The 71,884-nt window shown below is 46.8% G+C and overlaps 1 protein-coding gene across 1 annotated transcript; it reads right to left on the reverse strand.

The window, feature by feature from the left end:
- Positions 1-2,663: 2,663 nt before the first annotated feature.
- Positions 2,664-55,241, reverse strand: SMOX (spermine oxidase). Its single transcript, XM_054633040.2, has 7 exons — positions 55,079-55,241; positions 28,375-28,609; positions 23,173-23,399; positions 14,183-14,360; positions 10,679-11,374; positions 4,405-4,565; positions 2,664-3,149 (listed from the first exon to the last, which is right to left on the reverse strand). Exons 2-7 carry the CDS (start codon positions 28,580-28,582, stop codon positions 3,012-3,014), a joined length of 1,608 nt encoding a protein of 535 aa, XP_054489015.1. The 5' UTR covers positions 28,583-28,609; positions 55,079-55,241; the 3' UTR covers positions 2,664-3,011.
- Between the last annotated feature and the right edge of the window lie 16,643 nt (positions 55,242-71,884).

The following is a 71,884-nucleotide window of genomic DNA, read 5'->3' on the forward strand; positions in this document are numbered from 1 at the left end:
CACATTCTTGTAATGAACTATCTCACACACCTTGTGTAAATAATTTGTTGTTTTGCAGTCTTTTATAAAGGAGGAGAAATTTGATGGACTGTTGGCTTGTCCAGTGTCATTGGAGAGGTGGCACTGTCACCCTCCAACCCACTGTCACTTTTGGAAGTCTATAAATGTTGGAGTCAGAAATTAAAAATTCTCTTTTCGCCTTGGAAGAGCTGCACGTCCGTGTTGTGTTATTTTGTGTCCCACAGTGACATCTTGCTAGGGATTCAAGGAGCAGAACCCCAGAATTGTTTAGTTTGGGAAATTCTGAGACCATTGAGTTCAACCATTCCTCCCAGCACTGCCAACACCACAACTGACCACATCCCCAAGTGCCACATCCCCATGGCTTCTAAATCCCTCCAGGGACAGGGACTCCACCACTGCCCTGGGCAGCTGTGCCAGGGCTGGACACCCTTTCCATGAAGAAATTTTCCTTAATAATAATCTTCTGAATAAAACTTTGTGGATGATTTTTCCTGGATCACCCAGGAAAGAGGCAGCCAGGGACAGCCATGGCCATTTCTCCCTGGTACCATCACCCACTGGGGTTTGGAGCCCCACCTCTGGCAGCACCCTGCTACCCTCCCCACACAGCCAGCCAGGAGGAGCAATCCCTCATTAATCCTGAGTAATTAGGTGCCTCTTACCTTCCCAGCACCCCCATCTGCTTTCCACCAACCTTCATCCCTGAGCTCTTGTGGAATGAAGGTGTCACAGGTCTTGGATGAGGAGCAGTGTGGAGGGTCACAGAGCCCCGTGGTGACAGCACCTCTCCTTGTCACATGCTCAGGGTGGCCTTTGCTGCTAATTTTAAATACCTCTGAGCAAACAGCTGCTAAATTTAGTGTCTCTAGAACATGAGCATCATTTTAAAGGCTGGATTGCTGGTGAGTGTTGGCAGCAGAGGAGAGAGGGGGATTGGCCTGTCCCAGATCCCTGCTCAGCACAGCCAGACACCATCATCACTCTGTCTGCACAGAGCAGAAGGAGGAGCCCTCAAACTCTGGCCAACAGCACAGCAGTTTTCCTTGGATGTCCTGTGATAAAGAAGCCACAGGAATCACAGAATCATTTAGGTCAGAAAAGGCATCCCAGGCCATCAAGTCCAGCTTTGACTGGTCCCCACCTGGTGACCCAGCCCAGGGCACTGAGTGCTCCTTGGGGACTCCACCACCTCCCTGGGCAGCCCCTCCCAGGCTCTGACCATCCTTTCACTGACAATTTCTTCCCAAATTTCTTCACTGAAGAGAAAGCAACCTTTTGGTTTTTCCTGTGTCAGCCCCACATGCCCAAGGGATTTGGTTTTCTCCTCAGATTCCACTTTGCAACAGATCTGGCTGCTGGGAAATCAGCTCTGGCTCCTTGAGGTTGAGCTCTGAGTGACTGAAGCTGGACTGAAGAGTTCTTATCTCTCTTCAGTCAAGTGTGCTGCACTCTCTTCCCTCAGCCCAACTCCTTCTCAACTCAGTAACAGCATGAAAACAGATAAAAATGGGAGAAAAACAGCAATAAATTCAACATACCACCATCCTTCCCAGCTCCCCAGCAGCCAGGAAGGCATCCCACCTCCACACTGCAGCAGGGAACCAGCAGAGCTCAGCTGAACTTGGAGAGAACCAGACAGAGTTGGTGCCTCCTCTGCAGACATTTATCTTGGGATGCACTGACTCACCCTCTGCAGGGGGATTTTTCCCTCTCTCTGTCCCTTTTCCTCCCCTCTGTAACTCATTTATCAGCACAGCTCCCACCCCACACATAGGCAGAGGGAAGGGAGGCTTCACATGGGGCAGCAGATGCCAAAGCAGACACATCCCTCACTCCTCACATGCAGCTCTGGCCAGCAGCCAGCCAGATGGAGAAATGGAATGCAGGGAGATAAGGCAGTGGCTGAACGCCCATGGTCTTCACCCTGAAAACTTTTATTTTTGGAAACTGTTTAGATATCTTTAAACTATGCTGATGGCTACATTGTGTTCACTTGACTTTAAAGAAGCCAATGATTTATCTCTCCAAGAAGTTAAAAAAAAAAAGAAGTCTTTTTCTCATTCCTGATGGCAATTTCCACACGATGCAGACAAAACCTTGGGAGTCTAATATCTGGACTTAGTGACTAAGTGACATCTAACATCTGGACTTAGTGACACACATCTGCACAGTCCAGGGGCTGCTTGCATGGGGTGAGGGCTCCTGTTGCACTGAAGGACACACAAGTAAAGCATAAAGCAACAAAAGAATAACCCTGAGCTGGGAGGGACCCACAAGAATCATCAAATCCCACTCCTGGCCCTGCACAGGGCATCCCAAGAATCCCACCCTGAGCTGAGAGCATTGTCCAAACATTCCATGAGCTCTGGCAGAGACCACACTGACCACAGCGCTGTCAGCTCTGCCCTAACCAGACCCTTTTTGGTCAGGATTGTATTGCTGGCAGAGAAAATCTCCAGTTTGGATACATTATTATACAAGCACCATTTGTGTAATGTGTTTCTGACCTATTTTCAACCTGGTTTCCTCCTATTCCAAATTTTATAGGAAGAGGAAAAAAAAAATCCTATTTTTGTAATGTTGAATAAACGAGTTGGAAGTTACCAAGTGAAGTGTCCAGGAAGTAGCACAGCACCCAGTCTTTTTATTACAACATTTATTTTAGTATAGAAGGCACTTACAATACAGAAAGAAAAAAGAAACAAAAGGAACGTGATAGGCACCAAAAGTGAAATTAGAATTAAAATTACAGAGAAACAGTTTACCAGACCAAAAGGAGCACCCTTCCCTGTTAACAATACAGCACATGGAAATGAAGCTATTGATGGCTAACATTTTTTAACAATTAAGAGCTTTTTATTTTTTTAATTTTTTTTTTAATAGAAAAGATAAAAGGCTGTTCTACTGCGAACTGAAATAAAAGAGAACCCCTCCAGAGAGCTGCAGGAGGATGTGGGAGGTGTTGGTGGTGGTCAGGCAGGGCTCCCTCAGGCTGGGCACTGCAGCAGGTCCTGGTACATCTCGATGAGCCGAGCTGCCTCCCTCTGCCCCGAGAGCACAGCCCCGTGGGTGGTGGAGTAATACTTCCTGTGAGTGGCCTCCCCTGAGAACATCACCTGCATGGGCTGCAGGGCACAGCACAGGGGACACACATCAGCACACGTCACTGGGGAGCGTCACAGGACACAAACTTTCTGTGCCCTCCCACACAGGATGGTTTGGGTTGGGAGGGACCTCCAAGATCATCCAGTGCCACCCCCTTGTCATGGCAGGGACACCTTCCTCTATCCCAAATTGCTCCAAGCCTCTCCAGCCTGGCCAGGGACACTGCCAGGGGTTTTCATCTGTTTTGGAGGGCTGGTTCTCAAAACCTCCACAAGATGCCAGTTCCAAAAACCTCCACAAACCTGCAGGAGGCACAGAGCACCTGCTCGGTACCATCTCCTCCCTCTGCTCCCCTAAATCACACTGCAGACTTTTAGGCATTAAGGGAATTTTTCTTCTGGACAGCAGCTTCAGAAGAATAACAGCCATGTCTCAAAACCCACAGCATTGTATCTCTTATACCAATAGTGAGGTGCTTGCTAGAACTGCAACTCGGATTTGAGGCAGGAATTTCTGGGAGGATTTCCCTGGGAACCACACAGAAAAATTCCTAAAGCTCCTGCTGGGTTTTCTTAAGTAGATTTCTGCACTGAATACAATTATTTCTGCTGGGGCCAAGCTCTGGTGGAGGAAATGGACTGGGCAGCTGCTTGAAGGCTGCATTTTCATCAGCCTTTGGATTTGGACACATAACCCTGAGTGATGGGGTGAGTTTGGCTTAATGTGATCCTGAGCTGTGTAACCACCTCCATGTGTGCTCCAGCTCTCCTTGCTAAATTCAGAAAGCCAAGGCAGTGCCTGGGGAGAAAACTCATCATCCCCTGCCAAGGACTGGGCCTCCCTCAGCCTGCACTGCCAGCACAGAAAGATTTCCTAATATGAACCCCTGACACATTCAGACCTAGACATTAGCAGGGTCATAATCATAATAATAATCTTTGAAACAAACTAGCACGTGCTTTCCTGAGGAATTCTGAACTGGACAATAGGGCTGATGGTCATTAAAGGACAATATCACAATTCCAAAAGCCACACACATGAGCAGCTCTTGATAAATTCAGGGAGAGATGAGGGAATCCCTGAGACGTTGGCATTCCAAACGTTACAGAGGTAAAATCCTACACACATCTTTTGTACAAAAAAAAAAAAAGAATGGGGAAACACACTACTGGAGGCCAAATCATGGGTTTTCCCTTCCAACCTCCCTCCCCAAAAAGCTGCTGCCCAGTGTCCCATCAGCTTTACTGCCCCAGGCCCCATCTGGGCCATACTCACAGGAGATTTGGAGCTCTCAGCATAAGGCAGTGGTTTCGCCAGTTTCTCCACGTCGGCCCCACTAGACCCAACCTGGGTGTAGGAGTAGGATCCACGGAAGTGGGGATTGCTGCCCCAGGAGGACCGCAGGATCCGGCGAGGTTTCGGAATGTTTGGGTTCCCTGGGTGGAAAGGGGAAGGCAAAAAGTCAGACTGTGTCCAAGAGGGCAAGAGGGCAGTGCCTGAGCAAGGTGTGGGTGCCAGGGATTCCATCTTATTTATTCAACATCCAGCCTAGCAGAGCCCCCAAACCAGATGTCCCTTTCATTATGGAGTTTTAACTCTTTATATAACAGAAATTGCCTCCCTTTTCATCTCAGCTCTTCCATTTTCCAGGGTGTTGGGGGAGTCCCCACCCCTGGAGGTGTCCAAGGAACAGCTGGATGAGGCACTAAGTGGCCTGGCCTGCTTGATAAGGTGAGGAATTGGTCACAGGTTGGACTCCATGGCCTTGGAGGTTTTTTCCTACTTAAATGATTCTGTGATTTGTTTTGGAAAGGAGCATTAAAATGTTTAGATTCCTACAACACTGGGGAGCTTCAGGAAACCTTGGACACAGCCTGGTTTGGAAATACAAAGCATGTTCTGGTCACATTTGCAGTGGGGAGCCTGGTGGTAATCAAGCATGTGATTGATCTCAGCAAGATTTAGGCATCTGAGTGCCCAGTCTGAATTGGATGTTTAGGTAGCCTTGTGAGAGAGGAGTGCCTCCAAAGAGGGAAGAAGGCAAATCTTCTTTATGTGGGGACACTGAAAAACCTGTCAGGAAGTTCTCAAAACCTGGATTAACTCATTCCAACAGCTTCCCATAACAGTTTCCCCCCAAATGAAGCTAAAATCCAGGAGACTCTTTCATTTAATGTACAAGGCATAGAAAGAAGGCTTTTGAGGCTGGAAGCAGGATTTCTAGATTGCTGTAGGATTTCCACTGCTAAGAGGATACAGGACCTAGAGGTGAAGAATGCACCCACAACAAGGTCATCATCAGCCACTGTCCCCACCCCAAGGACTTTGGAGAACGTGAGATCCAGGACTGCAGCCACCAGCTGGTGGCACAAGAGCCTCAGGCACAAGCAGGGAGAGTCACACTTGGGAGATCTCTTGCTGGGCTGGTTTTGGACCATCTCAGTGCCACTGCTTTTGTTGGAGTCCCATGATGGTATCTGGCATGGCAGGAGAGGAACAGAGGGACATGGAGAATTCCACTGAAGAGAAATTCCCTCTGCAGGAGCCAAGATCCACCCTTGAGGCAACATCACATACTCAGGCAAGGTTTAGCTACCTGAACCTTGGGCTGAGTCTAAACCTTCCACAGCAAAGGAGACTGGAACTGGATGATCATAAAGGTCCCTTCCAACCCAAACCATTCTATGATTCTTCATGGAAAGGGTTGTCCAGCCCGGCCAGAGCTGCCCAGGACAGTGTTGGAGTCACCACCCCTGGAGGGATTTAAAAGCCATGTGGATGTGGCACCTGGGGACATGTGACAGTGGTGGCCTTGGCAGTGCTGGGGGAATGGTTGGGATCACTGATCTTAAAGAGCTTTTCCAACTCAAGTAATTCTGTGATTCCAGAAGATAGCACAAAAAGTAGGAGTTTTGAGATGTTCACATCCTTTGCCTGCTTCAGACCCTGACTCTGGGACAACTCAAGATGTTCAGCCTGCCATGAGGCAACCCAAATTCCCCCCACTTTCTTCATCCCAGTTTAGAAGGAGACACCCAAATGTAAACCCTGGTTGGGCACTGCATCATTTAGCTCTCATAAGCTATTATTTAGCTGTGCCTTCAATTCCCTAAAATCAAGAGCAGGTCCTGGTTCAGCTTCTGCTTTCAGGAGTATCCTGTCAGCCAGAGCTATGGAATAAGGGGCTGGAACAAAGCAGAGGATGGCTTGCCCAGAGTACTCTGTGAACACTTTAAAACCAGGCCCCAGATCAAAATATGGCCCAGACTAGCAAATAAATATATCCCACAAACAAAACACATCCTACAAAGCAATGTTGTTTCAGGAGTAACGGCTTTGCATAACAAAGGCCTCTAAAATATGTTCCTGCAAGACTCTTCAAAGCAGAAATGCCTGGAAGTGGAAAGCCCAAGGGAGTCTGAGATCTGGGAGCTCTCAGATGTGTCAAGGAAATAAGCTATCATGTTTTATTTTTGAGGGCTGTGGGACAGCCCAGGAGAACACACCATGGAAGCTGTCAGAGAACACTCCCCAAGCAGGGCCAAGGCACCCACCCATCCCACTGCACTGCACTGCACAAAAACAGCACATGAAGAGTTTTCAAGTAAAAAGAGTCTCTGCAGTGGCCTGGTGGTGCCTCTTCCAAAGCTGGTGCGTGTTTCCATATCCACATCCATCCACACGAGCTCCTTCCAAGGTCTCCAGCACATCAGGCCACATTAGCAAGACCCAAGTGTCCACTGTGCAGCCACTGTGGCCCTGCAATTCTGCAATTCTGAACCTTTTAATGCAAGCAGCTGTTTCTAAGAGGAAAATCAGGAGACCCAGAGGGGGCTTTGGTTGAAGGTCAGACAGGAGCACATGGCACAAGCTCTGATTCTGAGCAGCTGTTTGAAGACAGAAACTGCAAAGAGTGAGAGCCACAGTCCTTCAGGGAACATCCTTCACTGGACTTTCTCATTCTGCTTTTAAACAGGGTAAACAGCCTTTGTCTACAGATAAAAGTAACAACACAGATGTGGAAACTTCTCAGTTTCCACCATCCAAAGAGATTACATGGCTAAAGAAAGGATGTTGGCCTTCACTAAAACAGGAAGGTACATATCTTCATGCCACAGATTTCCACTTTTGAAGCTATGCAAGACAACTCCCTGTGCCTCACACAATCATCCCATTTTTCTTCAGCTCCTGGGACCTGTGGATACAGAGGTTTACTGGTCATGGGGCTGACTGAATTACCATACAATCAACTCACCAATCTAAATTAAGGCACCTAAATTTATTTGCCTACCTGAGAGCAGGATGTAAGATTCCACCAAGGGAGATCTGTGGTACTGCCCCCATACCAGTGACTACAACCACCAGAGTGGCTACCCCAGACACCCACATGGGACTGGGAGATGTGATGCAGAACCCAAAACAGATCTGTTCCCCTCCTGGAGGAAAACTCAGGGCATCTCCAGCTGCAGCCTGCCAGGCTCCAGTGATCCCTTCAGCAGGGAGCCTCTGGCTTCCTACTCTGGGAGCTTATCCAACAAAGAAGGCAGAGCAAGGCTCCTAATTGCTCAGAGGTATTCTATTTAATCAGATTTGGAGGACACTGCTTTTCACCATCCAGTTGTGAAAAGCAGTAATTGCTGGTGGTTCTTAGGTTAGAACAATCCTCAGAGCTTTTCACAGCAAAGCCAGATAATCCCCAACGCCGAGCTGAGAGGAAAATTGAAGGTCAGTTCTCAGAGAGATTCTCAGTATGAACCTAAAAGAATGGATTTCACTTAAAACTGGTATAACATACTCTGAAGGCAAATAAAAGGCCACCACGAGCAACAGACTGGGAAAACACAGTGAAAGATGGGAACCTACCTGCTAATGCATGAATTCTTTCTCAGAAGAATAAAAGCATGGGGCATTTCATCCCCAGCACATGAAAGGCAAAGGGAACATTAGAAGGCTCAAAGTATCTGTTTCATTACTGAATATAAGGCTCCCTCTCTACTCAATAGAGAAAAGCTGCTTCAGAAGATGTCACAGAGCACCAGGTGAGGTGTGGAAGATCTGAGCTGCCCTATGGAAGATCCAGGCTTTCCACAGAGGTGAGGATCCTGGCAGGACCAGTTTCCTACCTTGGTTAGCTGACCTGTGTGAGCTTGAGTGGTGGGAAAGGCTCTCAGAGGTGGGTTTGGTGGTGCTAATTGGACCAGGGGAGTGCAGCCGTGCTCAGAATTGGCCATAGGTGTATCATGGGCTGCTGGTCTAAGCCCCTCTCACACTCCCCCTGGACAGATCAAGGGAAGAAGGGAGGTGCACACAGAGCTGAGCGTGCTTCTGTTATTTCAGCCAGCCTGGCACCTGGCCCAGATCAGCCCTGAAGTATTGCTCCTTCTGGGAACCTCTGGGGAAAAACAGGAGCAAGGGAAACGGGATAAATCCAGCTCCCTTAGCCAGGGAATCCTGCAAGAGAATGAAAAGTGAAAAGGTTTTCTACCAACAAGGGCATTGGGGGCAGAAAGTGGAACACGTCATGTTGGGTAATGGGTGTTCCAAGAACAGGTTTTCCTCTCACAGTTTCGAGCAGCTGCAAGGCCACTTCTCAGCTGATGCACAAAATGCTCATTGCAGGGCAAGGGCCTGGTAAATCCAGTCTGGAATTCTCCAAGGAGAGCTAACCTGGGATTAGCTGTGTGGAAGAGCCTGATGGACAGTGACCAGGTGCAGCATCAGCTGGAAGAGCAACTGCAGCACAGACCCAGGGCCCAGAGCCTCATATTTCCCTGCTGGGAGGAGAGGAACATCCAACACACGTAAACAGTCACTGTGAAAAAGCCCAAGAAGGAAGAGGGAGAGCAAACTCCCACATGCCAAACTACAGCAGACCCAAACAGCCAAATTCCCACTCATGAATTGAAGTGGGGTTTGGAATATTTTTTTTTTTTATTTTAATAGGCCTTAAGCAAGAAAAGCTGCAACAAACAAGGTTGTTTGTACATTCAGGACTACAACAACTTGGCCTGTGAGAGAAGAGCCTCCTGCTAAGCCTGGGTAGAGCAGCAGTTCCCTGCTGGGGTCAAGGGAAAGATGGCACATGGGGACTGATGTGACATGGGGACACCCAACACCCCTGAACACCACCAGCTCAGGAGGCACAGCTGAAACAAGGGTGCAGGCTTGGGCACTGAATCTGGGCTTTTCAACCCAGAGTCTCTACCCTACAGCTCCTGCAGAGAGTGGTAAAATCTCTTTGGGCTGTAGTCAGTTATGCAGGAAATCCTCAGATTCCAGGGTCCTTTCAGGAAAAGGGTTCTTCACCCAGAGGTGCTGGAACAGGCTCCCCAAGGAATGGTCACAGCACCGAGCCTGACTGAGCTCAAGAAGCATTTGGACAATGCTCTGAGGCACAAAGGGATTGTTGCAGTGTCCTGTGCAGGGCCAGCAGCTGGACATGATGATCCTGATGGGTCCCTTCCAGCTCAGGATATTCTGTGATTCTGTGACTCTCTGGATCTCCATGTGGTTGGTAGCAAATGGTCAGTAAGGGAAGGGGAAAGCTGCACTTGTGAAGGCAAATTTCTCCAGTTAGCTGGAGCTCCATGGACAAGAGGTAAGGCTGGAAACCCCCTGAGTGCTGAGATTGGGCTAACACCAGCTAGGAAGATATAAATCATTTAATCACAGGAGCCATCTCTAAAATAGCATAAACTGCATCTAATCTTGGAGGATGCTCCTCTTCTAAGTGCTTGCAATTCTCTATCAATTCAAAACTCTTATTTCAAAACTGCTGTTAAGTCCACCACTATTTCTTTTAGTGTTACTACCTTACACCTGCACTTGCACAGTGTCTCACATCAGAGCATGTCAAAACTCTCAGATAAAGAAATCCCTTTTCCTGGGAAGGTGTGTGACCTCTAGAGAAAGTGACTGTGGACAAGCTAAAGCCCATCATCCAAGTGTTATTCCTTTAAGTGATTTTATTTGGATTTTCTCAGTGTAATACACCTAAGATTTGCCTCAGTCCAACTGCTGCCCTTAAAGTGATGTGTGATCACAGAACATGAAATCTGTGAAGTCCAGGAAGGTTTCAGTGATGCACCCAGAAAATGGGAACTCTCAAGATCAATGAATTTTTTGAAATTTAGGTCTTGGAGATTATTTCCATCGATCTGATACTGAATGGAAGTCAGGGGTGTGATTCAACCACACCTCAGCTGATCTAAACAGGTTCAGTTTCTGAAGGGGCCGTGCTGCTCTCCACAGCTGAGATCAGCCCTCAGAGCCCGACAGCTTCAGCTGCTGAAGAGTTATTTGTAATTCAACAAAGCAGAGGATGTGGAATCCTCCAGCACTTCTGCCCATCACTTCCCGAGCCGGTTTATCAGCCCCTCTGTATAAATAGCTCTCAGGCACACCCAAGCAGGAGCTATGCTGGAAGCACACGCACATTCAAAGGGACACAAAATGCCAAAGAACTAAAAATGACTTTAAAGCATTTCCTTCCTCATGGTTATGTGATTCCCCAGCCCCATGCTCCCTCTCCCACCAGAGCACGCCTGACCTGTAAATTTACGTAGCATTTCGGTGCAGGTTTCTGCCACAGTTTCATCATCACACTTCTCCATAATCAAAGCCTCTTCTCCACAGATCCAGCCACTGAGGACATGGCCATACCTCTCAGGTGGGTACAGCACATCAAAGCTGCAGATCTTCTTGTACCACAGCTCCTCAGGGTAAGTCAAGCTCTCGCTCTCCGCCTCGTCTTCCCAGACAAACTGGATGCTGTTGCACTCAGAGCTCCAGAAAGGCTCTTCAAACTCCAGGAAGATCTTGTCAGTGGTATTGATCCCCAGTTTCTCAATGGCCATCACCTTCTCCTCAGGCAGGCGGGGATGGAACAGGCTCTCGTGGCGCTTCTTCAAGACTCCCAGGGACACAGTCACAATGACGTGGTCAGCTGGGATGAACTCACAGTCCTCGCACTCTACGAAGACATTGGAGCCCTTGTTCTCCTCGGGGAGGTCACTGTTGTGGTCAGCCACCCTCTCAATCTCCTGGCTGACCGACTGGTTCCAGTGGATGCACTTGACCGGCTTGCGGAGCTGAATGACAGACTTGGGAATGGAGCGCGCCAGGATCTCCACGATTTTAATGAAACCACAAGGAATGACGTGATGAGCCCCGGGGATTTCGGTCCATTCCCCAAATTCACTCAGCGACACTTCATCCATGCTGTGGGAGCTGCTCTCACAACTCTCTACCTAAGGAAAAGCAACACAAAAGCAACGTTGCCACAGAGCAACTCCTTTAGCCACAGCACAGCTCTGCAAGGGCACAGAGGAGCTGCATGAGATGACTGAATTCCACTCATGAAAGCACAGAATTACACTCTGAAACCAGGTTAGTTTTGCTAGTAAAGAAGTACCTGGCCATAGGGTCTGACAAATATCACTCCTTAGCCTTTCTTGCAACCAGAGAAACCATTTTGTCATGGTAAAGAGTTGGAGTTGCATCGTCCAGAGTTCAGAGGCCAGAGGGCTGGAGCCCCTCTGATCTGAAGAAAAATTGAGAGATGGGGCTGTTCAGCCTGGAGAAGAGAAAGCTCTGGCAAGACTTCCTGACACCTTTCAGTACCTAAAGGTGCTACAAAAGAGCTGGAGAGGGACTTTGGACAAGGCCATGGAGTGACAGGAGAAAGAATTACTGCTTTAAATTGATGGTCAACTTAAATTAGATAGGAGGAATAAATTCTTCCTTGTGAGGGTGGTAAGGCCCTGGCACAGGGTGCCCAGAGAAGCTGTGGCTGCCACAGCCCTGGAATTGTTTTCAAGGCAGGCTGGATGGGACTTGGAGCAACCTGGGATAGTGGAAGGTGCCCTGCCCATGGCAGGGGATGGAACTGGATGATCTTTCTTTAAGGTCCCCTCCAACCCAAATTTTTCTGTGAATCTAAAATTCCATTATGTCTTTGCTTCTGCACAATTCTGGGTTAAAGTTCAGGTTTCTATCCTTTAAAACCCTCTGCAGTGGCCAGGATCTGCTGCCTGGTGCTCCTACAGCAGAACCTGGAGCCGCGTTAATCAGATGCTCATTCCAACTCTAATAAATGTTCCCACGAGGAGCCACAAAAAACTTCTGGCAGCTCTTTGTGCTGTCTGCAGCTTTCAGCATGCTGTCAAACAGTCAGCAATCAGCCAGCTAACAATCTGCCAGAGGTGAGAGGACCCAGCACAGGAGGAACTGAAGGAGACGGAAAAGGGAAATGCCAAGATGTGAGCCACGTGTGTTTGATGTGATTACCAAAGCTTTAGATCCATTAACCTGTTGGTTAATGTTTGTAGGAGTATTAAGCATAGCTGTAGCTCCCAACAATCCCTGGAACAAAGGCAGGATGTTTGGCCTGTCTTGTGATAAGCTTCTAATGATAATCCTGATGCACGGGACACAGTGATCTTAAAATCTTCACATCACCAGAGTCACAATCGCTCGCACACTGTAATTCTCTAAGCATTTTAAGGAATATTACAATTCCTTGCCTCAAACTTTGACCTGTTTTCCAGACCTTTCCACACTTTAGTGACTGTGCTTGGAAGCCTGAAAAGCCTAGACCTTCTTGCTGTGGAGCACCCTGGTGCAGGGCAGGAATCTGTGCTGGGACAAAGCCAACAAGTCAGGGTTGTACCAGCAGCCCCCAGGCTGCTCCTGTGCCTGCAGGGACCAACAGGTGCCTTCCCTGTCCTGCTCACTGCCTGATGACTCCAGTGGACACTGAGTGAAGACCCATCTTTGGACTGTGCTGTAGTTCCACCCTACTCAAGCACTTCCCAGACCTCCCTCCCCCAGGGTGACACAACACAAAACCCATGGATCCTCACCCTGCCTGGCTGCTCCAACAGGACACTCCTCACTATGAAGTTAAACACTGGTGGCTGTTTGATTCTTTCAACCATGGAGGCAAAATGCCAGGGGGGAAAAACAAGCAGCTACCAAGACAGGTTAATCCCTACTCTGCCATCTGATAGTCTAAAGTATGAGAAGCTTTGTTTTTCTCAGTTATTTGCATGAGAAGGGATTTGCAAGACTTGCAGAAACAGCTCTGACTGTGGCAGCCTGGAGCAAGCAGAGGAAAAACCACCAGGAAACCCAGAGCTGTATCCAATGACTTAACCCTGTCTGCATGGGTGCTGCTATCTGGGTAACACAATAAATAACTGAGCTTTACATGGCAGCTGTGGGGACACCCTGTGAGAAGAGGTTTTGGGTGAGGATGCTGAGATATCAGGCTCAGGACACCAGGGTTCAAACCTCAGCTCTATCTCAAATCTCCTGTGAGACTTTAGGTCTTTATTCCTCTTTGGTTTAGCTTCCCATCTGAAAAGAGTGAACTCATGACAAAGTGCTGCTTGCCTCCCCTGCCTCATTTCAGAAGCTTTTAAGTCATCCTAATTGAAATTAAAATGACTGATACACTCTGCTCATGGAGTGCTTGATGCAGCATTAAGTCCTCATCCCACAGAGAACTCATTTAGCCAAGGCACCAAGGAGATAAAAAGAACTATGGAAGCCATGTGGAAAGCTGGTTTTATACAGTCTATCTTGGATTTTATTGCTTTACCTTCAAAATGCTTTCTGGGGATTTCTTCAGCAAATTACTAGCATCAAAATTACATTTCTTCTGGTCTCTGAGAGGTAAAAAACACTCAGGCAGGATCAGTGAGCGCAGGTGTAAGTCACAAGATAAAACATTACTAAAAGAACCTGACAATAGAGTAGCTTCAGGTGGCAAAAAAAAAACCTAAATCACACCATAAAATTTAACAAGGCCTAGGAAAGCCTCTTCTATTAAGACAACTGGGGTTTTAAGGTAAGAAAAAAAATAGTAAAGGCATTATTCCTTGCAGCCCACTGTCTTTGGATCTGAGTTGGGAGGGAAAGTTGTCAACAGAAACACAAACTACAAGAGAGCACAGAAAGCCATTTCCAGGGCTGGGTAGGGCTCAGCCAGGTGCCCTGAGGTTCAGGATTTGTTTGCTCCAAAAACAAAACACCCCAGTGATGTGCACACCTACCTTCAGGTACTGCTGGATCATGGCCAGTTTCAGCCTCTTGACGGCCTCCGTGTCATCCGGGTCGGCCTTGACGCGTTTGCGCACGACGTCCCGCGTGAAAACGCCCACGCTGTTCTGGCTCTCAGCATTGACTGGTTTACCTCGTTGGAAGAACTCCTGAGTCAGGTTATAGACCTGCCAGAGACAGGACACAAGGATCATCCAGCAAGATGCTCCTTCAGCTGTCCCGACCCAGCACACTCACGTCCCTCCCCACATCTGATAAAAAGCACCGGCTCCTCTCCCACCTCTGTGTCCCAGGTTGATACCAGCCCTTCCACCCTCTCCATTATTTAGAAGGAATCCACCAGAGTGGGTCAATTAAGTTTCACAGTTAGTTTTCTGTTGTTCCATTTATGGGGATTTTTGAAGGAATTCTGAATGAGTTAGAGATGGGATTTTTGAGTTTTTTAGATCACGTGATTTATTTTTCTTATCTTCTACATAGACAGGAAGGGTGAGCTTGGCTCACATCTTTACTGCATGGTCTAGTTATAAGACCTTTTAAGGATTTATTGATTAATAAAACACTGTTAATAGGATATTTATGTTTTTGACTTAACCCTTAAGTATTTAGTTTTATGGACTTATGATACAGAGTAAGCATAAGTCTGGAAAACTAAATATTTAAGGGTTAAGTCAAAAACAGCTTTCTTAGTTAATTATTTTATGATACATAAACCTGCAGAACTGTATTCTAAAACTTCTTGTTTACCTTTGTAACTACTTTTATTTTTTTTCTATATCTTAAATTCTAAAACTCGAAACTTTCCTCTTTTTAACTCACCATGTTTCTGCTTTAAACTATAAATCCATATTCTTGCTTCTAGTACTTAAGTTTGGAAGACTTTTCCAAGGTCTCAGATCAAATCCTGTGCTTAATTCTAAGCTTTGACTTACAGGCCCAAAGTTCTGAGAATTCCCTGCACTTTGGATTCCAACATCCCATGAAATCAGGAAGCAACAAACAGCAAAGGAATTCTGTATGCACACACATTTTACTTGAGCACAGGACAGGTAGAAATCCATGGAAAACAGTGACATCTCTAGAGCCCCTCACCAGGAGCCACAGTAAAAATCCCTTGTAACAAATTGATCTTCTTTGAAGATATTCCTGGTGGTTTTTAACCCCAGTTTTCCATACAAGCTACATAAAAGGCAAGGAAACACCATCCAACTCAGCCCACTGCTTGTGGCTGTCTGGGAAAACTTGTATTTCTATCTACAGTATTGCCAGAAGAGCCTGCAATTGCATCATGGCTCTTCCTTTTTATAGAAAAAAAACAAACTTCAAGAGGAATCTTTTAACACAGGAAAGCTCTCAAAAGATGCCTCTCAGAAATGCAGCACATCCCATTAATGATTTGTTTGTCCAGAATGTGTCCCCTTCTCATTCATATCATACCACAGGGTGAACAATATTCTTACATCTCTGTTTGGGGTGTTTTTCCCATCAAAGATGGTTTAATTACACCTTATGATCATTTTTTGGAGACAGATGATTTGGATGTCAAGAAGTTGAAAGCTACAGTAAATATCTGGTACAAAGCTGGTAAAAAACTGGCAGCCTTGCCTTCAAAAAGCTCCTGGAGCTTTCCATTCCCTGCTGAGAGGGCTAATCCACTATGGTTTATGTTCTTCCCACTCCAGTTTTCCCCAAGAGCTTGATTTTATCTTGGGTTTTAGGAATAAAGTGAATTTGAGGAGGCAAAATACAGGGAAGAAGAGGAAAGGGAGGAGGATAAACACATTGCAGTGGTAGGAGTGAGAGAGAGGAGGTCTGTGAGCTAATGGAAGATGGTGAATTTACAGGGAAGGGATGAGGAGGAAACTGGAGAAAAAAAGTGAAAGAATGACCAAAAAAAGGGGGGTGGAATAAATGATAAAAACAGAAAAGAAACAATCACAAGGAAAATGAGTGGGACTGGTAAAGACAGAAGAGAATTGCAGACACTGCCTGGGACACGACCATTCCAAGGCGACTCCCAGACAAGAAAGGTGGGGCCCAACGTCCTGTATGAAACAAAGGCTTCCAGCAAAGGAAACTTTGGCAGCTCCAGTATCCCCTGGTTCTCAGGTCCCTGGATTTCTGAGGCCACAAGCACTTGCAGCAGGTCCAGGCTGCACAGACCTTGCGTCAGCACAATCAGCTCGGCTTTCATAAGCTGATTGAGCTCTGTAAGCAGATAACAAACTCACAGGACAAGCAAAGCCCTGCTAAAACCCAGCCACCACTTGGCCCACAGGAGAAGTGAGCCTGACTATGTTTTTGTTAACCATTACATTTCTTCACTGCCCCACTGAGAGGAGAGCAGGAAGGCACAAGTTCTCTGTGCTGTAACCATCAAGGAAAGTCTTTCCTGGAGGTGCCATCCCATTGATCAGACAGCAGGTAAGTTAAATCACATCAGGATTTCTTATTTCTCCTCTTATTTCCTTGCTTTTCAAGTTCAAGAAGAATTTGGACAACACCCTCAGACACAAGGTGTGACTTTGGGGGTTTTCCTGTGCAGGCCCAGGAGCTGAACTTGATGATCCTCCTAAGTCACTTCCAACTCAGGATATTCTGATTCTTGGGAGTGCTGAACCATCTGAGGAAGAAGAGGAGGCAAAGCTGTTGTAGGCAAGAAGCAAAAAGAGAAACGACAGTAGGTCCTACATTGAGAGATATATGGTCAGAATAAATGAATAAAAAAGATGCTTGAAATGTATGTTTTAATGAACATGAGCAGCAAACACATCCTGTGTAAGAAGCTATGGAAAAGCTTCACTAGGACAGCTCATTTAAGGTAGATTTCCAATAAAGCAGGAGCAAAATTGTGCTGTCTGGAGTTGGAATTATCCAGACTTTCCCTCCCCAGATGGGGAAAGCATTGTCATTCCTATGGGACCACCCCTGGGGTCACTGGGAACAAGCACTTGTGATATCTGAAAACCCATACTCCTCCAATCATTTCAGCATTTCAGCAGCAGGGTTCCTGAGAAAGTAGAAATGGGCTTTCCCTCAAAGATCCTGGGGAAAGGTAACAACAAGGATGACCCAAAAGATTCTGCTGATTTTCCAGTTAACCCTTCAAAATCTCCCTGCATCCAAACCAGAGCTCCATGTCCAGCAAGGAGAGCTACACCACAGACAGTCCAGCCAACCTTTGCTTTTCTATTATCATAAATCTGATACAAGCAGGGAGCAAAACCAAAGGATAAACTGCATCAACTCCCATCTCTTACCATGGGCAATCTCACATCCCAGCAGGACAACCTAAACATTTCTCACTCTAAAGTTCCCCTGAGCTAGGACAGAACAAGTGGCTCTGGAAGCCTGACTGAAAAAAGAGAGATCTCAAGTAACCTCTCATTCTAAGCATTCTTCCTTCCCTCATTCTGAAGGCTTATACACAATCCTCCAAGGAATTCACAGAATCATGGAATGGTTTGGATTGGAAGGGACCCTAAAGCCCATCCAGTCCCACCCCCTGCCATGTTCAGGGACACCTTCCACCAGCCCAGGTTGTTCCAAGCCCCATCCAACCTGGCCTGGGACATTTCCAGGGATCCATGGGCAGCCACAGCTTCTCTGGGAAATCCATTCCAGGGCCTCACTGCCCTCACAGGGAACAATTCCTTCCCAAAATCCCATCTAACCCTGCCCTCTGGCAGTGGGAAGCCTTTCTCCTTGTCCTGTCCTTCCATCCCTTGTCCAAAGTCCCTCTCCAGCTCTCCTGGAGCCCTTTCAGGCCCTGGAAGATGCTGGAAGGTCTCCCTGGTTGTCATGCTGAACAACCCCAGTTCCCTGGGTCTGCAAGACAGAAGGGGTTGAAGGTAAGAAATTAAAACAAGTTAACTGAACGTCCACAGTCCTAAAACAGGTTCACTTCAGCTTCCATCTTCTGTCTTCTTTCTGACCAGCTCTGGGGCATCCCACAAGCAGGGTCTATGCAGGGAACGTGGATTCCAGCAAGGATGTCCCCTCTTGTTACCTACAGGCTTCCTCCTCCACGTGTTTATTTACTACCTACGTGCTCCTCCACCACAGGAAAAAGCAGTTTCTTAGGAAGAACAAAGCTAAATAAAGAAGTTTCTCCTCACTGAAGGAGGTCAGGAAAGCACATCCCCATCCACACTCCTTCCTGTCAGCGCTGCTGACGATGCCCAGCATTGTCTTTTGCTCACTTGGCTTAAAAACTGCTGTGACTTAATCCCTGTCCAGTAAAAAGCCCTGATGGAGATAGGGCTGTGCTGTTCCCAGGCCAGACATCTGTCAGTGCAATAGAGGCAGGGAGGGAACGGTGATTCTCAGCGGCCCTTTGGTCCTGCTGTCCATGATAACTGCAAGGCAAGGCACTGGAGCTTAATTGGGGATGGCAGGAAGCCCAGCACGGGGTGGGGGTGTGGAGGATGAAAAACGTTGTCATTCTTTGGCTGCATCCCTCCCCCAGAAGCTGTTGCAGCACACGGGAGAAAGCTGACAGATAACAAGGCCATTAATTAGCTGATTGTTAAGGGAGGGTTCCTGGGAAGCAGTTCTTTAGGGACCACATCCTTGCTGAAAAGCTCAAGTAAAAGCAGGCACTTCTCTTAAATCAGGCAGTGACAGACTGATTTTTCAGCTGCATTTAACCTGTCCAGCTCACCACTTCTCACTAATACCTGGGAATCGGCTTTAAACACCTCTCTGAAAAGGGAAATGAGGACTTAGCAGGGACAGAGGAACAATTCTGAGATAAATTGTCCCTGATCACATTTTCTGAGGAGTTAATCACACACACAGACCCCAAAAGTGCAGACATTACCCTCAGAGGTCCCACTCTGGTCGTTTTCCTGAGAGTCATAGAGATGTGGTACAAGCAAGAAGAGCCAAAATCCTCTCCCAGCCCCAGGATTCCCCCAGTTATCCTAGAAGGAGTGGAGAGGAAGGTGGGAAGATGACAAATACGTGATGTGGGCATCACACCCTGGAGAACCTCCCCGTGCTGGTGCCTCTTTCCTTTTGGAGACTGACCAAATGGAGTGACAATGACCCTGAGCAGTGCCAGCCCCACCCAGCACACCATCTTAAGGAGGACAATCCTAAAAGTCCTGCCCTGTCTCATGGTGCTTCCCTTGGCAATGTGTGGCTGGGAATCCAGGTGGATGCTCTGCAGGACTGGAGACCTTCCTTGAAGGCATTGCCCTCTTTCCACGAGAAGAATTCAGGTCACCTTGGTCACAGGTTCATGGCAAATCCTGACTGACCCCAGTGCAGGGCAACAGCCCCTCCCAAGGAACTTTCTGCTGGAGAAATGAAGAGCTGAGCAGTCTTCAAGCAGTCTGACTGCTCCACTTCCTCATAACCAAATAAAGGCCCCTGTGAGACATCCCTACAGCTATTAAAAATTCAGGCTACTGCAAACAAAAATGCAGCAAAACTTGTATTGAGGTAGAAGAAGGCAGCCAAAAAAGATTGGATAAGTGCCTGGAAAAAGCCTAAGGACTTTCCAGATGAATTAGTGAGGCAAAGCTCTGGAGGTACAGGGGTGCTCTGCCTTTCATTCCAGCAAAATTCAGCACAGAGGGACCTTGCCTTGCTAAAATGCAGTTTCAGACACTCCACATGCCCCAGTGAAACTCAAGGGAGACCCCCTGCACTTTGAATTCCCTAGAATCTGGTGTCCAGATGAGAAGATAACTGGGGTTAGAGAGACCCAGCTGGAGGAGAAGAGCTGAAGGCACTGAAGGCACTGGAGCCCCAGCAGCAGCTGCAGGCAAAGCCAGGCAGGGTGTGAGCGAGGGGGAGGGTGACAAATTTAGCCCTGCTCATTCAGGGATACATTTTCCACTGTTCATGCCAGTCCTGCATCCCTGATTAGGCTTTGCATCCATCATGGGTTGCTGGCTGTTTTGTGGGGGGTTCTTTCTTTTCAGCTCAGGACAGGGTGTGTCACAGCCTTTGCTATCTCAGCCTCCTCTGAAGGGATGAGATGACATGATGGTGGGATTGCTAATGAAAACCTGAGGAAGGCTTGGGAGCTCCTGTGAGACAAGGAAAGATCCTGACCTCAGGATTTAGTGATCTGAAAGATGAATTTTTATCCTGGACAACTTCAAAATGCTTTAACAAAACCAATCATAAAACCTGCCTCCCCCCAAAAAAAAAAAACTAGAGATGCAGAACTGAAAATTCTTGCTGTTCTTCCCAGCATTTCATTTTACCACCACTTAAAGCAACAGAACTTTGGCCAGAAATAAAAAAGATTAAATAACCTCTAATGAACAAGCAAAAACCCCTCACAGAATCACAGAATGGGTTGGGTTGGAAGGGACATGGAGGATTTGAATTGTTCCAACTGCCCTGCCATGGACAGGGACATCTTCCATTAAACCAAACTGATCCAAGCCCCATCCAGCCTGGCCTTGGGCACTTCCAGGGATCCAGGGGCAGCCACAGCTGCTCTGGGCACCCTGTGCCAGGGCCTCACCACTCTCACAGTAATGCTGGGCAAGTGGGGGACACCCCAAAACACAAACCAGAAATGCCCCTGTCACACTCAGCATGTGTGGAACACCCTCTGCACTTTATGCCAGAGGAAAATGTCCCCAAAGCCACACGGCTGCTCCTGGCTGCCCTCCCTCCAGGGCACTTGTATTCCTTACAGCCATTTTAACTGGGCATTTTTATGAGATCACATAGCTTGCCTGAATTCCCACTTTTCCTAGGCAGGGCAGGGAATAAACCACAGATTTAAACACTGATTTAAGTCAAATGCCTCAAACCACTACAGATCCTCCAGCCTGGCACCCCGAAGAGGCTGAGACAAGCAGCTCAACAAAACCATGAGCTGCTCCTGCAAGAAATTCCAGCAGGCTTTGGAGGAAGGCAGAGAAAGCCTCTCCCAGCACGAGCAATTAAGGGGCTGGCTGATGTCCCCTGCTTGGCTCCAGCTGTCCCTTAAGTATTTTTTATCACCACGAGTGGCTGCAGACATTTTTACAAGCCATAAATGTGAAAGCCTTTTCTGTCTCCTAGTGATAAAGATATCCTGTGGCAATGATAAGCTAATTAGGTGTTGTGTAAAGAAGATTAACTTTTAATGTGCTGTTCTCTCATGTCACTGGCTGCCCCTTTCTCTCCCCTTTAAAAGAAAGGGTAGATTTACCAAATTAATCATTTCTAAAACACTGGTACCTTGTTATGGCCTTTATCTTACTGGGTTTATCTCAAAGCTAAGTGGCTCTCATCTCTGTATTCCCTTCTCATTCTGGAGCCTGCCCTCCCTTTGCTGGAGGTTTTCCTATCATCTTCCAAACAGGATGTTCAGCAAGCCCTGCATGCAGTTTGGCAGAGTTCCATTTACATAAATAATGCTGCTCACTGCAGTATTTTCATTTACTCTTTCTAGCCCCAGTTGCTGTTAATCTTCCTCCACACACATCTCACCTGTCTTTTTTTTTTTTTTTCCTGCCTGGAAAAAGTCTCATTTGTTTTTTTAATCCAGTAATATGAAAAATTGTTCAGATGAATTATATCCACCTGCATTTGTCCAAGATGTTGTCCACAGGTTAACAAATCCTTCCCAAAAAAAGATTCCTTTGAAATTCCTACTACTCCTCTCTGAAAGTGAAATGATTTTGCACCATCCCATCACTGATTCCAGTTCAGAAACACAGGACAGTGCCAAAAATCTTTTCAAAAGAAAAAAAAATCCCTTTTTCTGCTCCCCACCCAATTCTTGATAATTCTTTACAGGGTACAGTGACTTTTCTAATGCTCCCAGACATATTTTTAAACAAAGTATGCAAGAGTAACCTGAATCTAGTGAGTGTTCAGCCAAGAGTCAAATACTGAAGTTTGCTGTCAGATGAAAATCTGAAGGCTTTAGGCACGGCTACAGCCTGATGAAAATATTCATGTTTTGTTCCATTTTCCACAACCCACTGAGAGATCACATTACCTGGAGGGCCAGACAGTCTGCACTGACCCCTCTAAATGCACTTCACAAGCAGCATTAAAAAAAAATGTGGGGAATAATTATAATTAACTTTGGCAAGCAAAAGAGTTTAAATAACCTTCAACTGAAGTCCATGCTGCTTTAATCTCCCAGAAAAGATGTTCCTTTCCTTCTGATGCAAAAAAACTTTCAATTCTACAAAACTGCACTGACTTTGGCACACCACACAGCATTTCACAGTATTTATAACCAATAAAAAGTCACAGGGATACAGTATTTAGCTGGTTGTTGCTAAGGTTTTGCATTCTACTTTGTTTAGCAATTTGATCCCTCCATGTCACAGACATATTTTATAAAAAATCCTTTAATTGAGATATTTTCTCCTGAGAAGCTGAGAAGCTTCAGTTTCTCCATGTTTTGCTGCTTTAGAATGTGATTTATACAATTGTTTACCCAGCATGTAAAATTGTTTTTACTTGATGACCAATGACAGCCACCTGTGTTGAGGCTGTGAGCAGTCACAAGATTTTATTATCACTCCATCCCTTTCCATCCCAGCCTTCTGATGAAATCCTTTCTTCTATTCTTTTAGTATAGTTTTAATGTATCATTTTCTTTTAATATAATACATATTATAAAATAATAAATCAGCCTTCTGAAACATAGAGTCAAGAATCTCATCTCTTCCCTCATCCTGGGACCCCTGCGAACACCACCACACCTCCACTACTCTTTTAATTAAGTACTGGATTAATTACTGGATCTCCCCAGAAATAGTTGCTGGAAGTGATTAAATTGATTACAAAGATGGAAAGATTATTATTCCTCACCACAGAGAGTTAATCCCACATCAGGGACAAATGGGGTGCAGTGAAGCAGATGAGAGAAAATTTAGCATTGATTGTTTTTTTTTCCCCCCCGATTTCTACCTTCGTCCTGGAATGTTCTAACTGGGAACTGAGACCAAAGGGCCTCAGTGTTCCAGGCAAACCTAGCACTTGCCAAAGCAGCTGGACACCAACCTCGTTGTATAAATCACTGAATTCTTCAACCACATCTTTCGGGATCCTCTGCCCGCTGTTGGTGAGGTGATAAGCCACCCCATTCTTGGAGTAAAGGCTGATCCGCCCAACGCTCCTCTCGCTGTCAGTGGTCTCTTCCAGCAAACCATTGTCTTCTGCTAGATGATAGACTGGGTTTCCATGTGAACCATGAATCCACGTAGCTCCCAGCTCAAAAGTGGCATGCCCTGCAGGAGAGGAAGCCAAGCAAACTGGTTATGGGAGCCTGTTCTGGAAGCTTCTCACAAAACGTGCAAGAAGCAGAATTGCCCAAGGACAGCACGTGTTTGAACGTCCCTTAAGGGAGTTTTTCTCTGTTAGACACAATGCCGGCATTCTCCAAATTGGTCCTTTGGGATAGAGGTTTGGGTATTGCCCAGAAGGATGGGATGTTGCAATAAAGATCCCTCATAGTGACACACCTCTGATACTTAAGGAGAAATTCAGCCCTTCTCAGTTCCCAGCTCTCACCATGGTTGCTGCCAGCAGGGAGATGGAGGAAAATGTGGATTGCAACATTGGCCTGAACACTGAACCTTGTCCTGTGACTAAAATGATTGTTATTTACAAACACACCTCAGATTAACTGCAATAAAACATGCATTTCCATTTTGCAAATGAGTAAATAGGCTGTAATTTACTACTTATGCCTTTGGAGATTTATATATCAGGTTCTTTAGAAAGAGGCACTGTGTTTTCATCAGCTGTACTCTCTGCTCGAAAAACACAAAGAATGTGGTCAGCCCCACTCTCCCCATCCCTTACAACTATCAGGATTTGCACCAGGGCTTTGTCCCCCCCAAATCCAGCACTGCCAGACTAGGCTGAGAGCACAGGGGGATGCTCAGCAGCTGAAAGGAGATGCTAAAAATAAGCTTGGGTCATGTATCCCCCCCATATTTTGACAGATTCTCAGGAGGCCAAAGCTAGTTTAAAGTCTGACAGAGCTGGGCATCCCCCAGCACCCCTGCAGCAGTGTGGGAATGCCTGATTAAGCAGGATAATTAATAGGATCCTGCTTGATGAAGAAAGGATGGTGCAGTTCCCAGCTATCATTTGCTGTTTAACATGTAAATGTATGCTCAGACAGAGAGGCACTGCAGCACTGAGCTGTGCTGCAGTCAGGTTTAAAGGGTGAAAGCTCCAAGGAATGCTGTTCCCTGGCTGAGCCCCTGCCTCTGAGGGAAGCTCCACAGATCTCATTTTCCAAGCAGCCCCTTTGTCAGTGAGAGCTGTGCTGACTGCCCTTCAAAACCTGCACTACAGCAGGAGGTTTGTTTTTTACAGCACAGCACCTGCTCCAGAGAGCAGCCCCAACACACAGACCTGAACACTCCAGGTGCCACTGACTCCAACACACCCAGAGCAGCCAGCCAGGTGGAAATGACTGAACGCTGGCAGCCAAAGGTAGAGAGCTCATCAATATTGCAAGTGGCAGCCCCCAGGTTAATGCAATCCTCCTGCAACTCGGGCTGAGCCAAGCAGCAGCAGGAATGCTCCTGCCTCCTGCTCCAGGGCAGGAGTTTCTCTGCTGCACAGCAATCCTGATTTTTCAAAGAAAACAATTTGCCAGCAGGTCCTGCTGCTGCCTTAATGCTTGGTGACAGTAATGATGTGCTTCAAGTTCTCCTGTTGAGCTGTGTGGAACATAATCAAATAACAACAAATTAAAAACTAATTCTTGCCTGTAATATTCATGCTCACTATCATCACTACCAGATAAGCCAGGTCTTACCAGGTGTAAGTTAAATGATTAGTTATTTAAAAGTGTAAAATTAAATAAAATTCTTTTAAACAGAGACAGCCAATTTACTTTCAGGTTTTTAGGTTCAAAATTAATCTATTTGGAATGAATCATGCCATACAACAACAACAAAAAAAATAAACCAGAGAAACACACAGATTGTACATCAAGCCTCCTGGATAGGGATGGCAATTTTCACATTTCCCTTTGCAGCCCTGGCTATTTCTTGGGTATCCTGTTGTGAGATAGCTGCAGTGGCTACAGATGTAATAGGTTCATGTGCAGGAAACACAGTGCACAAACACACAAACCCTCTGCCTCACCTGTGCTGGAATCAAACCTCTGAATATCCAAATTACTCCCCTGGGCAGAGAAGCAACAGTCTGTGCACTTGAGGGAAAATACTGTCCCCCATAAGACATGGCTCAGTGAGGGGGATGGATTCAGATATAACCCTGAGAAGGTGCCACAATGCCACAGACTGGTTTGGGGTTTGGAAGGGATCTTAAAGATCATCCTATTCCCACCCCTGCCATGGGCAGGGACATCTTCCATTAAACCAAACTGATCCAAGCCACATCCAACCTGGCTTTAGACACTTCCAGGGATCAAGGGGCAGCCACAGCTTCTCTGGGCACCCTGTGCCAGGGCTTCCCCACCCTCACAGGGAAGAATTTCTTCCTAATTAGTAGCTCTCCTGAAATTTAAATCAGATTTTTAGTCAAGTGTGCAGACAGGGAAGAGGCCAGAGCCAGAACACGGATCCACCTTTGCAGAGAACTGCAGCCCACACCCACACAGGGCAACCTTGAGAGCTGGCAGATAAGAAGATAAGAGAAAGATAAGAAAAGACAGTTTGGAATTTTAAAACATTAATAAAAGACTAAGACTTTGGATGCCAGCCTCTGTGCAGCAACAGTTACATCTACAAACTCTGGGATTGCCTCCAGACTGAAACACCTGCGCTCCTCTCCTGTTAATTAAGGGGTGTTAATGAGGAGGAGGTGGATTCCCAGCAAAGGCAAAGATGTGAGTTACTAGTGAAGGTGGGCAAAGATGAGAGATTCAGGCTCAGTACTAAAACACCAGAACTGTTTCACAGGTGCACTGGGAGAATGATCTGTGGCTCCCCAAAGATTTCAGCTCTTTCACACTTCCCTCCTCTCACAGGCATCATCCAGGATATTTTTAATGCAGCGGATTGTGTGTAAAGGACACACTTCCCTTCCTAACCTCTATGCCAAGTCTCAGCAGAATGTAAAGTGCCCCACTCAAACCTCTAGAGATTAGATTTTTCCAACTGCCTTTCCATTGGTTTCCCTTCTGCAAGCTCACAGGAGGCTGCTGTTTATTTACTGCGGTGAGTTTATCAAGCAAAACACAGTAAGTGATGTAAGCACCTAAGAAATAAAAATAAAGCAGGGCAGCAAGAGGGCAAAGATAACATCCAGAGTGGGATCAGAACTAGAATTAGTTAATTGAAATCAGGAAAGCAATTCAGGAAAAGCAGAGAGCTTTATGCCTCCTGCAGAGAAGAGACAGGCCATGTCCTTCTGGATACCAGGAAAAGCTTCAGTGATTCCTGTGCTACAAAGGACAGTTCCAGGAGTTTTGCCTGTAGAGATTTTTAAATTGGCCTGGCATTCAAATATCCAGAGTCTGCACCTTTATTACACACTAAGAAAGGAGGCTGCAGAGGTAGGAAAGCTGAAAATCAGGATGAAGGGATACATTGAAGATGTTTTTCCAGCAGCCTGATTCCCAGTGGGTAGCGCCCTAGACAGTAAATTAGTTCTAGGGAAATGAATGGGGTTGTTTGTGAAGCAGAACAGCTCGGGGTTTCCCCTTTCCAAGGGCCTTAAGCCCTGAGAAACAGCCCTTCAACAGCCTGGAGATTTACTGGCTGCTCCTGGGAACGAGTCAAGCTGGAAAACCTGGGTGGAAAGAGTCTGGGTACAGTTACTCAGTCACAGACCTGTTACACAGAGCTCTTCTTCCTGCACAAGAAAAAACAATCACCCAAACCTCTGATTTCATGGAAACACAGGTTTGGAGCAGCCCTGGGTCACAAGTGAGGCACGAGACAGCACAGAACCACCCACCCACCCTGAGAGGCGCCCAAGGATTTAAATATTTACTCTCCTGACACCGCCACGCCTCAAACCATTTTGCACATGCACATTACCCCATTTCCAAAGTTCATCTGGCTTTGTGGCCACACAAACCCCACCAGCAGCCCTCTGCAGGTGCTGATGCCATTTCCAGATGCCTCATTGTCCCTTCGTGGTTGCCTTAAACAGCTGGAACAGAGGCTAGACAGAGTTAAGGGGAATAAAAGGGTATTTATTGAAGGGCCTTCAAAGGCCACACCCTGGCAGTACCAGAGCCACGGCTTTGGCTCTGCCCGGATGGCTCCGAGATGGAAGCAAAAAGAGGGCTTGGCCACAAGATCTCACATTTTTATAACTTTTGGTCCCTTAGCATATTGGAGGTAATTGTCCAATTACAGCCCCAGCCCATGAAGTCCCATCCTTCTCATTTTTTTCTCTCTTCAGACCATGTCATTTATACTCTTGTGCCTGAGATCTGGATCCAGCTGTCCTTGGGTGTCCCAGCTAGAGAAGGCATTGTTGTGTCTCCCTACTCTGTGAAGAGAGCTCACCATCTCCTTATATGAAACCCAGACCTGTCAGAACCCAGGACATTCCTCTGGCTGCCCTGGAGGACTCCAGACCCTGGCAGGGGGCTCAGAGACCTTGGCACGGAGTCAAAACCACCTGTGCCTTTGATCTTAGGCCATGGAAAAAGTTACCAACTTTGTGTGAAGATTTAGAAGCCACAAAGGTTTGAGTAGAACGTTAGTGACTTTATCACAGGGTGAAAGAGTAGAATTTTGGGGGTTTTAGAATGGGGGTTTAAGAGGGAAGATGGAGGAATCTGGGCGTGTCCTGTCTTCTTCTTCTTTTCCTCCATCTTCTGCTGTGATGGTGGCACTTCTGCATTGGTTTAGAGCAGAGACAGACTGTCTAACATAGGTGATAGTATTGGAAAATTATTGTAAATAAAGTACAGGTAGTTTTTAGTATAAAAAGCTAACACCACCCTGAGGGCAGTCAGTGTGCCTCAACCTGACCTGCTGGACAGACCTCAGCAGGTCAGAAAAAGAATGTATTAGATAAGAGCAAATAAACAACCTTGAAAAGCAGAACTGACAAATCTCAACTTCTTCTTCAGTTGCGGGGCTGAGAAAAAAAGACTTTTTAATACCTCAGGAGCCATTCCAGCAACAACAAACCCAACAGAGACCCGCACACCAACGCAGCCCGAAATCAAAAAGAAGAACAAAGCAAAAAAAACAAAAAAAAAACAAAAAAAAAACAAAAAAAAAAAAATCTGAAAGGCAAGGCGCATCCTCTCACCGAGTCGGACGCTCTGCACGCGGCCCCCGATGCGGTCGGTCGCCTCGAGGACTGTTACATCCGTGAATCCGCCTTCCAGGAGCGCCTTGGCTGCCGACAGGCCCGCGAGCCCAGCACCGATCACGACTATTCGAGGCTGTCGCTTTCTCCGTAGGCCACTACTAAGAGGATCATCCGTGCTGTCTGCAGATATTTCACAACTTTGCATGCCGTCCAAGCTCTCTTTCTAAGGAACCTGTGGGAGGAAGGGAATTGTTGTGTTCAGATCCAGCTTATCCTCCTGCAGTTGAAAGGATTCAAAAATGAAAAAGTCCGGCAGAAAAGAAAAGCTTGGTGAGTTAGACCCGGCCTTCAACATGGGATGCACAGAAAGGATAACTGAGGTCAAGCTGGGATGCAAAACAATTTTTTAGCCTAGAGCACCAAGAACTTCAGAAATCTCCACCCTTTCATGCCATGTAGACTGTTTCCAAACAAGTCAAAGGACTTTCAAACGCCCATCTTTTTATATACCCTCCAAAAGTGGTAATTTTGTGGTGAAGGCTTTTAAAAGAAAGAAAACCATGTCCCCAGTGCTGACAAGCTCCACAACCCAGCAATGAAGCTCCACTTTGCCACTGTGGCAACCACAAAGCCTGAATTTCAGCTCCTCTAAGTAGGGGAGGAGGTAAGGAGGATTTAGCTCAAAGCAAGGACATTGGATCCCAAGCCAGCCATTACAGAAATGGGACAGGGAGGAAAATGTTTCAAGTGATGGAAGTCAACAAGGGCCACTGCAAAATTTCACAAAATGCAGCCCCTGGAGCCAACACTGTCCTGCCACATCAGGCTTAGATGAGAGGTTCAAACCCACACCAGTCCTGACTAGTCCAAATCCACCCAAATCTCCACCTACCAATATATTCAACTGCTCCTCCAAGCAGGAAAACCTTGTTTTCCTTGGCAAACTTCTAGAAGACACCTTTTTACTGCTATCTACCCTTATTTCTCAGGTCCCATCACATCATTTTAGTAGGTGGGACCATGACCTGAGCCCATGGTTAAGGTTCAACCCAGAGCAGGGATTTCCAGTATAGGATGTCTTTAATCACAAAAGCCAGCATGTGTTTACCTGGTTCTGGGTGGTTCACACCTGCCCTCAGGAGCACAAAGAACAGGGTGCAGATATCCCTACCCCTCCAGACCTGAGCTGACATGAGTCCCAACTTGCAGAGGGTAAACACACAGCCCAGGATTTATCAGCCCTGGAATCAGCTGATGCCCAGTAATTTGGATAAAGCACAAACACAATTCCTTGCCTCCCTCTCCTCCCTCCCCAAACAGAGATATCCAAGGAGCTCATAGTGTGCTGCCTCTACCTGTTGCCAAGCTGTTGGATATCCATTCTGAGTTCTTCCTCAATTCTCCCAACACTTGGCCACTGACAAAGATTCCTACTCCTCTCTTCCATCACCAGAAGGGTCGACTTAAAAAACTGCTGGCCTACTGCAGAATATGATCACAGGTACTAAAGAAGCAGTTTCATTTGGAGAGTTCCTTTTTCTCCAGGACTTTAGAGAATTTATGTTTGTTGACCAAGCAATATCCACTCTCTGTAAGGGAGCTGACACCAGACTGCAGTCGGCAGGGATTTAGGCAGTGGTATGAAGAGGAGAATGGTCCCACTGGAGCTCTGGCAACACTTTTGAAAATGTTTGGTTTCAACTGAAACAGCTTCACAGCTCAATCCACCCTTCTGTGGACTCACCTGCAAGAGGGATTTGCACAGTGTGTGCAAACTCTGATTCTGCCACTGCAGCTGGTCCCAGCCGGCCCTGCATCAGCTCCAACTGCCACTGCAGCAGCTTCCAACGGCCACAGCCCAACAGAAGGTAGATCACAGAATTCTCAAGGATGGCACCTTCCAGCTCATCCTATTCCACCCCCTCCCATGGGCAGGGACACCTTCCACTAGCCCAGGGTGCTCCAAGCCCCATCCAACCTGGCCTTGGACACTTCCAGGGATCCAGGGGCAGCCACAGCTTCTCTGGGCACCCTGTGCCAGGGCCTGCCCACCCTCACAGGGAAGACCTTCATCCTGAAGTCCAATCTAAAGCTCTTTCTGATTTAAAACTGTTCCCTCCTTGTCCTGTCACTGTCTGCCTGTGTAAAAATCACCCTCTGTCTTTTTTATAAGCCCCCCTTAGGCCCTGGAAGGGGCTCTGAGCTCTCCCTGGAACCTTCCCTTCTCCAGGTGAACATTTCCAGCTCTCCCAGCCTGGCTCCAGCCCTTGGAGCATCTCCATGGCCTCCTCCAGACTCTCTCCAGCAGCTCCAGGTCCTTCTGCTGTTGGGGGTCCCAGCACTGCAGGTGGGGTCTCACCAGGGCAGAACAGAAGGGGAGAATTCCCTCCCACAGACATTCTACAACCCTCTCCCCTTCTCATTCTCCTGAGAACACTTTGATCCATGTATTTTCATTGCCACAGTAAAGGAACATCTTTTCTGCCACCTATATTCAGTAGGAATTGAAGGGTTTTAGCTCAGCTCTTTAAGCACAGCTTCCCTCATCCTGGCATTGGCAAGCTCCTGTGAATTCTTCACATGAAAGCTCCAAGAAAATGTTTTCCCTCCTGTTTCAGCATTTTAATACTGGATTAGGTGACCTGTCTAGACAGATGAGAAAATAGCAGGGTATTCTGTGTGTACAGAACCCTGATTTGGAAACCACCCTTAATTAGCCAACAACCTGTACCATATGATCAGCAGGGAAAGGCAATTAAAATTCAGCAAAAGCTTGAGCTTTCCAACCAGGATGCACATTCCACAGGGGAATGAACAGGTGGTATAAATATAGAAAGCCCCCACTACACTTTATTTCAGTATGAATTATTCCCTCTGGTAGGCTCATGGGTGAGACAAGCACATAAAAACAGAATTCCCAGAATGACCAGGTTGGAAGAGACCTTCAAGATCATCGAGTCCCACCCAGCCCCAACACCTCAACCAAACCCTGGCACCCAGTGCCACATCCAGGCTTTGTTAAACACACCCAGGGATGGGGACTCCACCACCTCCCTGGGCAGAAAATTCCAGAACTTTATCACCCTTTCCGTAAAAAACTTTTTCCTAATATCAAACCTATATTTTCCTTGGTGCAGCTTGAGACTGTATCCTCTTGTTCTGTCACCCATTGTGTGCAGTGCTCTCCCTTCAGCACTTGCCAAGTCAAGGTTCTCGAGCCAGTGGGTATTACCAGGTCCTCTGATACAAAGAGAATTTGGCTTTTTACTTCTTCTTGATTGCCAAAAAGGCTTGTTTCTTTTGTATTTTGTTTTTTTTCTTTTCTCTTTTAATCACAGGGGTAAGAAGTGTGTTGGCTGTCTTACTGTGAATCTCTCTCAGACTGTAATTTTACTTGGTGTCCAGCTAAGAGCAAGGGCAGCACTAAATCACAGCTTCACTCAAAGCAAAATTCCTTGCTTTGTCTTGCTTACAGAGCTCCTGTGAGACAGCCAAGAGGCACTGGTTACCCACAAGAAGAAAATATCCAAATACACATCTTCCTTTTGTCTAAAACATACAGCTTCAATCCTCTTAGCTCTTGTGCTTCTAAGTGCCTCACTCAGGATGTTTTAATCACTTCTACTTCCAGACTTGCCCACTTTTCTCAGTCTCTATCACCATTCTGTCCCTGACTCCTTAGGAGAAATTACCCTCAATTCATCCCCTCTCACTCCTGTCCATTTCCTTCATTCAAAAAAAAAACCAAATGAACATAAAAAATCCCTAAAACCAACCCCTCCCAAAAAAAAATTCCTGAACATAACTGCTGTTTTTCAGCAGACAAATCTTTGCAAAAATATATCTTCTGAGATGGGCATCATTCTACCAAGCCAGAATCTTGCGTTTCCATTTCTGGCATTTGTATTTGCTGCAAGTTCAGTGGGGGGACAACTTCATGATATTTTTTTTTTCCCATTATTTTGCCCACAAAACCTTGCAGGTCACAAGGAAGAAGCCAGAGAATTAAGGCAGTTCACAACTGCCCTCTTTACTACAACAATACTCTGTGACCAGGCAATTCTTCTAGGACCCCTCAGAAAAAGGTCGCTAAGGCTCCAACTATTTAAAAATAGAAAACCAAAATAAACAAAAGCATTTCTCAAGGAAATCTGCTATTCTTAGCTCACCCAACTTCTCCTGTGGCAGTATTGTTGTAGCCCTGGCGACACAAAGACCTGGGCAAGGCAATGCTCTGAAAACAAGGTTTGTCTGCTTTAAAGGTTGGCTGAAGGTTGGTCAGGATTTGGGGGTTTGTTTGGGGTTTTCCACCAGGATTGGTTAATCTTTAAAAAGTGACCTTCCTCCAGACTCTGTATCACACAGCAGGTTGTCATTTACCCATGAGCTGGGACTGCTGGCACTCCCAGACCACATTCATGGTTATCCCAGAGGGACCCATCTCACCCCTGTCACTCTTTCAGGTGTTCAGGTGGCATTTGCTGCCCACTTGCATTTTCAGGGCATGGAGAGGAGAGATCCATCCTGCTGACCCCTGGCATTCCTGTCTCAGGATGGCTGAGCTGGAAGGGAGCTTACAGACGGTTTTAAAAGGTCACCTGACCTTTCTGAGTGCTCTAAAATTGTGTTGAATCAACAGCCTTCACACTAACAAGTGTAACAGCCAGTCTGGAGGGTGAGAAATGCACCATCAACACAAACAAACTCCCTGCTGACTGCACAGACCAGCAGAAAAATTTACCAGAATCACTTTATTCCCTGTAGGTTTCTATTTGATGAGAATTCAGCATCATCCCTAATCAGAAAGCTAAGCAATGATATTGTGTTTGGAAGGAACTTGGATAAAAGCAACAAGAGTCAGCTGAAAGCCTAAATGGAAGCACAAGAAATAAACACACTACTATTTCCTCATTATTTTAAGTGCAGCTATTCAAAATACTATCAACACATGAAGGGGCATTGCACACACATGTGTTTATAATACAGGTTTGTCATCACAGCCTGAAAGTGTTTACAGAGAAAATCTGACACCAAATTAATTCAATCTAAGCAGTCACAAAGTGAGATTGAGAAACCAAGAGCAGAAGCCAGAAAAAAAATCACAACAAAAATAAAATATCTAATTTTAACAGTGACACTAATCAGCTGTTGAAATACTTTCCTCTAAAGACAGAGAGGATACTGGTTGAAGCTTTCAACTCAGGATCCAATCTGTCATAAACATTCACACTCCAGTCCCAGCAGAAGACCCAGCTGTGGTGCTGGGAATTATCCTGCAACTTCACTGGAGATGGCCAGGTTTGAATTGCAAACCAAAATTTTGTGGCCTTTGCACCTCAGTAATCTACCATGATGAAAACAGTAAAAAAATTTTTTAAAAAATAATAATACCAGCAAACTTTTTTGATCCAGAGTTTCAAAAGCCTTTTTTCAATAGATGTAATAACCTCTGTTATTTCATCAGCTGCACAAGGAGAAGTGTTTATCTGAAAGAACTGTTAGCTGAGGCTGAAGGGAAAAGCTCCACCAAAGAGCTTTTAAAAGAGAAAGAGAGAGGTGAAAGAGGAAGAGAAAGGTGAAAGAGGAAGAGAAAGGTGAAAGAGAAAGAGAAAGGTGAAAGAGAAAGAGAAAGGTGAAAGAGGAAGAGAAAGGTGAAAGAGGAAGAGAAAGGTGAAAGAGAAAGAGAAAGGTGACTTATTCAGCAGATGTAAAGACACTGCAGTCTTTAGGCCATTAACTCATTACACAGCCCAGCACTCCTTGTGCTGAGCACGGCTGCAGTGCATAACCCCCACCTAAGTAACTGCAATAACAAAATTTCCAATCATCATCTCTAATGCACCTTTTTCCCTAAGCTGAGGGAGAAGTGCTTGGAAGGATTATTCTGGTTGGAGCAATTTTATCTCCTTTACCACCTTTGCAGGTTTCAGACTCAGGCTGCTCCCTGAGCAGGGGTCAGGACACATCATATCTCTGAGCAGATACAGAAGTGAAGTGGAAGGGATTTCTGGGCTGGCTCAGCACTGCCTGTCAGTGCCTCCTGATGCTGCGAGCTGTGGTTCTCCTCAGCTCCTGGCACAACAAAACAAACATTTTGTAACTTCTCCCTCCTTCCCCCTTTCATCAGCCTTCTCAAACACAAGCACATTAATCCTTGCTGCCTTTTATTTCAAGATGCTCTTTCCAAGCTCTCCAGGCTGTAAACATGTCAAACTGCAAGATGTCTCTTTTTCTCTTCTCCCTCCTTTTTAACCCAGCGGGCTGTACACCAAACTCACAACTCTTTTCAAACTCACCACTTACACCCTTTCAGGAGTGCTATTAATTGATCCTAAGTCCTCCACACCAGACATGGGATGACACCAGATGTTCCAAGCTGCCTTTGTACAGGCGTTGTGCGAACACCAGTCCAAGCCAGCTGTGTCTGCAGCTCCACAGGAGCTTTACTGCACTGCAAGTAGACACAGCTCGTTTACTCAGCTACCTGCAGGGCTGCAGGAGCAGGGTGATGTTCCACAGCCTTCTCTGCACATGCCAGAGCCCTTCCCAGGCTCATAAACCCCTGTCACTGACAGTATAGCACCACTGGGATCAAGGTTAACTCGTGTTACACCTGCAAGTGCTGGCAGCTCACCTCCAGCTGCTGGGCTGAAACCACCTGCAGAGTGACACTTCCTTTCCAGCCTGTGCTCAGGTTTTATCCAAGCCAGGATTTTAGGGTGAGCAGGTTTGCCAGGTGGATGCAGCAGTTGGAACGAGTCCCTTGGCCCCAGTCCAGTTCTGCTCCCCAGGTGTGGGCAGAGATCTGTTCTGACAGCTCACAGCAACTCAAGTGTGGGTCAGAAAAGGCTCTGCTCCAAGTAGGACCATCACCAGCATGATCTCCTTGAACAGCTTTCCAATACTGGAAACAAAGGAGACATGCACAATCCCTGCTTGTCCTATCAGTGAGACTCCATCCCCCCATCACCTCTTCCTGCCTGAGCAGAGCAAAGAGCCTTGCAGATGCTGCACAGGGACACGTGAGCCTGAGTGAGCAGCCCTGCCTGGTCTCAAGGAGGGTTTGGGTGGAACATCTCCATCATCTCTGCAGCACCCTCTCTGCTGCATCCCACACCATTTATCCTGCGTGCCTCATCTCTGCCCACCAGCCCTCAGGGTGGAAAGATGACCAGGCTCATCTTTGTCACCATGGTGGTACAAGGGACACAGACTCCCAAAAACAAGCCAGCACTCCTGTGCCAACAAGCAACTTGTGTCCTGCCTTGTATTTCCACAGGCAGAATCTGAAATGAAGTGGTTTGATTTCCAGAGAGCTGCTGGAATTTATAGAGGTGGCTGTGAGACAAAAACAGGCTGGAACTGAAGATAAATGCTACCATCCACCACAATTTATCCCTGTAAAAGCCCAAGCCATCAAGCACAGCTCAAGGCACTGAAAATGCTGATCTTACATCAGCCTCACCAGCTCCATTTACAAATTACTGACCCAGCCCAGTGACTGACACACAGGGAGCTCAGGCTGGATCAGACATCAAGGCAGGAAAGGCATTAATGACACACCACGTGTACTCTTGGACAGCAGCTGCCAAAATGCTTCCCGTTCTTCCCACACACCAAACCTGCAGCTCGCTCCCAAACCTCCTCAGCACTGGTTTTTGAAGACAACAGGGACTCTCAGGCTGGCTCTGTGCTCTTCTTCCTCTGGACACATCCCAGAAGAGAGGGAAATACAGCATTAACCTTTGCCTGTCCAAACTCAGGTCTCCTTTACTCTGAGAGGTTGACCTTGAAGCCTTAACTTCATTTACCCCCTCACTTGCAAGAATTTCCCCTCCCCTCATCTCAGGAGAGACAGGGAAGAGGCAATACTAAATTGTCTCCTCTTCCCAAGCTGAGAAGAAGCTGTGCTTCTTCAGTGCACACAAAACAAATAAACTCTGTAAACTGCTCCAAAACTTACAAAAGAGAAGAAGCCCAAATCTGGTGGATATGAAAGCTGAGCCCATCACACACCTTATGCAGAATACAGGCTGCCACCACAGCACCACTCTGTGGTCCTGCACTGCTGGCCAGAAAGTGAAGCAGAAATGTCTGAGTTCTTCAACAACAACAACAAAAGCAAATTGTTCTGAGAAATGGTATTTTTTGCAAGTATGATCCAGGACAGCCATCCCCTTTGCCTCTTTCCACAACACCATCATCCAGGAAAAACGCAGAAGGGAGGAAGAGAATAAACCACAGCATTCAGAGAACCACTTAGGCTGAAAAAGACCCTAAACCATGAGATTTGACATTTTATAATTAACTCTCAATCAACAAAGATAGTGGAACAAGTTCCAGAATAAGATTTCCTGCTGCTCTGGAGGCACTGGGCACCTCCTTTGCCACTTGATTTTCCAGCAACACAGTGGTCCCCAGAAACACTCACCCCAATGACTTCCAAAATCACCAGCTGGGAAAATCTCTGCACTTTTGAAGGTCTGAAAGAGATTAATACAAAACAAAACCCAAAAAAAGGACACTGGATGGTGCTTTTGATCAGGAAACAACTGCACATTTTTACCACTGTGATCCAACTTGTTTTAATGCCTGCAAATATCCCTTGAGTCAAATGAACTTGTTCAAAGCTGATTCACACCAAGGCTACTTTTTAAATTGGGTAGTTGTTGACAAGTAGAATATATTTAACAAGCCCCAAGCGTCTTGGCATGCAATATAAAGACTTCCTATTATGAGCTGGGTTTTTTTTTTTTTTTTAAAGGGAACATATGGGCAGAGCAGGTTGTCTGCCACGGGGCACTTCCTTACAGTGCTTGGCACTGACAGAACTGCACGGATATCCAAAAAAATAAACCAAGGAACGTCACACCAAGAGCACAGGGGATGAATCACACCATTTAAAACTCGCTGATAAAATGCACCATTATGTGTTTTTTCAAATCCTCCTCATCTGAGGAAAAAGAAATGAAAATAATTGTGTTCCTCTGGCTGAAGGGTACTGTGAGAACGTGGCAGGCTCTGCCAGCTCCAAAGGGCTGGGATGGGAGCTGCTGCCAGAACCACACCTTGGTGAGTGGGGCAGCATCTTGATTTACAGTGTGGGGATAAAATGAAGGACTAGAGGATTCTCTCCACCATCACAAACCCCTCTGGAGGCAGCCATCATCCTCAAGTGATTCCCAGAGAAATGGGCTGAGAATGTAATCTGGACTACAGAGCTCCTCCTGTCCCTGTATCCAGCAGGAGCACAACTGCAACGCCACGGTTCATGTGCCTGAGGCTACAGTATTACACAGCTGAAAGGAGTTCCACTGCAGGGACAAAAAGAACAGCTTTGGCACGTTCCTTGGGCAGCACGGGAGCAAATCCAGCACAGCCACTGCTCTGCAAATCCCCTGCAGACTGAACAAGCAGGTGCTGCAGCTGGCACATCAGCATCCCCTTGTTTGGAATGCTGCAGATAGGCAGAAGGTCCCACCCACCCAGAATGCATCCCACAATATCCACCCATCACAGAGACAGCTGTTACTGCCATAACACTCCCCTGCTGTCAGGAGAAGCTGAAGAACAGGGGGACCCCAGTTGTACTCAACCTGCTGCAGTGAACAGGATATTCCCCTCTCAACCCTGGTGACAGAAATTGTGATCTAGCCAAGAATTCCAGTGCCTTTGGTCTCCAAATCCTACCGAGCACCAGGGATCTAGCAACAGCTGGCCAGAACCTAAAGCAGTGCATCAAGCTGCAGTCTGGCTCTGTCAGCCTGACAGGACCAAGGGCTGACAGCTCAGGAACAACTTGGGAGTTGTTGAACTAAACAGGACAAGCAACAACCAGCCCCAAACTGTCCTGTCTTTTCCTGTGTCTTTACAAGCTTGCCAGGCTCTGGTGTACCCTTAGTGGGAATTGTTCCCTATCTCAGGCCATGCCAACCCCTATTTCCAGCTCCTCAATCACACTGAGCATTGGGAGGTATTGCCACTCCTACACTCCTGGCAGAAGCCAAGTTTGGTGTTTCAGGACTGTAAAAGGAAGGAAGGAAAGACAGTAAACTACAGGGGAAAAAAAAGGTTATAAGCTAAAAACACTGGCATAATTAATAGAACAATGCTGCAAACAAGTTTCCTGCAAAAGTCACATTCCAGCTGCCAAAACAAGCTGTACCCTAACCCGTCTGCACAACCTTGAGATCTTATCTCTTCCACCCTCCTTCTTTCTCCAATTGTTTGGAAATCTTAATTCATAAGACGAGCCTTAATTAAATGGGAAATATGCCTGTGTTTGCACAACTCAGAACACAATCATGTCTCAGTCAAATAAACACTGGTGTCCATATTACACTTGGGAATTTGCTGCGGTTTGGGGTTTTAAATTCGTTGCAGCATGCTTGGGAGCAAAATTTCAACAGGAATCTTTTCTTCTCCTCCCATCCTCTGTACCAGGAGGGTGAGACAGGGAACAAATGCCCATGCAGAGAGGCTCAGTATGGGTTCCAGCTCTATGTGTACATGAGGATCATTTCAGGACACACCATATGAGACATGATAGCCAAAAGCAATTATTTTTCCTCACCACTTCTCAGAACCCAGACCTACCAAACTGCCCTGAAATAGCAGCACAGCTCTCGAAATAGCATTATTTCTTCTCTTTTTGAAAGCAACATCCACACTGAATCTTTGATTTTAAGCCATCCCCAAGCAGTTACCACATCTTTACCATTCAAGCCACAGGGAAAAATCATTAAATCCAACAGCAACACTATGGGAAGAGCACCAGAATTAAAAAAGCCAACCACCACATGGATTTACTCCCACAGTAACTGGATCAACTTCAGCCTGGAACAGACTAGACGTGACTCCAGGAAAAATATGTCTCTCCAGGTGCAGCTGTATCAAAGAGAATTTCCCTGGGCTCGTGCTTTGCTGGAGCATTAAACAAACCACATGTTCCAGCTCTGAGGCAGCAGACACGTACCCAGGGCTGGCCTCAGCACGCTGCGATTCACGCAGCCTTCTCCATCCTGCTGCCTGCACAAACACACCCCAGAGCAGCACAGAGCCCAGGGCAGGGGAATTCGGGTTGGGAAGCAAGTCCTTAGATCCTGAAGGCTGGGTTATGGCTGGCAGAGTGGCTGTCTGGTCCCAAAAAGCTTCCCTTGAAGAAGATGGGAAATTTTCCCCATGGGTTTGCGTACGACGATAAGAAATGTTTCAGTACAAAAGGAAAGAGAGTCTGCTCACTACAGACTGTCTGCACTCACCCCAGAGCAGCACAGAGCCCAGGGCAGGGGAATTCGGGTTGGGAAGTCCTTAGATCCTGAAGGCTGGGTTATGGCTGGCAGAGTGACTGTCTGGTCCCAAAAAGCTTCCTTTGAAGAAGATGGGAAATTTTCCCCATGGGTTTGAGTACGACGATAAGAAATGTTTCAGTACAAAAGGAAAGAGAGTCTCCTCACTACAGACTGTCTGCACTCACCCCAGAGCAGCACAGAGCCCAGGGCAGGGGAATTCGGGTTGGGAAGCAAATCCTTAGATCCTGAAGGCTGGGTTATGGCTGGCAGAGTGACTGTCTGGTCCCAAAAAGCTTCCCTTGAAGAAGATGGGAAATTTCCCCATGGGTTTGCGTACGACGATAAGAAATGTTTCAGTACCAAAGGAAAGAGAGTCTCCTCACTACAGACTGTCTGCACTCACCCCAGAGCAGCACAGAGCCCAGGGCAGGGGAATTCGGGTTGGGAAGTTCTTAGATCCTAAAGGCTGGGTTATGGCTGGCAGAGTGACTGTCTGGTCCCAAAAAGCTTCCCTTGAAGAAGATGGGAAATTTTCCCCATGGGTTTGAGTACGACGATAAGAAATGTTTCAGTACAAAAGGAAAGAGAGTCTCCTCACTACAGAATGCCTGCACCCAGGTAACCCAGAGATATCCAAAGGAATCAGTATTGCCATGGAAAATCTTTTATACAGGACCACATCCCTGCTGTAAAGTGACAGGAACAATTCTCCCCGCTGAGTGATTTTCCTCCTGAGTGCAGAATGGAGCAGAGAGCAGAAACAGCTCATGAATCATGGAATCACAGAATAATTGGGGCTGCAAGGGATCTTTAAAGGTCAAACGACACCAAAGACAAGAAGCAGAAGGGGGGGTGAGGAAAGAGATGAAAACACAACAATGACACCTTCACCTTTGCTCCCATCTTGTTGCAAACTTCAAAACAAAGCCCGAGGATGAAATTTTGTCTGGAGATTCCAACAGAAAACCTCCTCCAGTCGACTTCTTGTGCTTTGAGGTTTTAAGTGCCTTGCAGGTAAAGTGGAGCCTGGAGTGCTGTGGGATGCACTCCAGTGATGGATTACCACTGCTGCAAGGTGCCTTTCATTTCTCCCGACACACCTGAATTCAAAATGTTTCTTTTCTGTGACAATAAAGACATTTTACCAAAACAAAGGGAAGTTTACTTTAGTATTGATCCTCTGCATAAATTGTGCCTCAAACAGCTTCACAGAACTGAGATGAAATGTTGCTCAGAAAGAGAGTAATTAAATACCACAGGCTGAGGAAAGAAAAAAAAGATGTATTTTAGATCTAAGACATTTTTCAGAGAGCAGGAAGATTTGTCATCTGGTAAACAGTAGAAACTGTGAATTGGGACACTTGTGATTTATCTCTGCTTCCACAGCCTTCCCATGTGACTGCAGTAAAAGAGTGACAATCCTACCCATAACTTGCTCCAAATAAAGCACAATTTCAACGTGTTTAGGTGGGAGCTCATTTTATTCAGCACACCACGCTGGATCCTTTCGGTACCTCAGCTCCACCGAATGTAAAACAGCGCAAGCACCTGGCTGTGCCAGAAAAGCATTTCCACTAATGCCCTCTGAATGAAAAGGCATCAGTGTAAGGTATTAAATCCCCACCAGGACAGAGCTATGTGCAAGTCAGATGAGATAACAAGCCAGTAAATTTCAAATCACCACTTGCATCCGTCCCATAACTGCATGCTGAAATCCCTCCAGCTAGGCTGGCATGTTGGCAGGAAAAAAATTGTCATTTCTAAATTTAGCAGACACCTCAATCATTGTGTGATGCTTCAAAAGCAATGGAGATGTAAAGTGGAATTTGTAGGACACTATTTAAACTGAAATGAGAGCTCCGCTCACTGAGCAAAGGCTTTTCTTAATACCCTTCCTGTTTGGACAATTTGATCCACTCCTTTTTTTTTCCTCTACAACCACAAAGGTCTGTCCTGCAGTGAATGGATAGGCTTTTTTCTGGGATAACTTCCAGGTTAAAGAGAAAGGATTTACACTTGAATGAAACATAGGCACTGTATTTGGAAAATTTGTTTTGAAAACTTGGGAAGGAAGCAAAGCCTCCTTCATTTAAAAAGGGACTCAATTAACATTCTCCAACAAGTCTTCCTATCGAAAGGACAGTATTTGCTGGGGAACATGTGATCTGAAACTTGTTCTCCTCGCTCACAATGTTCCTTTCTGAAATACAGGGCACTGCTTTGGAGAGGCACGAGGATCTTTGCACAGCTTTCCAAAGGAACTGCCTGTCACAGGCCAAGCCTTGACTCCAGACATCAGATCTGCTGTGACTTAAGCTCAGGAAACTTAAAATAGTGCTTAACAACCCTAATGAAGACCTAGAGTGACACAATCCTTCTGTGGCTCCCTCTACAAGGACAGCTCATCCATGCTCAGCCATAAGGGTGAGATGAATCCACAGTGTCACAAATCTCACCTCCTCATTGTCCTGATTAAACACATTTTTAAAACTTTCTGCAAAGAACGCACTAGAGACCAACCAAGCAGGTGTTCTGCTTTTGAATTCCTGCATGTCTGGGTGTGGGTTTGATCTGTAGCAGGCAGGGGCAGACAGGACCACCCTAAGGGTTATCTTGGGTCTGAAAAACAATCCTGCAAGTGCTGGGCATGTCTAGAAATTGCCCACGCAGGAGGAAGAAAACAACCCATGCCATTATTTTTTTTCCAGATAAAGAAAGGGGAAAATGCTACTGATAGTTTAATATGCACTTTTATTTCTAAATTCCCAGATCAACTGCATATGACAGAGCCTTCTTCACTCTTTAATAAGTACAGGTTGAAGTCAAGCCCAACTCGAAGTTGATGATGGATTGAGTCCACGTCAATACCTAGCAGATTTGGATGGGAGATAGAGGCAATATTGGTGTGTATAGCTAAAGAAAACATGCTATCAACACATCCAACACTTTGGGGAGACCATCTGTAGCAGCCCACTCTCCTTCATTTCTCCTGGATGCCTCCAATTGCAGCATGACCCAGGCACAAGCAGCAGAAGGGAAGAGTTACCTGCAGCTACCCCCTACCAGTGCCTCAGAGGGACTACGTAAGCCAAACAAGGACACAGGCTCTCTCCAGAGCCTGTTCCAGGAATTTGGCTGCTGAGATGTGAGCTACCCTTTGGAAAAAAATACTGTTTTTCCCTGCTGATCATGCTTTTAGTGCAGGCACCAGACCAGGTGTGGACAACCATAAAAATTCTTCTGTATTCAGTGACTATTCTTTAGTTCCACCATCAGGGAGTTTGTCTACACCAACATGGACCAAACACCCCATGGCGCCTTCCCTTCATACAAAATAAAAGCAATTTAGGGTTCTGTTTTTAAATAACATTTTTCCATGGGAAAATCAGCAGGCTTTAAATTCACAGTACAGTGGAACAGTGTCCTCACACTTAACCCTTAGTGACAAGAACCTGACAAGTGCCTTGCTCTTCACAAACACAGATGTCAGGACAAAGCAGCAGAGAATCCTCTGTACATCCCATACAAACCAACCACAAGGTGCTCTGCACAGCTGGGAATGAGCTGCTCAGTGATAAACACACTTAATGGAGTTTACATTTCCTTAAGACACTTACAGATTAAGAGGTTGGCTCGTGTCTGTCCTGCCTGGCTACAGGCAGATGCTGGACAGCACAAGGTGAAGATACTTTTTCTATGAGGTTAAGCAAGAAATTAATGAAAAGCTGTAGGCACCTCACAAAGGATACAGGACCAAAAGCTGGGCTCAATTTGGGGTTTCTGTGAAAACACTCCACCAGTCCCAAGGGGATCCAGAAAAAAAATCGAGAAGACACAGTTCACAGTCACTCTCCCATCACCTTGAGCTAAAGATCCCCTTGGCAGATGCATCTTTTGCATTCAGAATTGTCCCTTGCAGATCCCTTCTCCTGAGAATAGAACAGGTGGTGACAACTCATGAAATGTGCTCATAACCACATCTACAAGAATCTGCCTTAGGTTTCATTGCACCTTTGGGAAGAGGCAACCCACTCCAAAGTTTAAAACTGGGTAACTGCAGTGACTGCATTTTTTTCAGGAAAGAAAGGGAACAGTATTTGATAATCAAACAGCTTCTCCTCTCCATGTACAGAGCTGTGGAAGCTTTCTGATCCTGTCCACTGTGATCTGCATGTGCTGGAAACAAGCTTTAGGACCAGCAACGTGCTGCAAAGTCCAGTATCACACAAACACACAGGATCCCTCTCTCTGTTCTGTCATGTTGGATTTAAAAACAGGTATTAAGTTATACCACACATTTTATTAAAAAGAAGTTAGAAAGGGATTTAACTACTAGCAAAACTGTGCTTTTGGAGGTGAAGTTGCCTGGCCAATATGGGTAAAGTCTGGAAGTCTCTGCGCTGGGACTCCAGCACTGATGTCAATGCTGCAGACACACAGAGCCTCTGCCTCAGAGAGTTACTGGGACTGAAGTGATGGGGACACAGCCCCATATTTACACCCCTGCCCCACTGTGCATCTTCTTGTGTCCATTTGTCACCGAGCCCATCTTCCCCTCCCTGCTCCAGAGCAGATTAAGCTTAATATACTTATGCAGTTGTGAAGTGTCCTGCCTATTATCCAATTAGGCAGCTAACGAGATCTGAGTACCAGCACGTAGGCACTGATAACTGCTGCCTGATAGCAGTACAGATTAGACACGTTCTTTATGTTCCCAGCCCTTGCACAAAAAGGCTTGGGATCCGTTCAAAGGCTGCTCCGAAGGCTGGATTCAGGTAATTGTTTAATTTTGTTTGGGATCCATAAACACATCACGTTTGTTTCCTCTTGATCTCCTGGAGCTGTCACAACTGTCCCGTTACAAAACTCCTGATCAAACTGGTGTGACTTGTTCAGTTGAATTTTCAGTGTGGACAGGGGCAGGTCTCATCACCTCTATGGTTCCTTCTAGCATCAGAAATCTATGGAGCAATAAAGGATCTGTGCATCACCAGGAAAAAATGTACAGGATTGATAAGGAGATACAGAAATACAATCTGTATTAGCTCTGATGCTGTTCCACATGACATTCCCATAAGATGCACCTAAGAAAACATTAATTAGATGTAATCAGCATAAAATGGCTGCATGACAGCATCTTTCTCAGAGCACAATTATCAAGGGTTTGTTATCTAACTGGGAGGGCACTGGAAAGCGGGTCCAGCCAGGCATAAGAGCTGTGTAATATTTTCATTACCAGTTGGGATGACAGACTGGAATGTATGGCCATAAACCCAAAAGATGATTCAGCTGGGAGGATTTGCAAGCACCAAGGTGTACAGATTTCAATTTCTAAATTATCTTCATGCACTGGTCCAATAATGACATCAGGAAATAATTAAGAAAGAGAAGCCCCAGGTACAAATACAAAACCAGGGAGCAACTCTATTCAGAAAGTCTCCAGAAAAGGCTCTTACAGGGTCAAGGCAAAATGGTGACACTCAACAATGTTCCACAGGTGCATGAAGGCAAAACCCAAGGGATGAGGCATGGGAAGCGCTCAGCTGTGCCTTGCAAAGTCCAGCCCTGAGCTGCTCACTGGAATGCTTTTGGGAACAGCAGACCTGAGAGAACCTTGTGGAGAAGAACAAAATTAAAAAACACCAGGCATGAGATTTAGCTGGATCCATTTAAGCCAGGGATGTTCCTAAGTTCTAGTGCAGGCAAGCAAGCAGGACACAGCCTAAGGGGAGACCTCTCCTTCCAAATCCAGTGGGAAAATTCAGAGTTTGGTTCCCTTGAATTGAACCCTCTGGCTTTAATCTCTGTTTTAAAACAAGATAACAGCTATCAATGTGGTGGAAAGAACAAGAGTCCAGAGCTTATCAACATAGAAAAATGGGGGGAAACCAACTGGATGGGTGAAACACACAGCTTTAACCTGACAGATAGGGATAGATGGGATATGGGGAAGAAATTCTTCCCTGGGAGAGTGGGGAGGCCCTGGCACAGGGTGCCCAGAGAAGCTGTGGATGCCCCTGGATCCCTGGAAGTGTCCAAGGTCAGGCTGGACAGGGCTTGGAGCAACCTGGGATAGTGGAAGGTGTCCATGGCAAGGGGTGGGACTGGATGGTTTTTATGGTCCCTTCCAACCCAAACCATTCTGTGATTCCATGACTCTTTGGTTCAAATTTGCTTGGATCAGAGCTGGAAAGGCAGCAGCCCACAGACTGGAACACGTGATGTGAGAGGGAATGAAGGAACAGGGGTTGTTGAACTTGGAGAAGAAATGGTGGTTAGTGGGGGATCCAGTTACTGTCTCTACTTAACTGAGGTTTACTGAGCAGATGGAGCCAGACTGGATGGCAGAAACCAAAGGACAAGGAGCAATGGGAATTACTGACAGCGAGGGAAATACTGATCAGACAGGAGGAAAAGACTCCTCACCATGAGGGCACAAAGCATGGCATCAACCTGCCACTCTTGACTAAAAAAAGTTCACAAGAAACCTACCTTTGATCCTGGCCCTGTCTGGAGCAGGAGGTCAGATGAGAGAGCCTCAAATCTCCTGTGCCACTTCACTTACTCTTCAGGTCTAAGAAATCTTTATCAAGGAACACTGGAAAAGGGATTTGGCCCAAGAGTCCACATCACTTTACACCTCTTCAGTGCTAGCAAGTACTTCAGACTCTAAAGCTGTCAATAAAATGTTTTCCACATGACTAAAGATCCCAGTGTCTGCAACTGACAGAGAAAAAAAGTAAGGAATGAAACACCAGAGCTTTCACTGCAATTGGAAAGAGAACAAGAGAAACTGGGGACTCACATTACACAAGTTATCATACAAAAACTCTGCAAGAACACTGAGGGATTCAAAGATACATACTGATAGCTCAAACAAAAAAAAAAAAAAAGCCAGACTGCTCCTCCCTACCTGCTCTTCCCACAGCAATAAACACAAGTCGATGCCAAAAGATGTTTCAGACCTGTCCAGACCAGCCTTCATTTTGGTGAAAGCTTCTTCAGTTGTCTCAGGACAAAGGCCCTATGTGTGCAGACAAACCTTTCACACACACATCCTACTCTCTCCCACTGAAAAGTATGATAGAGGTGTTAATAGATCCAGAGAAAATACCTGGAACAATACACACTGGCAGGTTTTGGGGTTTTTTCAAAAAAAAAAAAAAAATAAAGTGAAAGAGTTTACCTTAGCAAATAATGCTTCTAGTGCTGGCTGTTTTTTACATTTGAGTGCTACCTCTCAGAATAATCTTTTTACCAGCTATAGAAATGCATGAATAGCTGAGTCCTTCAGGGGAACAAAGGGACAGCAGGTACAAAATCAGATGCACAGAGTGTAATCACGGCAGGGAGGGAGAAGGGAAGGTCACTCCTGAGCTACAGCTGGCAGGACAGAGCAGCAAAGCACAATGGCTGAGCTGTGATCAAGCTGATCATGGGGAAAGCCTTGGTCAGGGCAGCTGGCAAGGACTTCCTTCACCTTAGAACAGCCAGGAATTATTCTGGAACAGTCAGAGATCCAGAACACATCCCTGTGGAAAAGACAGTGCTTGGGCAAGAAAAGCACATGCTCTGTTCTTATAGTTGGTAAAAAGACAAAGCCATAAAAAAACCTTCAATGACAAAACACTTCACCAGTGCTTTGTCCAAAACTAAAATGCATTAATCACACCCCAAAAGTCTACTTGAGAGTCACAAAATGGTGTTTGCTGGCTCAGTACATGCAGGTATCAGACACAGATCTCCAGGGAAGCTTTGGACAATGCAGCTCAAGGAAGACACGCACCAGAGATTCCCAAAGGCAGCTCCAGGGGACTGAACAGCTCACTCTGTACAGTAACAAAAGGGCAAGAGGGCAGCAATTCTCCACTGCTGCACAGAAATCAGAGTCAGAAACCAGGAAAATCTTGGTAATGGCAAGAACAATGTCAGAATTTCTAGGATCACCCAGGGACGATGAGGAAAGTCCATCGCTGGAGGCTTTTAACAACTGCTTTGGACAAACATCTGCTGGGAAAGTTTGGATAGATCTGACCCAGCCTTGGGGCAGGAGGTCAGATTAGACAACTTAAGGTCCCTTCCCGCCCTGCAGCTCTTTCCTTGTAACAGCAATGTGACAACAGAACACGTCAGCAGCAGCCCCAAATCCCACAACCCCACCCAATATTTCCATCATACATTGGAGAAACACTGGAAGATCCCACGTGCAGCAGCTGCCTGTTCCCACATGGTACCTTCTCCCTCCACTCCTGGAGGAGCAATACAGGGAGAACACAAAGAGCTGGACTCAGAACAGACACAGGAAGAGGAGCTCCCCAGCACAGCCTTCCCAACAACACAGTCCCTCTCACATGGGACATCATCCCACAGCAGCATGAGGACATTTACTAACAGGAGCCCATCCCCATTATCCCTCCCATTTGCCCCCTTCCCATCTCACCCTGCAGTCTGAGCAGTTCTCCCTTTCTTCTTCTCTTTAGGCCCTTCTTCTGCTCCTCCCTGGAGTATTTTCATGTGTAAGATCATCAAGACTGGATCCCTGCCCACCACAGCCCTGGATCCCACCCCAAGGGAATCAGGGAACAAAAAGATTAATGACCCAGTGCTTCACGCCAAAGCCCACGGTCACACTCAGCCCTTTGTCCAGTTCTCTCAAAGGCCAAACAGAGACACCAGATGCCACTGGGGCAATGGTGTGAGCTGCCCACGACTAGAAAAGGACATTTAATTTAGTCTGCTGGGAGGGAGGACTTTATGCTCCTGCAAGCATTAATGAATGGCACGAAGTGTCCTGTGGGGTCAGAGCATCCATGCAGCAGAGTAAAAACTCTGAAGTACCAATCTTTGTCTCAGGGTTAAAGCTCGACTTATCAAGCAGTTTTAACAATTTTTGCTTTCTTGTGTGCCCCCCCACAATCCTCTTGGCTCATTCTTGAAAATTGAAAGTCAACCTCCAAGCTCTGTCTATGGAACAACAAGGGAGGAAGGTGACAGAAGTGGTCCCAAAGAGAAATATTAACAGGTGTGAGTGTTTTAGGAGCACATCCCAGCTATGACCACACGTGTGTGTGTGTTTGTCAGCACACCCTGGCACATCTGAGGGCACAGTTATGCAATCCCAGAAAACCTAGATCCCAGTTTGTACTGTCCTTAAAGGACAGCCCTGACTGTACGTGTAGTGCTGACAGCATCAGTCACGGGACAGGCCAGGGATTGGATCCAAATAAAAAATAACCCCATAAAAATAACAATCTTCTGCCAGGGTGTGTGGGCTCCCTGACCAAGATCTCACACCCACAGTCAAAGAGAACATGCACAGGAATAGGATGACTCCTTTTCCTAGAAGTAGCATCTTTAATCTGTGTAAGTGACCCGTCAGCCTGTGCTCTGACTGCTGGAAAAGAGTTATGCAAGAGAGGAAACAAACAGTAGGAGACAGGACAGCTCAGAGAAAACATCTCAGGGCAGCTCCACTCCTAAAGCCAGGCTCTTGCAAAACAACCCTCGTGCCAGCTTGCCAGGCTTTCCCAAAGGCTCTGTGAGCTGCAGGAGTTCAACCAAAGGATCTGCACATCTTCCTGGCAGAGTCCGCTGGGATCACAACGGTGGCTGATTTCAAAAGGGAAAATCCTGTTAGAAGAAGGCTGGAGATCAAAGCAGGAGGTTACATCTATATCCTGGAACATGCATCCCATGGGACAGGAGAATTTTTAATTCAGTTTCAGACTAAATACTCATCCAACAGAAACAGGTGAGTCCAATTGAATGTTGCACCTGTGTAACCTCTTTGGGAGAAAATCCATTCCCCACTTGCCCTGAAAAATTAATTCAACTGAACCAACCCTTATAAAGGAAAATAAACTCCTCCTTTCCTCTGTAATTCCCAGTTTAGGGATAGGCTAGGACTATCTGTTTCACCTAGCACAATGCATTTTCTGCCTACATCAGCTACAAGGGAGCTTGAGTAAGTACTCCACAACACAAATGATCCAAAACCAACGTGCTTTTTCTTCCCCCTTCTCAAAATGTGCCAACATCACCATATCCTGTCCAATGTTTCAGTCATTCCGAGCGTGCCAGCAACCTACACTACTCCATGCCACTCAGCTCAATCTAGAGGACACACTTAGGAAAATCTGGCATTATCAAGAATAATGAATGGTGAAGAAATGAATAACTACATATCCATTCTTCAACAGTTATCTACATCTATTTGGTTTTCTACATCATCAGCCAGGAAAACAAATATTTTCTTTATTTCTTAAAAGGTAGTTCCTGCCTTTGAACTCAGTAAGTACAGACGCACACACTAAAAGTGGAATTAAATGAACTTTTCAAGCCATTATAAAGGCTTTGCAGCAGCCCTTGAAAGACCTATTGGATAAAAGAAATGAAAGTTACCAAACCAAAACTTCCCTACAAGCTGGAGTTGCCTGGGTTTACATCAGTTCAGCTCTTTAGGGCCCTCCACAGCTGAAATCTCCTCACTCCCTTTGTGGCATTGATCTCTTCTGTGGCCCCCAGTCCTCCCTCCATCCTTCTACTCCAGGAAGTGAGGGAAACGTGGTCTCACAGCATGATGTGGAAAACTGCCCCAAAGAGGGAATATCCAACAACAACCCTGTGTAAATCACTACTCTGGGGCTGCAAAATCTGCCTCCCTCAGACCCAGCAGGCTGCCAGCCACCATCACTTGGAATCAGAGAGCACCAACAATAAGTGCCTTGTTTAACTGAGACTTTAAAGCAGGGCTTGGTAGCAGAGAACTACCCGAGAATAGCTCAGGGATCAAACTCCAGCAGGAAAAGCAGGGAGGGGCTTTTTCACCCCTCTTGCATTACATTCCTGCCGCTGAGCTCATCACCTTCAGAGCAACCCAGGCCTCCCTCAGAGCCAAACCACTCCTGCTGCATCCTTACAATTTCCCTTCCATCCCATCCTTGCAACCTCACAGCCCCAGCCCCAACACATCACAAAACAAAAACTTCAAGTCACCGTGAAAAATAACACCAAAACTGCACTTAAAACCAAGGGCATGATTAAAAGTCACCAAACACCACCACATTCACAGCATTTAAAGATTTCCAGAGGAAAAGATCACCAGAATATCGAGCATATCTCCCAGAGCAAACGTCCTTGTCACGCTGCTGCTGGGTTCAGACAGAAATACATTGTTATAAAAACCCTGTGTGCTGTGTTATCCACAGCTCAGGGCTGCTGAATGAATCACAGAATGGTTTGGGCTGGAAGAGACATTAAAAATCATCTTGTTCCCATCCCCTGCCATGGGCAGGGACACCTTCCATGATCCCAGGTTGCTCCAAGCCCTGTCCAACCTGGCCTTGGACACTTCCAGGGAGGGAGCAATCACAGCTTCTGTGACAGGGCTTCATCACTGCCTGACTAAAGAGCTCTTTTCTAATATCTAATCTCAAAGTCCCCTCTGTCAGTGGAAGCCATTCCCTCTTGTCCTGTCACTCCAGGCTCTTATCCAGAATCCCTCTCCAGCTCTGTTGGAGCCACTTCAGGCATTGGAAGATGGTCAAAGGTATCCCCAGAGCTTTCTCTTCTCCATGTGGACAGCTCTGCAGCCCTGCACTGTTGTTCCTCCAGCCTGCAGCCCTATCCCAGGGCCTCTCAAGGGCACTGGTTCTCATGGAAACACAAAAACAGGACCTCAGACTGAGGTTCCTCCAAAGCCACTCTCCACACACCAATGTGCTCCTCAGGTGCCACCATGCTCATGGTGGTAACTGGAGTTGCCACGAAGATTTATTTTCCAAGTGGTTCATATTCCCACCCATGGTATTTCTGGAATCTTTTGTTAAAACAAGAAGAAACCACTGAAATTTCAGATTATAAAAAGGAAAAAAAAATAGGATAGCTTTTCAACCAATTTCCACAGTGACTTCTATAAATTCAAGATTTATTACAACGCACACACCCACGTGCCCTCAACATAGAGCAAGGAATGCCCGGACACAGCAAAGCCAACACAGCAACAGAGCCAATGAAAATGGAACACAGCATCAAGGTAGCTGAAAATGTTCATGTTCCCTCAACAGGAAGACAACAGTGATTGTAACAGAGTCTGGAAGCACCATAAAGGTGGCTTTGAAGTGTCATTTGTAAAACTATTTGTGTCCTAGGATCCCATAATTTGATGAATTGGCTGCTTTTGGGGTTTTTTATGGTTATTATTATTTTTATGGCTTTTATTCCCTATTCTCATGGTGGATTACCATCTCTCTCCCACTTTACTGCTGTGCTTAGATCAGTTTTTGCATGCAAGCAGAGCAGGACAGATCCCTCAGCCACATCTTAAAGCCAGAGGTTTAGACTCTGCAGAGAAAGAAGAATTCAAATCCATTCTTCACCCACATCAATTCCAAGAGGAGATCTTTACAGCCCTTTTATTTATTATTTACCACCCTAACACAATGTTTTAGCTCACCAACAGAACTAAAAAAAAATATCAGTTATTTAATTTCCATAGACTTGACTTCATTAACTTCTGGAGAGGACTAATGTTTGTGGCCAGTGGGAAAGGGTATTTCTACATTTTTCCATTTTCTGGTCTGTTAATTACAATTACTGAGAGAAGGAGACAGCGGTGAGATTTGTGAAACACAGCAGGCTGCATTTTTAATACTTTTGAAAAAAAACAAGAGAAAATAATATCTCTCTTTTTTGTACAACCCAATCATGCAAAGTAATTCCACATACTTCAGAAGTCAGCATCACAATTTTCCTTAGACACTCACTTGGGCCAGCAGGAATTTAGTTGGAGAACCTCAGATTTGATTAGAAGGGATTACTTTTCAGTGAGATGACAGGAACAGAAAACATGAAAGGATGGAAGTGGGGTTGAGAGGCAGGCAGATACACTCTGGGGCTGGTAATGAGATGTAGGAATACTCCTCCAAGCTTCTGAGGCAGGGACGGGCAGGGGTCCGATAGCTTTTGAGGATGGATGAGTGAGGAAAACCCAAATTACACTACTTGTCTAAGGTGGAGGTCAGTAAAAGCACCATCACACCTCTTGGATGCTGTAGGGAGCCCAGAAACCACGTCTGCTGCTTGCAATGAATGTCAACAACTTGACAGAGCTCTCCAAACTCTACCTCAGCCCCTCCAGTGCCACCAAGTCAACTGAGATTCCTCCACTCCAGAAAAACGTGGAGTTTCACAGACACTACAGCTGACTTGTGACACTTTGATGGGAGAGACATCACAACAGGGAGAAAGCACTTCCAGCTCAAAGCAGAGAGGGACAGCCACGAGTGCCAGCAGCAGGGCTGAGGACACGGGACCCCAGGACACGTGCAGAGTGTTTGTGGTGTTCCAGCCACACGCTCCAGCGTTTCGGGGCAGCCTGGCACAAAGAGGAACAGCTCCAGAGCTGCTGTTCCACAGAGCCAAAGGATGGAAAGGGATAAACGACCACAAAACCCAGCATTTTTAGCATTTAAAGACCTCTACACGCCCTTCCACACACAGCTGAGCGAAAATACCAGCTGGATGCTGCTCCAAAGCCAAAGAAGCCCAGGTAAACGTTTGATCAGCCACACAATGATTCGGATCCAGGCACTGAGTCAGACCCAAGCCTGTTGGGTTTTTTGCCAGCTCAGCAGTCATCCAAACAGGCTTCCTAGTCTGGCTACCCACTCCACAACAGTGGCACGAGGGAAAGGCAGCGCTGGTTTTTTTTAGAGGCAAAGCCAGCTGAAACCACAGAGCTTACTACTCCCTAAAAAACACAGTACATCTGTTCCACAGCAGTGCCACAAAAGATTAGTAAGTGCTGGCCTAACAATCTGGAAAGGGAAAAGGACCTAGGAGAGCAAAATGTTATCACTAAGTCAATAAAACAACATCTGCAAAGGACTGAGAACATAACAGCATTCTTGCACAACACACAGAAATGCTCCTGGGCTGATTTCTTGGTCTCCACTAAACCTGTCTGGTAACTCTGGGAACTGAACTGCCTCGTACAGGCTACGGGAAAAGTGGATCAGCAGGGTGAGCTAAGGACAGGGCTCTGGGCTCGACTTTGTTTGTGCAGGATCACAGAGGGGACGTGTGTTAGGCGATATATATGGTTTCACTTTTATGTAAAGCTCGTGTTTACATCTAATATATCAGGCAACTACAGCTGGTCCCAAAACTAGGTTTGAGACAGCATGACTATAATCCACAGAAAGCAGGATTGGGATGAGGAGAGCAAGGATGCAGCAGAGCAGCTCTGTGTACGGGGTTGAGAATGTAAATAAAAGATTTGTTTTGAGTTTCTGGAACTGACAACCGGCTTTGTGCATTTCACTACCAGGCATTCGTAACTAATCCCTCATCTACCACACCGATCTCAAAGACGGAGCAATTCCGCATGAATCGATGGATTCGACTGAAAGCGGCGGTGTGAGCCGCCAAGCCCCCGGTAGTGTAACAGCTTTGTATAAACATGAAAACAGCAGAAACACAAACAAGCCGGGAGCGAGCCTTCGCCGCTCGTCATCCGCATCCCCAGCACGGTGACTTCCCCACCGGGAACCGAACCTCTCGGTGTCATCGCCGGGAACGCCGAGGCGGGGAATGCGGAGGAACGCGCGGACCCGTGTCACATGCGGGAGATTCACCGACATCAACACACGGCAGGGGGAGGAAAAAAAAAAACCACCCAAACCGCCCCAAAATCCCAACACAACCGTGCGTGTTCCGCCCTTAGCGAGAGAGCGATCCCTTCTCCCACGGTCCCCATAAAAAGCGGCAGGGATGACACCTGCTCTGCACCTGGGCTGGGGTGTCGAGGGGTGGAGGAATGAGGGTCAGCAAATTCCTGAGGGGTGGTTTGGGGTGCGTGGGATGGGGCACAGCGAACGTCCCCTGGAGTAGTCTAAGGAGGTGAAATTGTGGGATGGGGCACGGGGAACGGCCCCTCAGGGCGGTGCGTGGGATGGGGCGCAGGGCTGGCTCCTCCGGGGTCATGTGTGGGATGGGGCACCGGGCTGGCTCCTCCGGGGTCATGTCAATATCTCCCCCATGTGTGGGACGGGGCACCGGGCTAACCCCTCAGGGTGGTGTTTGGGATGGGGCACCGGGCTAACCCCTCAGGGTGGTGTTTGGGACGGGGCACCGGGATCGGCCCCTCAGGCAGGTGTGTGGGACGGGGCACCGGGAGCGGCCCCTAGAGCGGCTCGGCGAGGAGGGCGTGGGACGGGTCCCGGCTCTGTGCCCCCAGACAAAGCCCCCGCCCTCTCCCCGCCGCTGCCCGGGCGCTCTGTGCGGGAACGGAGCCGGGCAGCCCCGCCGAGGCGGCACCGGCCCTCCCGCCGCAGGTGCGGGCTGAGGGGGCCGAGGGGACCCTGCCAGGGGACGCTCCGAGGGGACCGGGGCCGCCGCCCGCCGCGTACCTCTCTGTGCGGTGCCGGAGGGGACTGTCGGGGTCGGGGCGCCCGCCCGGCTCTCGCCTCGCTGCCTCCCGCGGCTGAGCGGCTCCCGACGCGGCTGAGCGGCGGCTGCGGGCACTGCGGGCCGAGAACCAGCGCCGGCCTGTTTTCCAGCCGCCTCCCCTGCGGCCCGCCCCGGCTCCGCCTCGAGCATCCCCCGCCTCCTCCTCCTCCTCCTCCTTTTTCCCCTTCTCCGCCTCCGCCTCCTGCGCCGCCTCCTCCGTCCCGTTCCTGATCTTGGGCGACTCGAACGTGGAACTCTAAAGATATCGGCGCCTGTTTGGTGAAGCAAGCGTGTTAAAGCTACTTTTCTTCCAAAGCGAGACGGGTCTTTTTCACCTTTTGCGATTGGTGCTGTACTTTAAGGCTGCTTTGATACCCCCGCTCCGGGGCGTTCACCAAACTACAAAGCGGACCCAGTGTGGAAAATAACTTCATTCCTGCACGAGTTTTTTCCTATTCCTGTCCAGACAATGAAATTAATCTCATCGGAGTCCACCTCACAATTAAAGCCCAGCCTGTGGTCTAGAAAAACACAGCCCTCCAAAGTCCTACCCAAATACCGTCACAATTTCTTATCTCTCACCATCTGGTTTCTGCCACTCACTGATACCAGTGTTCACGCAGTTGCACGGGGTAGTATGACATACTGGAAAAAAAAAAAGTTATAGAAAATCAAAAATAGGCGTAGCTTTAAACTTTTCAGCTTGAAGACTCCTAAAAGCTAGCAAAGGACCTTCTCCTATATATATACATATATATATATATAAACACTATAATATATAATGTATATACAATGTTAACATATTTATACATAATACATATATGTACTCTATATATACTATAATACATATTTATATGTATATTTATGAAAAATAAAAATTATTTATATATATATATATATATATATATATATATATACATATCTGGAAATGTTCAAGATCAGTTTGGACAAAGCTCTGAGCAACCTGGTCTAGTGGAAGGTGTCCCTGCCCATGGCAGGGGGTTGGAACAAGATGATCTTTAATGTTCCTTCCAACCCAAACCATTCTGCAATTCTGTAAATAATAGGAATACTCTTAAGTGGCTCTGGGCACAGAGCCTGTGCCATGGAGGCTTCTTCCAAATGGAGGGGAAAGCCAAAACAATCCAGTCACAGTTTGGGAGTTGGCACTCAGAGCCCTAAAGCAAAGGGAAGACGTCCCTGTTCCTTCTGAATTTGATGCTTTTCATGCAGCTGCAGGGTAAAAGTCTCCTCTCCAAGCAGCAGCCCCATAAACACAGGTTTTATTAAATTACAGCTTCTTTCCAAAAAAAAGTTTGTGACCAGGATTGAGCAGTGTGTAACTCACGGGATGCGGGTCCACCATGGAGCTGGAGCACTCAGACATCCCGCAGCCTTCCCATTAAACGCTGGCTGAAATTGCTTTTGGATGCCTGGACGGAAAGTCTGGAGGAAAGACTGTGCCTTGGATGGAAATCAGTCATGTCTGCACGCTGCCTTCAAGCATTTTAAGGTTTTATAAAACACGCTCAGCCGCCTGCCAGAGGTTTGCACCTGCACAGCTGGGCTGAGGCTGCTGAGCCAGCCAAAACATCTGGGGAAAACAGCAAGAATAACGTGGATTTGGGGTTCCCAGCTTCCCTCAGATATCAGACAACTGTGCAAAACTTTTCAATTTCATATGTGCAGCACTTGTAGGCTGTTTTTCTCCAGACCCTGAGCTTCCCTGACTGCCCTTCAGTGCTGCCATCACCACTGGACTTAAAACCCTTCAAAGCCCCTTAAAGTGCCCAGATGCTGAAGCCACTGTAATGTTTGACAGTCAGTATAGGACAAGGGACAATATAAGAAGGATATAAAGCTTTTAGAGAGCATCCGAAGGAGCAGCATGAAACTGGGGAAGGCTCTAGAGGGAAAGCCTTACAAGGGGTGGCTGAGGTCCTTTGGTTTGTTCAGCTGGAGACTGAAGAGAGGCCTCACCATGGTCTGCAGCTTCCTTAGGAAGGGAAGCAGAGAGGCAGCTCTGATCTCTGCTCTCTGGTGACCACTGACAGGGCCCAAGAAAATGGCATGAAGCTGTTTCAGGGGGAGTTTAGCTGGATATTAGGAAAAGGTTCTTCCCCCAGAGGGTGCTGGGCACTGCCCAGGCTCCCCAGGGAATGGGCACAGCCCCAAGGCTGCCAGAGCTCCAGGAGAGTTTGGACAACACTCCCAAGGACAGGATGGGATTGTTGGGGTTCTCATGTGCCAGAGGGACCAGAAATTGGACTGGTTAGTCCTGGTGGGTCCTTTCCAACTCAGGATATTCTATGATTCTATGGCCACATGCTGTTTGGGATGTGGTTTGTGAGCCTGCCAGCCATCGGGGTGGCTGTCCCCATGCAGCACACCCCAGGAGCCAGCCTGTGCCTGGTGGTGGGCTCTGCCCTCCCACACCTGCCTCTCTGGGTCTCCACCAAGCCTACAGAGAGAAGCAGAGCTTTGCAAATTAAAGGACTTCAGGGAAATGATCCATATCCCTGTTCTAAGCAGCTCTATCTGGAAACAGAGGAATTGGCAATGAGGCTGGAAAGAGCAGCCTTTCCCACCAGACCTGACAAAGTCAGAGGTGATAAGGAAATAGGGACAGTTGGATGGTCTAGCTTGGAGAACCTTATCTGCAGGGGATGGAAGAGAAGCCAGGATTTCCTGCCTGGAGTCCTCAGCATCTCTCAGAGCAACACCTGCCCCTCAGGGCTGCCTCAAATCCAGGCTGTGGTTTTTTTTGTAGGCAAAGAGGAGCCACGAATGACAGACTGGTGCCCCCTGTACCCACAGGAAAGCTGAACCATGAGGGATGCTCGTCATGCAGCAGCTGGGAAAGCTGGGGAGCCAATTCCTACTGAATGGCACCTCTATTTCCTCCCCAGCAAATAAACAACTGTGCTGCAGGGCTGCACCAGCTCTGAGCTCGCCTGGCTGCAATGCGAAGGATTTGAGCTAAATCTAGAAAGCTCTGGGTATTAGGAGTCCCCTGGGCTCTACCCTCTTTCTCCAGTTTAGATTTGGCAACAGAGCCAGCCCTAAACCTTAGGAATGCTTGGGAGGCGTTTTAAGGGTAGACAGAAATGCAATTACCTGTGGGAAAATAAAGCTAAAATACCTTGCAAGCCCATGTTTAATACAGTGTTCGATGGATTAAGGATGAGTAATTGACAGATAGGACTAAGGCTGGTGCCTTTTGCAGACAGTAGTCCCAAGGAAATTTGATGAAATCCTAAAATCAGCATTTTTTATGCCTTTGACATTTGTTTTCTATAAGCAGACCACACAGTGAATCAAGCATCTTTCCTGGGGAGCACTCTTGAAGGACAGGTTTATGACTGAAATGTAAAACAAATGGTAAAAGTCTGGAGAGCCTAACCTAAAAAACCAGGGAGGACAAAGCCCTCGTGCAACACACCTGAAAAGATTTCCCAGAGCTGCAATCCAGAGATATAATCAATGTGAAGAAAGAAAAGTGAAGGATTGCCTGGAAGGTCTCTTCTTGGAAGGGTTTTTTGCACCACAGAATGGACAGAAATAGCTCAGATCTCATGTCCTTCAACCCACACCTTCAGATGGGGAAGGAATTCCAGAAAACAAATGAGAGAGCTCACGGTGGGCACAGGGAGGTGGGAGGGTACCTGGGCACTCTGTGAAGTTGTATTTCTGGGTTTGGGCAGGTTTGAAGTCTGGCCAAGGAGATCTATTGGATTGACTGATCCTGCTGCTTTTTTTTTTTTTCTGCCAGGTAAAATAATGACTTAAAGCCATTAAGTGATTGTTCTTAAGATTTCTATTGACCAACATAATGCCCCATTCCTAGAACTGTCAGATGAGATGAGTATTAAGCCTGGCATGCAGCTTTTTTCAGAAAAAAAATAAGGATCCAGCTGGCTGGAAAATAGAGCAGAAGCAGCAGATAAAATCAAGCAGCCCAGAGTATCCCTCTTTGCTCCAAACACCACATTCCTGATGTTTGGCATGAAAAGGTTTTGCCTTTTACTGTTGTTACACAGCATTTTTCATCCTCAGATTAAAAAATGTTGGGGAAAGTGCTGTTATCTACTTGAAATCAGGAATCTCAGTACAAAGACCCCCCAATATGAGCCACAGGGTGTGCTGTGCTTCAGAGATTCCCCAATCTTGCCAAGATTTGGCTTTGGCACTAGGAGTGTGTCTGCAGTGAAAAGGCCTCATGAGTTTGGGTCAAGTTTTTGGGGGGATCCACTTGCACACTGACATCTGGCAGAACCCTCATGAAGTTAAATTATGACTTGAACAGAAAATCTGTAAGTCAGGAAAGGGGTTTCCAGTTTTCTAAGCCAGGAATTATTATCCTAAGGGTACCTGGGTACTGATTTTGGCTCTTGCTCTGGGCAGGGTGACACACAGTGACAAAGCTGCTTGTGTTTCCTCAAGAAGGACGCCACGTACAGCCTGAAAAAATTACCTGTGTTAAATAACTACAGCACCCCCAAACAAGCCCAGCTGGCTTTTCCATCCTCTGCACTGTTTGTTTACTAGAGAGAGACTAATCCCTTTTACCTGCAAAGCAAACTTACCATGAAAGCCCTCATATAATGCTTTATTATCTTTCCATCCGTCCGTAATACAGAATTTCCATGATTCATTCACCCACTTGAGGAACACTTGAGCACTCAAACAAAAACATACATTCCCAGGAGGAAAAAAAAAATAAAACAAACCCATGTCCGGTGCAGGAGACAGAAACATTCTAACATAAATACAAAATCCCACCAGAAATTCTATCTGAAGCAAGGCTCTGGCTCACAAGCACAACAAGGAAGGACAGAGATCAAACAGTATTGCCTCTTGTGGGTGTTTTTCCCCTTTTCCTCACAATCCCCTGACAATAAGTCAATTAAAGGTTTTACCAAGACTACAAAGGGAACCTGAAAGCCCAGCAGCCTCCCTTTGAAAGTAAATTCAGGCTACAGGCAGTTTCAAAAGTCAGAGAGTCTGCCCTTTGCTGAAAAAGCCTTTGTGACCTTCCAGTCATCCCAGTGTAGCTGCAGCAGTTCATGGGAATGAGTAACAATGACCTTTGCTATTTGACAGGCTGTCCAAGTGACAGGGAGCTCTCTCATGAATATTTCCCCTTGATGATGAACAATCTGGACACAGAACAAACCCCCAGCTCACCTTTGTGGTTAGCAATAAAACTGGACCAGGTGAGAAGGAGAAATTCCCCTCCCATGTTTGTTCATCCTTATTCCCTTCTAGGAAGGCAATTTCTGGAATGAGACTGCTCAAGCAATAATTTCTTCTAATGTTCTGAGAGCTACAGGCTTTGACACTTTCCTACATGGATTTCTAGAAGGATATAGCTGCTGAGAAAAGTATCCAATCTCAACAATAGGAAAAAAATCCATGTGTGGAAGATCCATGTGTGGCAACCCTCAATAAATTGGGGTAGCAAGCACACACCCCAAAAACTTGAAATGTGCTGCTCTTTCTGGCTTATATCTGTCAAGCTTTGACTCCCGGTTACTTATTCTTACCACAAATTTCTCTCTGCTAAATTTAAAAATCCTTCATGATTCCATTCCTGTGGGTTCTTGTACCTGAAGTGCCCTTTTGGTTTCATTTGGATGAGGAAAATTGGAAATGCTTTCCCTGGAGCACAGGCAGGAAGCAGATTAAAAGGTGGCACTATCTTCTCCACACACCTGTGTGCTAGCCAGGGAACAGCCTGAGTCTCCACATGTGGGAGAATGGGCCTCACCACTCTCAGCTCCCAGTTATATTCTGTCAGGGACTTTGTGGGGTAGACATGGTTCCCCTGTTTTTAATGACCTTCTTTGGATTTTGTTTCCACAAGCTGGTCTACTTTCTTCAGGTAAATACTGACAATGAATCAAGGAATAATATCAGTGGCACATCCTTTGGTTTGCATGGAGCTGGCTGTTTCCCTTCATCAGAGAATCAGAGATTCATGGAATGGTTTGGATTGGTAGGGACCTGAAAGATCATCCTGTTTCAATCCCCTGCCATGGGCAGGGACACCTTCCACTATCCCAGGTCACTCCAAGCCCCTTCCAGCCTGGCCTTGGACACTTCCAGGCATGAGGCAGCTTCTCTGAGCAACCTGTGTTCAGCACTCTCATAGAGAAGAGTTTCTTCCCAGTGTCCCATCTATCCCTGCCCTTTGGCAGTGGGAAGCCATTCCTCTTGTCCTGCCCTCCATGACCTTGTCCAAAGTTCCTCTCCAGCTCCCCTGGAGCCCCTCAGGCACTGGAAGAGGCTCTAAGTTCTCACTGCAGACTTCTCCAAGCAGAACACCCCCTGCTCTCTCAGCCTTTCCTCGTAGGAGAGGTGCTCAGCCCTCAGTGTTCTCATGTCCTTATATTGTGTGACGCAGTGAACAGCTGGATTCTCAGCAATTTATCACTATTTTGTGCACTCTAGCACATCCCTCACAAGTTATCCCAGGAGACCCAGTCTTATCTCACCCAACATGCCTTCTTGTGAAAGCAGCTATGAACTCTTACACCCCTTTGTCACCAATTCAGCACAGTTTGCATGAAACCACAATCACTTAAACTATTCTGAGCACAAAAAGAATCCAGGAAATGAAAGATCTGTCAGGTGCAAAGGAACAGGGTTGGACGTGGAAATCTGGGAGGAGGCTTTGCTGCTGACGGCAGCGCAGCTCCTGCCTTTATCTCACAGCAGGTACAGGAAAGCACGGTGGGAAAACGCAAACTGCTCCCACTTTGGATCTCCAGCACTGGTCAGGTGTTTCAGGTAATATATCTCTCTTCCAGGCATTATGTTACTGGTTTGGCTATTTCCCTTCAAAAGCCAAGGGCTGATACCTGCAAAAGCCAGAGAATGATCCTGAGAACCTCCCGTGTTTCCATCCCATCTCTGCAGCCTCTGCCTCCCCTCCTCTGCCTTGGTAGTGCCCACAGCAGCCTCAGCCCTTCTCCCTGCCCAGAGCAGCTCCATTTTCCTGCTGTGCCCTGTTCCCTGCCCGTGCCTGGCTCCCAGCTCCTGAGGGTGCCCAGTTCTGCAGCCCTGAGCACAGAGGCTGCCTTTGTGCTCAGCACGTGTTCGCTGCCAAGAGCTGGGAGCCATCCTGGCACTGCGCTCCCTAAAAATAGCCTTGCCCCATGGATAACCTGCTGCCTCTCCCAGAGGCAGGTCTTAAAGATAAACCCTCCTATAAACCCCCAAAAAAATGAGGTGAGAAACAGCCCTGGGATGGAGAGGAAAGCCCTGAAGGAACGGCCTAAGAGGGGTAATGAAGAGCGCAGGCTCGGTACAGCCACAAAAGCAGTGCCAGGGAGCCTGGGGAGCAAGTGTTGTGTATAACCTGCACACAGACGTAATCCAACAACTGCTGAGCTGCAGGGGGCTCTTTTACAGTCAGCTCCAAGTTCTGTGTGTGAAGACACAACACTGCCAGCAAAAGAAATCCAAAAGAACAGCAATCCATCTGAAAAAGGCTGAAAAAGCACTTCTTCTTTACGTAGGGATGCGTATTTTGGATACAAAATACACCCAGCTAGCATTTTTGCCCTCGCACATCTTGCAATATATCCATTTACTCTTTCACATTTTATTTTAATAACAGGGGAGTCAAGTGAGCTCGATTGACAGGCTGGTTCCCAGGGAAACATGAGCAACTTATTTCTCTTAAATAGCAGGCACAAATGTTTCCTGTGTTAAACTGCACAGCCTGCTGTGACATTCAGACCTCCAGGATATAATCTCAAAAGAACAGAATGTGTTTGCCTGGCTCTGAGGTGAGGAAGGAGAGAGGTAGCAGCACATTACAGCTGGTGATAGGTGCTAGCAGGGATCTGGCACTCAAATAATTTCTGAGGATCTATGTCCCTTGCTTAAGTCCCCAAAGAAAGGGCAAAACAAGTGTTTTAAAAAAAAAAAAAAAAGGTAAAATAACCCAGTGTTGCTGGGAGGGAAATGGAAAAAGAGAAATCAGTAATAGCAAGCCTTTAAAATCTCAGTCAAAATGCCAGGCTGGCTGCCCAGTGTTGCTGGGACACATTAGGGAATAAAAAGAGCCACAGTGCTCAGGCTCCATCCAGCTTGGAAGCTGCCTTGGCTGGTGCAGATGAAGGTAGGAAGGGACTTGGAAAAGGAAATGTAAGACAAAGCTGAGCATCCTCATAAGGTGCTCTCTGGTATCATTTGGGGCACCTCAAACCTTTAAAGGACACTTTCCTGTCCCTTGTGCCCAGGGATGCTGTTCCCAGCTCTGCTCACATGGTGCAAAGTACCATGGCTTTAGTGGCCAAGCTCATTTTCCTTCCTGCTGCTTCAGGTTAAAGTGATGGGAAAAAAAATAAAAGCAGTGGCCACGAGGAGTTGCTCAAGGTTGGGTCTGCTGGGATTTGAAATGCAAGGAACTCTCAGAACTTTGTTCACCACAAGTAAATGATCACAGGGTCAAACACACAAAACACCTCTCCCCAAAGCTCTCCTTGCCTTCTTTATATTCACCTCAAGGGATGTCCTGAGCCTGATGAGATTTATCTGCTTAGCAAATCCCAGAAGAGATCTCTCCATAATTTCCATCATCTTTCAGTAGCCCATTTACCTCCTGAACCTTTTTGCATTCACAATATCCTTCAGAAAGACATTTCCAGCTCAGCTACCCATTGCATGAGGACCCACCTTCATGGAGGTATCCCACTAATTTCATTTGCTGGCACTAGCTCCTGTAGAGGCAAGACACTGGCTGGCTGTTCCCTCACTACCCTGTCCCTTGAACATAAGATTTTTCCAGGCCTCCTTTGTGTGCTCCTTCAGTTCTCCTTTTACTTATCTGAGCCATTATTAAAGTGAGCAGGTGATAATTTGGCCTTGGAACAACTTTTTCCCCCTCGTTGCACAATTTCCTTTTTGATTGAAAAGGAAAAAAAACCAAAACCTTTTTTTTCCCTCTGTTTTTTTTTTTTTCTCTGTTTTCTTAACATTCAGAAAAAAGAAAAAAAAATCATGAAATACAGGTTTTGCTTGCCAAAGTTTCCAGGTGCCCAAAGTCTTGTTACTGGGATGCTGAACAAACAGCCTTCAAACACCATCCCTGCCTTTGTTCTGCCAGCTGGAAACACAGGTCACTCTGCACCCAGACACCACCTCAGAGCAGAGATATCCCACTGAGAAAAATCCTCCTTTCATCAGGCAAAGAAAGGAACCTGGATTTTTTTTTTTTTTTAATTTTTTTTTACTGAGATCCTGGAGTAGTTTTTTCACCAAGGAATATTTTCTGTGAGGTCTCTGTCCACGCCAGTGACTCAGCTCAGCAAACAGCACCGGTGATTCACTGCTCCGGAGCGTGCCAGCAGTGGCTGGAGCCCTGTGTGCTGCTGAGTCTGTTCCTCAGCAGGAAACAGCCCTAATAAATGACATCAGCAGCGTGATTCAGTCAGTAGGAGCACGGATTGCAAGGCTCCCACTCAGATTCCCCTTCCCCAGCCAGCTTTTTCACTCCTGTGCCCCTCAGCTGTTGGCTCCCCATGCAAGGACTGGCTCCTGCTGCACAGCTCGGAGCTGGGCTGTTATGCAAACCCCAAAGTGGCTGAAAGAAGGAAGATTTAGATGGGATATTGGGCAGGAATTGTTCCCTGGAGGGTGGGGAGGTCCTGGCACAGGTTGCCCAGAGAAGCTGTGGCTGCTCCATCCCTGGAAGTGCCCAAGGCCAGGCTGGACAGGGTTTGGAGCAACCTGGGATCATGGAAGGTGTCCCTGCCCATGGCAGGGGATTGGAATGAGATGATCCTCAAGGTCCTTTCCAACCCAAACCATTCCATGATTCTGCAATTCCATGACTGCATGGTGAATTCATTCAACCAACAGAATTCAAACCATTTCCCTGAACTTTTCATGAATACACAGTAGAAAAATAAAGTTACCAAAAGGAAATGAAGCGGACCGACCACCAAAGGTAACAGGCAATCCTTCATGGAATTACTTGCTCACAGATGCACATCTCCCAGTCCATCTCCAGCTGGAAACATCTTGTGAGGTCATTGAAACAAATCAGAATGGGACATGAGGCAGATGACTTTTAGTGCAGAAAAGTCTGATTTTCTCTGAGAAATCGTCAGAGTGCATTAAAAAAGTAATTCCTTTTCACTGCATTCAGGACAAAGACCCAAACACTCAGCAGCTCTCCACGTCCTGATGTTTCAGGTTTGTCTGAATCTTGCAGATATTTTCCACAGAAACAGAAGAAAAGTTGTCATGAATAAAATAACCACAGCCTTACGCAACTTAACTCTTCAGAACTACGCATGCCTGATGGATGAAGCAAGCAGCTTATGCCCAGTTTTCTTCCTAAATATGAAGGGCATTTCACATCTTTTTGCAATTGCCCCTGTACACCTGCTACCAACACATTGTACAAAGCACAGAGCAGACCCAACGTGGCAAAACACTTAATTCCTATACTATTTTTTCCTTTTCCTCTCTAGATAATAAAATTTCTCTCATCAGAGTCCATGTCACAGCTAAATCCCAGCCTGGGCACCAGAAGACCAGAAGAGCCCACCACAATCCTATCCGAAAACCATTAGGTTTTGTTATCTCCCAGCATTTGTTATCTGCCACTCAGACACATCAGTGTCTATGCAGTTCCACAAGGCACTGAGATATACAGAAGAAAAAAAACTATTAAATAAAAAAATCAAAAACAGGCATAGCTTTAAACTTTTTTTCAGCTCAAAGACCCCTAAAAGCCAGCAGAGAATCAGCTCCCGCTTGTGCATAGCTCAACCTACAGCCCATGCTCCTGCTCATCTTTGTTACCTTGTGCTGAATCTTGCTGCTGGTGGAGGTGGCTCACAGCAGGTCCCTTTAAATCCTTTGTTGTGTTTGCACAAGTTGAAAACAGCTCCTATTAAAAAAAAAAAAAAAATCCCCTACGTGTGCCAAGCCGTGTGTAGAGATTATGAATCACTAAATGGCAGCCACGTGTCAGCAAAAGTAGCAGGAAGTGTCTTGCCTTTGACCTTTATTTATTGTAGCAAGAACACTTGGTAGCATATAGTTATAGAGATCTAATCATCCCTGCTAGCCAAGAAACATCAGATCTGTTGCCTGCATACAATGTTTTGGCTATTAAAAATAAATTAAAAGAAGAATATCCAGCTTATCTGGCTAATATTTTTCAGTCGGGAGAGACTCACAGAGAGAGGCCTTTCAGTTTGTTGTTCTTGTGTGTTTGGAAGGCAGAGGATTCCTCTGGAGATTCCCTGGGCTTGTAAGGGATGGAGGGATTTGAAATCAGGGTGAGCCTGGTGGCCTTTAGCCCACCCCTCTCATTCCAGCACACATCCTTGTTCCACAGAACTGAGCTGTGAGGTTGGGAAGCAGGAACGTGCTGACCCCTCTCCTTGTTGCACTCAGGGAATTTGATAAATTTTTTTACTTATTTTTTAAGTATTTTACTTATTTTTTAAGTATTTACTTATTTTTAAGCCCTTATTTTTTACTAAATCTCATCACACCTCACAGAACATTGCTAAATTCAGACAAAGCAGCTCTGGGCTGCAGTCCAGGGGAGAACCTGGAGATCCTCCTGAATTATTCTGCTTGGTAAGGGCCATGCCTGGCTCTTCCTCAGGTGCAAAAGAGAATTTTGACACCTTTCTGTACTAAGGGCAACCAGGGTGCTTTTCCCTCAGGAGAAGGGGGTGCAGTGGGGTCCTGAAGCATAAAGATTCATCCCTTAGGACCCCCAGACCTTTCTGCAGACCTGTCACTGAGGTAACCCATCAAGGAGATCACAGAATCATATATTCTTAGAATCACAGAAGGGTTTAAATTGGAAGGAACCTTAAAGGCCACCCAGTTCCAACCCCCTGCCATGGGCAGGGACACCTTCCACTATCCCAGGTGGCTCCAAGCCCTGTCCAGCCTGGTTTTGAACACTTCCAGGGATGGGGCAGACACAATAACCCATAATAATGTCATCAATCCATAATCCTGCTATCCATCACCATGTGCTGACTGTCCTGTGCCCACCACACTCTGCACTTGGAGATTCAAACCTGCCAGGAGAAGAGAGCACCAATCTCTGCTGCTCCATGGTCTTTCTCTGTCTTCCAATGGATCCTCTCCATGAACCCCCAGACAGAGACCAGAATCCCTCACCTGGATTTTTTAAAATTAAAGTTCTTCTACTGACATGGAGGTCTTTATTCTGCTTTTTACATAGCTCAGAGGTCTTTATTCTGCTTTTTACATAGGTCAGGGATGCAAGAGCAGCCTGTGACCTTCCCTCTGTGGTTGGGGTGTCCCTGCTTGGTCAAACCAAGCAAGAAACTGAGTTTTTGGTGGTCAGTGCCAGCTGGTGGCCACTCCCAGAGGTGGCACGGAGCAGCAGGATCAGGCCTTTAATCATACTGTTCTCCATGGGCTCCCATTGCCCACCTCAAATTCCTTTTGTGGCTCTTTCCTACACTTCTCCTCCCCCTGCTTTTTCTGGTTCAATACTGATTTGATCCATCCACCCCATCTGAGGGCTTCAGCTGTGACCCCACACCCCACAGCCACATTCTTGGAAAGGGTTGCACACACCCTGATGTTGGGGTGGCTGCAGCAACCACCCTTGACATCATCACCTTCCCCACTGTCACACAGGAGGTTGTGAAAGCCTCTTTGGCACCATAGCTGCATATTTGGGTGCCTGGGGAGGAGACTCCTATGTCACCGTGGTATTTTTTTGAAAAATCCCTTCGCCAGGATTTCTTCTGCTGGGAAGATGAGAAGCCTCAGCTTCTCCTGTGTTTGCTGCTCTGGAATTGGTCTAGAAATTGTTTATCCAAACATGTGAATTGTTTTTACCTAGTGACTGATCACCATCAGCTGTGTCAGACTCAGTCATGAGTTTTTATTCTTCTTTCTTGTTAAGCCTCCTGTCTGTATCCTTCTCTTTCTTTAGTATAGCTTTAATATAATATTCTTTAATAAAATATAGTATCATAAAATAATAAATCAACCTTCTGAGAACACGGAGCCAAATTCTCATCTCTCACCTCGTCCTAGAGACCTCACAAACAGCACACCCCTATTCCAAACCAGGAGTGCAAGGAGATGTTGTGTCTCCAGAAGAGCAGGGGCAGAGGGTGGCTTGGCAGCACCTGGATTTCTCCAAGGATCCCCCTGGCTGGCAGCATGGAGCTTGCTGCTTCTTTACAAAGTCCCTCATTCCTGCAGGATGCAGGTGGGACAAGAGATGATGTTCAGCCCAAACACTCCCAGCAGAGTGGACTCCATCCTCAAATGGCATCCCTGTAGGGTTCCTGGAGGTTATTCCAGGCATCCTGTGTAGGTGTGGACACCTCATGACTCTTGCTTTTGGTGGTGGCTGTGGCCATTTTACAATCAGGGCAGGGTCTGGATGCCAGAGCTCACAGGTTTTATCAGATGCCAGAAATCATCTCATTTCTGTGTTGATGCATTTTGTCCACCTGAGATGTTTCTAGGACAAGGGACATGGCCAGCTCACACCTTGTCATCAGGAGTGTCCAAATCCTCATCACCCTCCCTAAACCCCACCCTTGCAGTTGCTCAATAAGTGGAGAAACCCAGATTTTATCAAGTCACATACACACCAAAATCCATTGAATTTTCCAGCCTTCAGCTGAAGGCCTAACTTATGAGTTCCAAACTCCTGGAGCCTCTCTGCCATCCCTTGAGGAGCACATGAATTTTACAGCAGGAATGTTTGTTGTTTCCACATTGTAGGCTACTGGACAGCCAAGTCAAAAGTGCTACATTAACATGAAAAATTAACTTCTTCTTTTATAAAGTAGCTGAATCTCAGAGGCTTTTAGAAGCTAATGAAGGATCTGGAGAGCAACTCCATGGGCTCTGCTCTGCAGAGCAACATCCAGAGGGAAAAGCAAAGGGACCCAGCCTGACTTTAGGCTGGGGTGAGCTACTACAAACCCCATAGAGAGGGCAAAAGAGAGATAACCCTGCAAATTCCTTTTTCCAGGCATGTGCACCTTCCTTGACCCCTTCAATCTCACCCTGCGGGGACAAAAATTGTGGAGAGAGAACAATTGTTCAACATGAACAGTAGTTCAACATGCAACCAAGCTGACAATGCCTAATGATTCCATGTGGATTTGTGCCTTGTGATCCCACTCTGGTGCAAGTCAACCACCAGCTTATATTTGAGGCTCTTGCCATGAAATCTGGTGGAAGTTGGTCAAATTCTTTAAAGGTAAAGAACAAAGGTCACAGATGAAGCCAGGCCTCTTCCATACTTGTGCAAAGTGTGCTCACAAATGTTTCCTTAGGAGACCAAGATAAAGCCATGTTCCTGGCAGAAATCCATGGAAACAAACTCAGTGGGGACAGGGGAGCCAGGGCAGAGAGCCAGAGCCTTTATCCAAGAGTGACAGGTTATTCAGGTCTGGGATGAGGTTACACCCAAGGGATGGGATGGAAAGCACAATGCTGTCACCTTTCCTTACACCACACAGAGCCAGTCAGGATGCTTGGGAATTTTCCAGGCAAACTTTTTTTTTTTTTTTTTTCCCATCAGAATGTCAGATTTGTGGAATGCTGGACATTTCACAGAAAAGACAGTGCATTTGTTGAACTTCTGATGCAGCACAGCCAGGGACATGTTACCACTGGACAGGACAAATTTCCATCAGGAAGCTGACTGCCAGTTCATGGGATGGTGTGAGGAGCTCCTCACAAACCAATTCCTCCACACTCCCAGGGAGCCAGGCTCGTTGATTTGCAGTCAGGATCCCAGGCTGATGACTTGAGGAGCTCAGGACTTCTCCAAAAAGTCTCTCCTGCAGCTCCTGGTAAAATAATGGGATCATCTTGGCAGTTCATGGCCCTGGAGCATCTATAAATTCATCCCAACTCACATTATCCCTAAGCTGCTGGACCGTCCTGTAGGAAGCTTCACTGCCCCATCAGTCAGGTAACCCAATGATCAAAACAGACCTAAATCCACTTGCACTGGGTGAAGTCATTGCTCCTTCTTTTACCTTTAAAAACCCCTTCCCTGCCCCTATTCCCTCTGCTCCCATCACAAGAGAGCACACAGAAACCCCCAAACCACTCAGGCCAGGCCAGTCCATTGCCCTGGTGCAGCCTCTCTTTGCAAACAAGGTCCTCAGAGCCACCTGTCCATATGTCCAGTCACATTTCCTGCCTGTAGCTACTTTCTCCAGGGCTTAGACCTTCCCATTTCACTGTGTAAAACAAGGCCATGGACTTTTTCCACTACAAAAGGTCAAGCAGGTCCTTCACACCTTTTGAACCAGCTACAAATGATTTCATTAAGCAGGACTATGGTCACAGTGCCAGAGTCACCCTCCCCAGGAAGCAGTTCCTGGTTAAATGCTGTGGGCTCTTGTCTATTCTTGCCTGGAATAGATTAACCACGTCCACTCTGAGCTGGGATTGCTGCATGTCTCTTCTGGTTCACCTGCTCTTTTTGGGTACAAAATGAAATTATTGTTATTCCTTCAGCTCAAAGACCTTGTGAGGGCTGTCCTCAACCCCCCCAGAGTGGTGTCCAGGGTATGTGCAGAGTGCCCTTGGACAAAACCTTGGGCATATGGGCATGGCAGATGGTGCAGGAATGCTGGGATGGGGCTGGAGAGCCCTGGAGGTTGGCAAGAGCCTTCACCTCAAATGCTTTAAGCCAAGATGCCCTAACAAGGAAGGGAGGGAATGAAGCCACAGGCTGTGTGCAGCCCCCAGACACAGGTTCCTCAGCCCCAGCATGAGCCCAGAGCTGCCAAACTTGTGCCAGGACACGTCCCCATGGTCAGGGATTGTGTCAGTGCCCATTACAAGCTGCAGCTCACAGCTGTCACCACGCTCAGTGGGTTGCTGGTCTCAATCCAGGGATTGGTTCCTTGCCCCAGGACAGATCCAGTAGCTACATCCACTGCTGAGGGCTCAGCCCCCACCCAGCCTGGCTGTCCCAGAGGTCCTGGCAATGCCCATCTGAGGCACAGATGTGTTCTGCAAGGCACCTACACTCCTTTCCTTGTGCTGTCACCATGTGCAGCATCACCACAGAATCACAGGATCATTTAGGTTGGAAAAACCCTTACAGATCAGTGAGTCCAACTCTTAAGCCAGCACTGCCAGGGCCAGCACTAACCCATGTCCCAGGGGCCTCACCTACATGGTTTTGAACAGTCCCAGTAACTCCACCACTTTCCTGGGAAGCCTGTTTCAATAACTGACCACTCTTTCAGTGAAGAAATTTTCACTGGGATCCAGAGAGATTTACCCTTCTGGAAGCCAAATATTTCCCTCCCACTGTTGCCTCCCCACCCCAAATCACACATTTACCTTCTCTCCAAGCTGGCAAGCCTGTGTTACTCAAGGTCAGGCTGTTTAAACCCCAGCTGCAGCTTTGGTCTTGCTGTTTTGTCGAGGAGACAGTTTCAGCATGTACAGCACTTCCTCTTCTGGGACATTTGAGGACTGAGGTTGTGACCTTTTGGCTGCTGTTGCAGCAGAGGCAGCAATCCCAGGGGTGAGTGGGTTGAAAGAGAAAAGTCCTCTTCCTCCCCCTCCATCTCCTCAGGGACAAACTCAGACCAAAGCAGAAGCAGCCAGCCAGAGGTGGGACACACACTTGGGACACTGCAGAGACCTTCCACAGCTGGAGCAGGGAATTGATTCATCAGCATCTCGAGCACAGGAGTAAATCTCAGCCCATCCCCTCAGCCTGGGCCATATTTAGAGTCCAT

This window comes from Agelaius phoeniceus, chromosome 4, assembly GCF_051311805.1.
Source record: "Agelaius phoeniceus isolate bAgePho1 chromosome 4, bAgePho1.hap1, whole genome shotgun sequence".
NCBI classification, from domain to species: Eukaryota; Metazoa; Chordata; class Aves; order Passeriformes; family Icteridae; genus Agelaius; species Agelaius phoeniceus.

Excerpts from the sequence above, each read along its gene's own strand:
- SMOX (XM_054633040.2), bottom strand. The coding sequence starts at position 28,582 with ATGCAAAGTTGTGAAATATCTGCAGACAGCACGGATGATCCTCTTAGT. Across the intron at positions 11,375-14,182 it reads CCAGCAGTACCTGAAGGTAG|AGAGTTGTGAGAGCAGCTCC; the intron begins GTGTGCACATCA and ends TTCCTTAGGTAG. Across the intron at positions 3,150-4,404 it reads CTGAGAGCTCCAAATCTCCT|CCCATGCAGGTGATGTTCTC; the intron begins GTGAGTATGGCC and ends TGTGCCCTGCAG.